Genomic DNA, 72,089 nt, shown 5'->3' with positions numbered 1-72,089 from the left:
CCTTCATTTGTAAGTTACCCCACAAAATAAACCTCCCTTTTAACTACGTGGAGTGGCCTTAATAATTTCAGCAATATCTGGCGCCCAACTTAGTCTAACTGAGATTTAACTATCTGATCACAATACCCAACAGAGATACCATTGCTCCCTAAACAGCAGGAAGCAGTTCTAAGAAAACGACGCCCCTTATCCCTAAGGTTTCATATTTCTCAGGGTTATGGATAATAGTTCTAGGGTTGGGGGTGGAAGAAACTGTTAAACTCAGTACTCTCCTTAAGGAAAGAAAATATGTCTCAAAAAAAAAAAAGGGGGGGAAAGAAGAAATGGAATGGATAGGTATAAGATATTATGGTAGACTATCATATACATTAGTAAACAAATTTAGTAATATAGCAGCCTTTGTACTGTTATGAATTCTTATATGTTGATACAAATATAAACTTTTTACATTCCTATTTAAGATAATTTGTATATTGATACAAATACAGAACTATGTTTGTTATATTGTACACATATTTTTACTCTTATTTGAAATATTTGTATATTGATACAAATGTGAATTTATATCTGTTATACTGTATGTATGTTCTACTTCTGTTTAAGATATTCTGTATACTGATATATATTTAGGATTATTATCATATTGCATATTGCACTATACATTCCTACCTCTGTTAAAGGTATTTTGTGTATTGTCACAATTTAAAGTCATTGTCCTTTTACTGTACATTTGCTTACAGACTGTTTGCCTTATTTATAGGAAGCTTAGTCCTTAGGTTGTTTAGGTAGATAAGACTTACAGAGTTATTGTCACCTATGCTTGTCATCTCTCTAATTATGTTAGTTAGGTTATCCAGATTTATAAATACATAGGTCAGATGGACAGGTAATCTTCAAACACTTCATGGACCTAGAGAACATGGCATTTAAATAACAGAATTCTGTTGACATGAGACACAATTGCTCCTGGCAGCACCAATTTGATCCCGAGAGAATGTTGGGCTTCTAAGACATTTCCATTTGGAAGTTTGTCTTCTTGGCACAAAATGGCCTACTGGGCAAAGAACTGCCCTTGCCTCAACTGCTGACAGTACAAATGCTGTCCTTTCTGGACAAGCGGGACACAAGGAAAACGACCACTGTACTTTGCCAACACAGGGTAAGATGGTCTTTCAGAATTCCTGCTTCTGAAAATGGTCTGTCAGATACTCTAGGCCTGTAGCCAATTTGAATACACCAATGATGCTGAGAAACATTAGTTGATTGTCCAGGCTGCTAGCTGTCTCTGTCTACTCTTACAAGACTCCAGAAAGTTGCTGGAGTCCTTCTCCCATTTCTCAGGTATTATTATAATCCTTCTCAGGTCTTTGATGAGGTTGGAGATTAGCAGTTATAGCTACACTTAGTATATATACGTATATAATATCTTAGAATATATTAAGTATTAGACTCAGGTTCTTTAGGATAGGACACCTTTTGGAATGATCTTTGTAACATGCCACCTACCCATGCCCTAGACTTCCCTGGATTTTACTATGTGTTTTTTGCTTGATATTGTTTGCACTTATTGTAATTCCAACTTATCTAGGTCATTATCCCTCATTACTCCTGGACAATATTTGATAACCATCTCTTTGTATATAGTCTTGTATTAGGTTAGAACCTTCTTATTTAGACAAAAGGGGGAGATGTAGTAGATAGCCATCCCAGCATTGGCCTGGAAGTTCCAACCCCCATTGAGGCTTCGGTAATGGTCATGCCCACAAGGCAGGGTGGAGGAGGAAGCAGAAGACCAAGGATTGGGAGGAGGTCTCTCGGGACCCTGGACGCTGGAGGTAGACCGAGCAGAGTTCTCCAGAGAACACCATCGGACTGCACTATACCTTTGCCAGACCCTGCAACCTACCCCTTCATTTGTAAGTTACCCCACAAAATAAACCTCCCTTTTAACTATGTGGAGTGGCCTTAATAATTTCACCAATAGTTAGCCTTGTAGAAACTCACTTTAAATGTGTAATATGCAGTCAATGTCAGTATGATGAGTTTCAAAGACTAAATGGGTGAAGAGACTTATACATTTCCTGTAAAGCATGACTAAAATTTAGCTTTGTTGAGTCTTTTCAAAGACAGTCATGTGCACACACACACACACACACACACACACACACACACACACACACACAAAACATACACATATGAGGCAGTCAGTTTCATCTTTATATTGTTTCTGTATGCATTCATGGCATTAAATATAGCTTATATCAACAATATTAATCTCTAATGGTACAATTCAATTTCAGTTACCATTTACTAGTTATAAATAACTGAAAACAATAGATACCCTGTTAGACTTTTTGTACACACACTTCTAGGTTAAAGAATCAGACATATTGTAATCATGTATCCATTATACTACTTCAATTTTCTTAGAGGAGGGAAATATTCACTGTAAGACAAATTGCTAAATGGTTTTCTTAATAAAAAACCTGGAGCCAGATATTGTGGTAAAAACTGAGAGATCAGGGAAACAGTGAGAAGCTAGCCACGTTCTTACTGCTTCAAATCCTCAGCCAAAAAGAGAAAAGTACTTCCTTTAGACCCATGCCTATATACCTTTCTGTCCCTGCCATCTTACTTCTTCTCTCTGCCCAGCTACATCACTTCCTGTCTGTCTGTGCAGACCTCCAGACCTCATAGAGATCCAGACAGATCTCTCCCTCCCGAATGCTGGGATTAAAGGTATGTGCTACCATTGTCTGACTTCTTTGTTTAATATAGTGGTTGCCTTTTTTCTCTGATCTTCAGATAAGCTTTATTGGGGTGCACAAATGAAATACCACCACAGGAGGGTCACTATGGGTGTTACTCACTTTAGACCCAGACAGCAAAGTGTGTAGTTGTGTTGCTTCCTTGTTTCTTTGAGGTAAGTTGACATGCCGTTGTGTAATTCACAAAGGACACTGGCCACAAAAGGCAGAAGTGCAGCAAACACATTCAAAGTGGAAGAAGTATGTTTCAGCAGGAACAGCATGTCGCTAACTGGTCAGTGAATCGGTCCCTTTGAGGAGCAATCCTGATTCATTCTCAGCTGCCATGACCACTCCTGTCAGGACGTGATGCTAGGCCAGGGACACCATTTTTTGTTGCAGTTGTTCATTAATCCTTTTACATAAATGAGTGATCATATCTGTGTTTTGAGATTACGTCTGTCCTTTCTCTCTGCGGTCATTATCTCTGTCAGTACAAGAGATGTGTGGTGCCTGACTGGGTGTCACAGGGTTGCTCATTTCCCCCTAGGTACTTCTGTTCAGAGAACTGTCTAATCAGTGTTTTCTGGAACAATTTTTTCATCAATATATCCCTAATTCCTAGACATAGGCACACAGCCTTCCCAAGCATCACTTCTTGACTATCTTTACTTACAATTTGTAAAAATTAAAATTATGTTTATTTTTCTATTGTATATGTATGTGTTTTGCATGCATGTATATATGTGTTCATATACGATGTGTGCTGTTACAAGTGTGTGCCCATGAAAGTGATAGCCTGTGGTTGATACCTGATGTCTTTCTGGATTCTTTTATATTGAGGTAGGGTGTCTTGCTGAATCCAGAGTTTCCTAAGTCTGATAGTCTGACTAGCAGAGATTCCCTGTCTCTGCCTCCTGTATTTCCTGGTATACAGGAGGGATGCCATACCCATCCAGCTTTTATTGGGCTTCTGAACCTCCAGCTGCTACAGGAACATGCATGCACACCCCAATACATATATACCTACACATATTCAAGGGGGCAAAGGATAACTTGCTGGAACAGGTTTTCTCTTTTTCTTGGAAGTCAGTGGATCCCCACTCCTATCTATAATTTTCTGACAGCCAGTCTTCTCATGTCCCAAGAGTAGATGTGCTGTGGAGATCTGATCACCAATAGCCATTAGCATGACTTAGCAGCAGGCATCCTGCAAAAGACTCAGAGCAACTGAAACAGGCATAATATTTTCACTAGTTTCCTTAGCTCTGTTGCAACAAAGACCAGTGGGCTAGACAGTTAAATGCTGGTAGCTTTTGGCACACTCAGATTCCCTCCACTCACTGCATCCACCACCACTACAAATTGGAAAGCTGATCAGTCCTAATTTTTTCACCTTCCTGCATTTAGCCAATCAGTGCTGGTTCTGGTGACCTGACAATTCTATAAATTTGGGTGCTCTGGGACCTCAAAGCCAGAGCTGCTGGTCAAGACCACTGATGAAGAAAGGAAGGAAGACATCAGAGCCCAGCAACCTGCCTAGAGGAAGGAAGGAAGACTTAGCATGAGGTCTCACCAGTGTCAGACTCACCCTGAGCTCCCACAACCTGAGATTTCTGCCCTGGGAAAGGAGCTTTCTTGTCCCAACCTACAGGACTTTCACAGTGCCTGCAGACTTTCAAGACCTGAATCTGAGGAGACTTGCTGTTACAGAGGCTTGTAGCCCCAGCCCACAAGATAAGTTGAGAAGTGGTTTCTCCTATTGTTCCTGGCCCACAGGACTGACCCCAGCTGGCATCCCAAGGCTCTCTGAGAACTTAGGAGTTTTATCACTTTCTATACCTGTAATGGCAAGTGTCCCACTGCTGCCAATAGTTTGCACCTGTTTTACTTAAATCTATATGCCAATCTTTTTTTGGTCCCACATTTAAGATTATAAATTCTGAATTATGGAAGTATCACCATTTTGTACTATTTAATGATGGACCACCCCCTACTTGGAGGAGGATGGGATAAGAACCCAATAAGAAACAGAAGACAGTATGCAAGAACTGCTTCACTTCTACCAAACAGGTCAATGGGATGGAGCTCAGCTGCTTAGGCTTGACAGCAACACTCTACTGTCTGAGCCATCTTTCTAGCCCCAGAGTTTAGCACTGTTTTAAGAAAAGACAGTTTTTAGGTGGTTTAATCACCAGTGTATCAAAAACAACATTAGTTTTCCTCATACCATGGCAATAAAATAATAAATGTGTGGCCATTAATCTTGTAAACTCAAAGGTGAAAGAGTAAACTATTTTTAAGTCTCCCAAAGCCGTGTGAATGTTCCCCTTAGAACCTGCCCGTGAGAAAGGTCAACATGACTCTAAATGTAGAAGCTGGCAAGCAGCAAGCAGGTCATAAGACTCACCCTCTGTTCTCCCCCACAGTGGAAGAGCTGATGTTTTAATATCAACTTCTGCTAGAAGAGTTGGATAGAACAGAGGACAAGTATCAATTTGAGAAAGCCATGTCTCAGAAGATATTTTTTAAATGACTATGAAACTTCATCAAGTTTAAGACACTTTTCTGCTTTGTGATGATTTTACTTCAGTCTAAGTGTCAGAGGGATAAGTAAGAAGTTCACTAAAAGAAGATGGAAATTAAAACAATGAATTAAATGTTTTAAAACCCAGCAGCAACCTTTGCATCCTTCCAGTGATTCATTTTCTCAAGTGTCTGGGAGCCATGAACTTTCCCTGCTATTGCTGAGAAAAATCAGCCTAGGTTAAAGTCACTAATTTCTCTGATCTCCTATTTAGTATTTTTGGGCAGTGGGTAGCTGAGATGGTAGAACACAAAACATGAAGAAAGGCAGGAATTTCTGTTTACACCTTAGCAATTGTACATGAGAACCTGTTTTCACAAACTAGAATTGGGAACACAATTTGAAACTTGGGTAGAAAATATCTTAACTATGGCACATGATGCTCTCAGTCAATAGAGGCCTTGTCACAGCTAAATTCTAGGCTAAAGGTTAACCTCATCTCTCATCAACTATTTTCTCTCCTCACCAATTTGTAAACTAACATGGTGGATATCTTGTAAATTATTGTATATATCAGTTACCAGGGATTTAAAAGTGTGTGTGTGTGTGTGTGTGTGTACCCATGAACCTGAATGAAGGTTCAGGGTGAGCTTGCATGAGATCATTTGTGCACACATGTGTGGTGGTTGGAGAGCAATTTTAATTATCATCTTTAGAAACATTATCTACTCTTTCAAGACAGTCTCTTCATAGCCCAGAGTTCATCTATTAGGCTAGGCTGACTGGCTGGTGAGCACCAGTGATGTGCTTGTCTCTCCTTCTCAGAGCTGGGATTGTTAGTGTGTGCCACCATACCCAACATTTTCACATGTGTTCCGGGGATTCAAACTCAGTTCCTCACAATTTCAACACAAGCACTTTCCAACTCATGTATCACTCAAGGTCTCTGGGAATTATTTTAATGTGTTAAGTGGATTCTCTGTTAATAGTGAGTGCCACAAGTCTGTATTTCTACCGGACTAGGAAGAGTTGTCAAGCCTATTGGTTTAAAAGAGAATTCTTTTGAAGGAAAACACTTGAATAAAAATTTTGACAGAAACCTAAATGTAGAAACTAGGTAAAAAGTGGTAACTCCTCATCAGACACTTTGAAGCAGTATGGATTTGTAGGTAGTTTCTTTTGGTTTGATTTTCTCCTGTTTATAATAATAGTTCAAAGATACATGCCTATCTAGGCATCTCCTCTTGAAGTTGACTCACGTACCTAATGTTTTGAACTGAAACACTTTCAATATAAAGCTGTTATTCCTCTACTTCCTCCAAATTAATCCTAGCCCCATTTTTGGCTTATAAATGTCAGTAAGTGGTGCTGTCAATGTTGCTTTCCTAATAAAATAAAAAAATATATATATTTTAAAATATATTATTATTTTTTATTTATTATTATGTGTTTTAATGTTATACATCAGCCATGGGTTCCCCTGTCCTCCCCCCTCCCACCCCACCCCACCTTTCCCCCATCCCCTGCCCTCCATTCCCATGTCCTCCAGGACCAAGACACCCCTGGGGACTCATTTAAACCTGGTGGATACAGTACAGGCAGGTCCTGTCCCCTCCTTCCAGGCTGAGCATGTTTCCCTGTGTAAGCCCAAGGTTCCAATCAGCCAGCTCAGGCACTAAGGAGAGGTCCTGGTCCCACAGCCTGGGTGCCTCCCAAACAGATCAAGCTATTCAATTGTCTCACTTATCCAGAGGGCCTGATCCAGCTGGGGGCTCCACAGCCTTTGGTTCATAATTCATGTGCTTCCATTCGATTGGCTATTTGTCCCTGTGCTTTTTGCAATCTTGGATTCGACAATTCTTACAGTCCCTCCTCTTTCTCGACAATTGGACACCTGGAGCTCCACCTGGGGCCTGGCTGAGGATCTCTGCATCCACTTCCATCAGTTATTGGATGAGAGTTCCAAGATGACTGTTAGGATGTATATATATATTCTTTACTTTTAAAATTACTTTCAGTCTATTGTCAATTATTGCTTATTCTGTGCCTACACAAATTGGTATCCAAAATCATTCAGCCATCTTCTCTGCTTCATATTTATTCAAGACAATTTCTTCTGCCTAGACTCATGTTAAGTCAACTTTCTGTCTCACATGCACTTCTCCTGTCATTCCTGTAATGGCCAAAGGGACCATTTCAGTAAGAATATCCCACAGTCTCCAGAATAAAGTTCAAGATCATTATCTGAGCCTACAGTTTAATGTTTTCTGATTATATTTTGCAACATAACCTAATTTAATATCTATTTGCTTTGTTAAATTAAATAGTGTAAATTTTCAGCTCCTCAAACATGCCAAACATACAAAATGCCTCACTGCCTGTAGTACATGGCTTACAATTCCATCTCTGGAATGATGCCCATTGAAGGTACACCATACTCCATTAATCATCTGAATTACCTTCTGGGTCAATGGTCATAAAATATACTTAAGCCACATTAATCAAGAAATTTCCACACATCTATGAATGATGGCCTATTTGGATATAAAATTCCCTGTAAAGGCTTACATGTTGAAGGCTTTGGCTCCAGAAAGTAATACTATGGAGAAGTGATTAGATCATGGATCAACCCACTGGTAAGTTTAAGTGGGAATGGGCTAATATTAAGACTAATTGCAGGGAGTGGGTCACTTGGTGTGATGTTGAAAGGTGTTACTGGGCCCTGCTGTCTGTGGGTTTCCCAGGCAACATCAGGTGGACAGCCATTTGACCATGTGCTTCATTGCCACCTGGCTTGTCTCCCTTCAGGCCTGAATCCCTAGGGTCTGAATATGATGGATCGAATGTTCTGGGACCTTGATCAAGAACCATACTTTCTCCCTCTTCATTGCTTTCCCTGGTATTTTGTCCCAGTGTTAGAAACATGAGTGGCACACAGACCAACTTCTGCTCTGTTGCACTCATCACGACAGTCTCACTGGATTCTACTCCACACCCCACTGGGACCTCCACTTCAGTGCTGGGGACTCCCTCAGTTTCACTGTATCCAACCACCATCTGCTTCAAGATTACCTTGAAGACTTGTTCAGTTCATTTTCCTGAAGCAGATATTCTCATAAATTCTTCTGTATTTGTTTTAGGATAGGTCCTGAAAGCTGCATTTTGGTAAGTTCTTCAGGATTTTAGATCCTGCTAGAACATACAAGAAGACTGTATCCTTCCAGGTATAATGTTGGCTCCAGATTGCAATGTCTTCTCATGAGAGCTGAGTGAGTTATTATTCTAACAGTGTTGTCAAGATACATTTTCATTGTTCCTTGAATCATCTAGCACTTTCTTTTTTTACTTTTTATTTTATTTTATTTAAATAACATTTTTTCATTTATTTCACATACCAACCACAGTTTCCCCTCCATCCTCTCCTCCAGCTCCCCACTTATAGGTAACAATAGACACTGTAGAAATTTCTACTAGATTAAACAACACAGAGTGAACATGGTTGCTTGTATTGTATTTATAGGTATATACATACAGTGTGTATGTGTGTGTGTGTGTGTGTGTGTGTGTGTGTGTGTGTTTACATGCTTGTTTGTATGTGGGGGTATGAATATATATATTCAAGAACATGTGAATCTATGTACACCTGTATGTGAAGACCAAAGGTCAATGTCCATTTTTTCCCTCATATGCTCTCAACTTCTTTTTATTTGGTTGATTTTTCAAGCAGGGTCTCTAATTAGCCTGGAACTTACCAAGGAGAAGGCTAGGCTAGCTGACCAGTGGGCTTCAGTGTTACCTCTCAGCATTAAGGTCACAGACATTCACAACCACTAAACCTTGCTTTTTCTTTATTTACAAATATATTTTCTCTGTCTTTAAAAATATATTTGGGATTATAATTACATTATTTCCCCTTTCCTTTACCTCCCTCCAACCCCTCCCATGTACCCTTCTTCTGTAATTGTTACATGCACATGCATGTGTGCGCGCACACACACACACACACACACACACACACATGCACGCACACACTCATGTTTAAGAAGTCATGTTGGTGAGATTCTATGGGTTTAGCTTATGACATTACTAAGATATACAATATTATAGTCAATTCCCTAATTCTCTTGCTCTTACAAGCATTCTGTACCCCTTTCCACAATGTTTCTTGCAGGAGTTTATTAATTAATTTATTAACAATAATAATTATTATTAATTTTGTATGAGTTCTGGGGTTCAAATAATATCTTCAGGCTTGCTTGCTTGGCAAGCACTTTACTGACCAACTAGTCTCCACAGTCTTTCTAATAATGAGTTTTAATATAACATAGCATATTATTCTTTTTACTAGAAAGAAAACAAGAATATTCCATCCTGTCCTAGGAAACAATAATCTAGGTGGAAGACAGAAATCTCTAACTTAAAAGGAACTATGAAACAATGCAGTGATTTTGTAGGGGATCATTTCATTTATGAACCAATTTCAAATAGAAGCATCACCACTACAAAATCATTTAATACATGACTAAATGGAAACACACACAGGAGATAAGAATGTTTGGTTGGTGCATACTGAGAATTCAAAGCCCAGTGTGTTACTGCTGGGTCTTGATTTCCTTCAATGTAGCATGTTGTTGAGAAGGAATGTCCTGAGGGGTTGTCCTTCATGTTACCAGCATCTCCTCTGCTATCTCCTTACATAGTATATGTTCCTCTGATGGAGCTGATACCTTCTCTAGTACAGATAATTTGCTGGCTTGAAATGACACTCATATTTTAAAATTTGCTTCCCTGGTTGTATTTATCTGGAAACAGGGGTCTTAAAAATAAAGGACCATTGCTTTGTAGTCAGGTTCTCTTCAAGATGAGTATATTTATTTTCTTCCCAGTTGATGTTTAGTTCCTTTTATAATTTATTTTCAACATTATTTTTAGCAATTTGTTCCTTGTTTTTTCTTGTGAGCTATTTCAGTGTTGGATTTGAACCAACAAGTATTTTCATGACATGAATCTTGGATTTTAAAAAATGTCTGGGTGCATTCAACACCACTTAAAATTATAACTAATTTATGTCTTAAATCATGTAAAAATTCTAAATTCACAAAACTAAATATCACTATAATCACATATCAGAAGAGACCTTAATAATTGCTAATTTGGGGACTAGATCCAGAGAGTATTAATTTATTATTATATTCATTTATTTGCTTAATTTATTTTTGTATGTATATTAACATGCCACAGCATATGTTTGGTGACTAGAGGACAAGGTGTAAGAGCTGTTTCTTTCTTCTGGGGCCCAGGGTTTGAACTCAGCTCATCAGGCACAGTGATAGGTGTCTTTAGTCCCTGAGCCATCTTGTCAGGCTGATCCAGAGAACTTTAGTTTGTATTTTCTTTTTTTTCCCTCAACAATAAGAAAACTTTTTTATATCTTCTTGATATGAATACAGTACTGAAGGTATCATCATGCCAGATTTCAGTGGCACTACAGGAATATAGCAATAAAAATAGCATGGTCCTGGCACAAAACCAGACACATTGGTCAATCAAATAAAATTGAGGCCCCAGATATAAGTCCACACTCCTAGAGCCACCTCCATGTGACAAAGAGGTCAACAACATACATTGGAAAAAAGAAAACATCTTCAACAACCAGTATTGGCCAAAACTGTATAGCCACATGTAAAAGAACAAAATGCAATTATCATATCTTACCCTGCACACAACTTAACAATCAAGGATCCATAGACCATTTTTTGATTGAGGCATTTGAATGCCTACAGTTTATATTTTCGTTCTCACATTGTATTTGAATCCATCAGGGGAGTAGGAATTGATTCTTCAGAAGTTATAGTCACAGTTTCTTTTGGTTTATAAACTTTAGAGAACCCTGACAAATACATTAAGATGCAAGTTCAAAACCAGTTAGAGGACATGCTAACTCAAAATAAATAAACCACTTAGATAAACATATAAATAACTGAATTTTGTTATTAATATGGGACTTCTATGTAATGTAAGCCATAATAACAATGATTTGATGATACAAAGAACATGAAAGCGCAGGAATTAATAATGGGTTGATTTTATGTTGGCCAACAATTGATAAATCCCCAGAGCTACTAACTATAGGTTTAACACTCTGCTACACATTGTAACAATGTAATGATATGTTTTACATTTGACTTCTGTAACATTTTTAATTTGTTTACACAGATTGCAGACATCTTTTTAATCATCAGCTTTAGCAAATGCATTAGGACAGCAGTGACATCATAGTGCCTAAAAATGGGATGCCACTCTGTCTTAGTTACCCTTTTTATTGCTAAGACACCTTGACCAAGGGAACTTACAGAAGAATGGCTTTATTGGGCTGACACTTTTACAGAGCTAGGGTCCATGACCGTCATAGTAGGAAGCATGTCAACAGGCAGTCACACCTGACACTGATGCAGTAGCTAAGGAATCCCATTTTTGTGACAACAATAGCTATGGAGCAGATAGAGCTAACTGGGAAGGTTGTGAGTTTTTGAAACTTTAAAGTCTACCCCAGTGACACACCTCCTCCAGCAATAACACACCTTAGTTCTTCCCAAACAGTTCCCATAATTGGGGACCATGCATTCAAATATATGAGCCCCATGAGGGTTCATTCAAACCACCACACACAAGGAGGAAAATATAGCTGTAATTCTTTTTATTGAAATGATGAGAATTTATTTTTAATTATGTGTATGAGTGTCTAGGTGGGTGCACAAGAGTGTTGATGCCCATGGAGGCCAATGGAGTAGGATCCATTGAAGCTATATGGAGTTACTGGTGAGTGTGAGTCACCCAGTGTTAGTGCTCAGAACTGAATCCAGATCTCCAGCCCTATGGATCTGTGGATGGAATTCTGACTTCTCTTATTGAAAATGTTTTGGCTTACTTACATAAAAGGCCCTGCCTACCATAAATATTCACTCCTCCATGCCTCTCCCCCCCCATCTCTCTCTGGAGATAGTTATACCCCTTATAGGCTGAAAAAAGTAGCCAATCATTGGGAACAGGGAGGTGCTCTGTATTCCTATCTCCACAGCAGGATTGGCTTTTTTTTATACCATTTGATCTATGATGAGACCACAGTTGTATCCAACCTATGGGCTGTAGGCTGTTGCCTTTGTTGCTTGAATTTCTTAAAAAAAAAAAAAAGTAAAACCCAAAGCTGTGAGAGTAAGGGTATTTTGTGTGCTGCTTTAGTCACTGTGCTTGAAACATCATGTGTATCATGTAGCAAGATAATATGCAAAATATTATTTGTAATATTGAACTGGCAGAAGTGTTACAAAATCTCCTTATATAATGAGTAGCAAAGCTATTGAAGAAAGTACTTGAGATGAAGCAAGCCAGACAATTCAATTTTCTCCTAGTATTGTAATTGGTAGATCTGAAAAATAATTATGGCCTCCTGTTAAAGAATATAAAGAGGTTTCTAATGGATTATTATTTGGAAAAAGTAACCATAAAGATGCAATAAGGATAAAAGCTCAACATAGATGTATATCACAAACTTATAGGAATAATGTATTCCATTCAAAATCATACACGATTAGAATTTTGCATATAATAAAAAATAGTGAAGATGGGAAAACATGTTGTGTGTGAAAGCAAGGATACATATGTGTTAGCTCAGGTCTATACTCCCAGTACATAAGACACCAAGACATTGAGGCAGAGGAGTACTGTGAATTTGTGGATAGTCAGTTTTACATGATCAACTGTGGGTAGCCTGGCTTATAAAGTGAGATCTGTCTACAGTCAAAAATTAAAACAATAGCAAGAACAACTACTAACCCCCGACCCCCAAAATGAAACAGTGAAAAATGAGAGGTCTGTATTAAGTAACATCTTGTTAGAATGGAATGGCCCAGTTTCCAGGTTTTTATCAATCTGGTTTCAACATTACTCAGTATAACCTTGAGAAAATTGCATTTTGAAGTAGTCTACCAGAGTAAAAGAAGTACCCCTTTGAAATTGTACATTTCAGGGTTCTCCAGAAAGCCTGGGAGTCTCCATCTATCATCTATGTCTCTATCCTTACATCTACATACATAGCATTTTTAATAAAATCTTTGCAAATATAAAATTATTTATGTATACAGAGAGGAGCAGAGAAAGAAAGAGAAATACAAGCAGAGACAGAGACATACACACAGAGGTTCATAAAATCCTAGTGTGTGCAGTTAGCATGCCAGAGCTCAGGAATACTGCTTGTGTTTCTATGCCTGAGTTCCCAGCCTGTCAGGCTTCAGGGAGAGTTTCACAAAGGCATCTATGTTAAAACCTCAGTCCCCAGCCTGCAGCCTGTAGCACTCTTGGGAGGATGTAGATCAAACCTTTAACACATGGGCCTTATGGAGGACATCTGACATCAAAGCTTCTAAAGCTTCTAATTTTCAGCTGGGTATAGGGGCTTAGGAGTCTATTCCCAGCACTTAGGAAGTGGAGGCAGGAGGATCAGGGATTCAAAACACTCTTTAGATACATTGTGTGTTCCAGAGCAGTGTGGGGAACACATGAAACCATGTCTTTAAAATGCTCAAATAAAAACAAATAAAAAGGAAATATATGAAACTTTAATTTTAATACATTTCTGAAAGTCATTGAAATGAACTGTAAAGAACAAAATGTCTTCTCACATTTGCATTGGCCATCATTTCCCCCTAAGGATTTAGTTATTTTTATTTTATGTGTATGGGTGCTTTGAATGTATGTCTGTGTACCATATGCATGCAGTGGAGTTGGAGGCCAGAATAGTGTATTAGATTCCATGGAACTGGAATTACAGATTGTTTTGAGATGCCATATGGGTACTGGGAATAAAACCCAGGTATTCTGGAAGAGCAGCCAGTGCTCTTAACTGCTAAACCATGAACAATTGCCCAGCCTTTGAAAACTGCATTTCAGTAGAATTTCTGCAGATCTTGTTCTCAGTGGCATTACTCATGTGTTGCTTCCTCAACCTCCTGTTAGTAAAGCTATGGTAGAGAAGTAGGCTGTCTTTAAAGATCATTGCCCCTTCTTCCCACTGTACTAGAGACTAACGAGAATTGATCAAGAAACCAGGGCCGAGGAGATGTCTTGGTGGATGAAATACTTGCTATGAAGCATGAGGACCTGAGTTTGGATTTCAAGAATCCACATGCATCTGCTATACCTAAAATCCTATGGTTAGATTGGAAACAGAGACATAAGGATCCCCAGAGATGTGGGTCACCTTGCCTGAGAGCAAGAGAACCTTCCTCAAACTACATGGAAGTTAAATCCACACATAGAACGTTTTCCTCTGATGTTCACACTCATGACATTGTATGTACACACACACACACACACACACACACACACACACACACACACACAGCACATGCATGCACATAAGTGTAATATGAAATGAGGTATTCTGAGCATAACTTGACTATGGTATTCATGAACTCATTATATCAGTAGTCACATGCACAAGACCTGCACAAAATCAAGTCAGCCAAAGTCATGGCATCCATAGGTAGATGATCCTCAGGCGTCATCCTTTACTGAGGAGCTATTGGCAGTTGATAGCTGCTCGGGGGGAGGGAGAACCATTTTCTTCAGATGTGGTCCTTAGTACATTTCCATGCTCCAGCAGATGGACTGCCCACACATGCAAATGGGCAGCACTAACTGAATTAAGTGGATTTTTTTTCCCCTTGAGACAGGGTTTCCCTGTGTAGCTTTGCACCTTTCCTGGAACTCACTTGGTAGCCCAGGCTGGCCTTGAACTCACAGAGATCCGCCTGGCTCTGCCTCCCAAGTGCTGGGATTAAAGGTGTGTGCCATCACCACCTGGCTTAAGTGGATCTTAAAAAGAAAAAGATATCAAATATTGAATAAGGCATATTGGAGGGGTCTGAGGGAAGTTGGAGTGTAGTGCTTCGTTGATTACATTTCATTATCTACTTGTATGAAATTCTCAAAGTAGAGACAAAAATTAAAAAAGAAGCTTATTAGGGCTGGGATGTGGCTCAGTGGTAGATGCTTGCTAGCATGCATGAGACCCTGAATTCAGTCCATGGTGACATGGATAAAATGAATGAATGAATGAATGGAATGATGAATGAATGAATGAACAAATAAGCTAATGAAAATTTTATCTTTCTTTTGAGGAAAACTAAATTAACTTAGAAAAAAACCATGAAGTGTTCACAGAAAACCTGGCATAAATTTTCTTGAGAAGGCAAAAAGGGTGACCAGCTGGGTTCTAATTACCATTAGCTATCATGTTTCAGTTTTTATAAGAGTAGTGGAAAACTAAGACCTATGACAATAAACATCTCAGGAATAATTTTAAAGTAAAATAAATACAGGATCATTACCTTGAAAAGATAATTGCAATTATAAGAACACATGCTGAGAAAAATTAGCAAAGCCATTCAATTATTTAGACTCAGGCATGCTTTGAAATCTTTTGAAAATTGGTGAGGTATTCATCATTTTTCTTTTGCAAAAAACTGAAAAATAGGCCCATATAATTGAGTTAATTACTAGTATTATTTATTGAATAAAACAGTCTTTTGGGATAGCATATGCAAATGAAAGACTGCTGCAAAACACATTCACAAAGTAGTTAGGATTGCAAAGGCGGAACTTTCACAGGTCAAGTTTAGTAACCATGTCAACTGGATTTCTAGATTACTCTGAAATGATATTAATACCTCCATTTTGTTGACTCTTGCTGTAGGATGTGTGATTTTGTGTAACTGGAAGATATATGGTATATGGTGAAACCACATGCAGCATGGTTTATTGGAATGTAATATAGTTTTTATAGGAGTCTGTAAAGGGGAAGTCAGTTATGATGGGGATTCTGTATAGCCAGTTGTAAATCTATGGAGGGTATCACAAAAGAGTTTCTCTAAACGGCAACTAGTGTATACTCTATTCTATTACAAGAGCAATAAAGGAGAAAACAGTTGTAAAGTCATATGGAATACTCAAATACATATAAATTAGTAATTATTATTATTATTGCAATGTGGGCTTGAGATTGAAACTAGAACCTCATTCATGCTGAGTGAGAGCTATACCATCCAGTTACTCCCCAAGACCTCTTTTCTTTTCTAAGATAATATCTTACCAACTTGTCCTGATTGGCTTTGAAATCACCCTTTGTTGCAGGCTGGCCTGGAATTTGTGCTCCTCATGTTTCAGCATCTCAAATACCTGGGATTACAAGCCTGTAACAACATGTTGTAAGTCTGTCTCATTGGTAAAAGTGCATTTAGTAGGAGAGCAAAATGAAAAGGAGGCTTTGGGGGTCTGCCTTACAGATCCAAAATGAGAAATTTAGACACACACAGAGCACACTTGACTTGTTTTAAAGGGATAATATAATCAAATGTACTAGAACTAAAAATTACCGTTGTAAGAAAACATTTCTAGCAGACTAAATGAAGACAGTGACAGAAGAAACCCTAGGAGGAGGAGGAACTGTACATTATTGCTGAGGAGCCTCCAAGTCAGAGGGAAGAGAGGGGGAGAAAGAGACAGGGAGGAAGAAGAGGGAGTTAAGTGAAGTCAAGAGGCAAAGGAAAGGAAAAGGAGAGGAAAGGAGAGGGACAGAGAGAGAGAGAGAGAGAGAGAGAGAGAGAGAGAGAGAGAGAGAGAGAGAGCAGAATTCAAACACCTTGTGAAAAGTGTGTTCTTTTCCAGTATTCAGATGTGATTTATGTAATTCAAAGCAGACCTTCACAGAGTTGTAATACCATGAATAGATCCAGACTCCCACAATAGTCTTCCCATACCAAATACTGTGGGAAATCATTTTGTTATGTAACAGGCTCTTTCACATACTTGTTTAGACAAAAATAGTCACATGTACAAAAAAAGTGTTTATGGGGATGCTGATGTGGCATTTAATAAGGGGACTGTTAGGTAAGATGCAAGTGAAGCAGTCATTAGCAAGACTATAATATTTTGCTAAATAATTACAGCATTTTTGTGTTAATAGAAGTCTTATATTTTAGCTACCATGGTTGTGATGTGTAGGTAGGTAAGTAGCTGGATTTAATTTGTTTAGAAAATGTTTTGTAGGACTTATGATTGTGTACCAATTGCCTCTTGTCTTTATACTGGAATGCTATTTATGTTCTAAAACATTGCAATAAGAGCCCTGGAGAAGAAGAAAGACAAAGCTTAGAGATCAAATGTTTTTAACTGCCCACCTCTACATTTTCTCCTCAAACTCTACCAAATGCCCACACAACATGCGAATTCCTGAACATCCATAAGTTGTCTAAATCTGTGAGCTGCTTGAGAACTTACGTTTTATAAAATTAAATGACCATTTATTCTTAAGATTAGTCTTCAGTGATAAATATCATATCATATACAAAACTATCCAAAGCTAATTTTATTTCAAAAATATATTTTCTTTTCTTTAAAACACATTTATTTTCTTTTTTTGTATGTCTCTCTTTGTCTTTTTGTATGTGTGTGTATGCAGGTACCTGTAGAGGCCAGAAGAGGGCATCAATTCCCTGAAACTGAAGTGACAAGTGCCTGTGATATGGGTCCTGGGTATGGAACTTGTTTTTAAATATCTAATAGTGAAAGATAAGAAGAAAGTCATAGGCATGCACCTTACAGATATGACAAATTACCTGACTAAGTAAGAAAGGGAAGGTTTGTTCTGCCTCCCACGTTTAGGGTACAGCCTACGTTGCCAGAGAGGTGTGATGTAGCTGGCCACATCACATCCACACGAGGAAGCAGAGAGAGAGGAAGGCTGGTGCTCATCTCACTTTCTTCCTTTTATTCAGTCCCAGATGTCAGTCTTTGGGATGGTGTCCCCCACATTCATGGTGGGGCTTCTTTGCTCAGCAAAATCTTTATGGAGACATTCTTACACAGGTGTGTTTCCATGGTGATTCTGATGCAGTTAGGATGAAACTTCACACTGGGGGAACTGTTAAAGGAGGAGGAATGGTCATCAGTTATCAACTTACCCACAGTGAATTACACACAATGCCACTTCTAATTGTTTTCTTTTGAAGTGGCTTCCTATTTCTAAAGCAGGATGGAAAGAGATAGGACAGTTTCTGTTTACTACTTTTCCAATGATAAGTAGATTTGCTATCCACTGGCAATTCATATTTTTAAAATGAAAAATTATTCATTAAAGCTGGCTTCAGAAAGTTGCAAGGTGGTATAAGTGGTTTTCAGTTTGAGGATCACATAGGATTAGCATATATGATCTAGACATGCACTGCCATTGCCATTAACTCAAACTCATATATCTTAGGTTTACTTTCTCCTTGCTCTATTTTTAATGGCTGAGATTATTACTGCCATTTGCAAAAGGCAAACAAGATATGGTATAAGTGTTAATAAAATAATCTTCTCTACACTGATGGATGAGTACAACTCTCCACTCTCAATGTAGAGACTTCATTTTCCAACATATTATGCTTTAATTAAGAGACTCAGATTTGGTCAAACTTCAGAGAATAAAAGACTATGTAGGGCTCAACTTTTAATGGGGAACATCTACATCCCATGCCTCCTCTCATGACTCAGGTACTATCATAGAAGAAAGGGTATAAATATTATAAGAGCTAGAAGGTTTAGAAGAATGTGGGAAGTAGTATTTTCTGGATCTGACAGACCCATTGCACACATAATTTCACAGCAGTTTTGGCTGAATACCTAAGACCTACACAAAAATCAAGTCATTTAAAATCATATCATAGATTTGGGAGGGGGTTATGAAACCCCACCCCTAGTTAAGGAGCTACTGACTGCTGGGGAAGGATTCTAGATGAGTTGTCCATGCTCCAATTGATGGCCCTATATTCATGCACATACTGACAATACAAATTAGACCCCTTTTTTAAAAAAGTATGTGGAGCAAGAAAAGAGATCTGGTAGAAGTAATCTTGGAAGATTTGGAGGGGAAGCACTAGGGGAGGACTTTGACCAAAATATCATGGATACATATATGAAATCCTCTTAAATAAATAAATAAAAAGTAAAAATGACCCCATAAGAGAAAATTTATAGGAATATTTACACATCTTCTAGAACTTTTCTAAATAAAAATAGGACATTTTTAAAAATTCTCTAGAGGATTATGAACGAGGTTTCTGTTAAAAATACATTACTGTTGGTTTCATAAATCTCAGTGTCTAAATATTAGTCCAATTTTGAGACTATCAGTTGAAATGTACCAAAGGCAAACATTTTTCAAGTTATTATTAGATGGTAAAAATATATGGTGAATTTGCCCTTGGAAAAGAAGGACATCCATAAAAGGGAAATTAAAAAAATTCAACAACATATGCTTAACTCTAGTCAGCAGCGTTCCAAAACTGAACCAGTTGCTCAAGATGAATTATGTGAAGCTTGCTGTCTTGGGTGGAAAAGGTACAGGGAAATCAGGTGAGTTTTACTGTCCTGTCCAGCATGATAGAGAGATAGCCATATATATATATATACACACACACACACACATGTGTGTGTGTGTGTATATATGTATCAACAAGTAATAATAACCTCACTCTGAAATAATTTGTATTAATTGTGTGTGTGAGTTTTCAACCTTTCAGGTGAGTCATTGTTTAATTATGAGATGTCTAGGGAGGTGAGGCAATGCGTTGCTTGAAATATGAATCTGTCATCTTTTTCTACTGATGTTTAAAACTGTAATGACCAACAAGAAACTATTTTATCACTTTCCCATTTGTTTCTTACCCCAGTACTCTTGCCTGCAAACTCACCAGTGGTTAATTGTTTTGAACGTAGTCTTCTGTTGTCAGAGTACAGTGCACAGAGTTGAACGGAGTATGGAGTATGCTTTTTATTGGCAGTATTACTAAAGGTCCATGACTTTTTAGAGACACTGCTTTGTGGACATCCTAGAACCTAGCACAAAAAGGCCCTAATTGTGGAATTTACTATTCTTTTCTGTTCTGATAATAAGATTGACACCAATGAACAAGAGCCTAACAGCAAGAGCTGATTAACTAGCAGATGTGTGTGTTTTAGTAAGACAATGAGCTACTGGAGTCTTCCACTGTTTCCCGGGCACTAACTCTCTGCATTCCTTACCAAATGCACATGCTGGACACTGCCTCTGCACTTTCTACACACGGAACCTTAGAACAAGATTTAATTAATAGGGAAAATAAATATAAGATCTTTGGATTTCAAATATAATGAGATTTATATTTGTACTCCAGAAAGTAAGGCATTGTACATGTTTGCATTTGTTAATGAATTTTATAACAATTTGAGACCACATACTTCTATCTACAGAATCATGGTTTTTCACAGCTTTTAGGCCAGAATTCGGTAAAGTCTTAAGCTCTTTTCTAAGGTTTGCTGATTATTGAATAAAAATCAAGATGATGTACCTAACTGAATTATCAGTGTTCTAAAATAAAACAAACCTAAATCCTGTCTATTTCTTTAACAGCACTTACTGTAAGGTTTCTTACCAGGAGGTTCATTGGAGAATATGCTTCTAATTTTGGTAAGTTGCTGCTATACCCTTCTACTCAGCTTAGCATTTCAGCATCACACTTTAAACCTAATTAAGAACAGAGAGGTACTTTGGCAGAACCTGCTATTTTTACATTCATTAAAATGTTCTAATTCAAAGATTATAGTTTTAAATTCCAAAGTAGGTATTTGAATGGAATGTTTTTGTCATCAAAATTACCCAATATGATGATGACTTAGAAAGTCGGGAGTTTCTAAAGTCTAAACTAGAAAACGTTGAGTTTTTGGTTATCTTTCTCAAATGCCGCAAAGCATAGGCATGCATTTCTTGCAAAGTGCAAAAAGGTTTTGATAATTAACATCTGTTAAAAGATAAAGACACATTAGTATGCACAGCACAAACAACCATAAAATGAAGCTTGTAAAAATAGAAAAACGATGCATTAATTAAATGTCATATTGTTATCTAGGCTGTTTTCATAAATTTTAGAGAAATTCTGCAAAAGATGCCAAGCCACTTTAGTATAATTCTAAGGTCATTTTATTAAGTCTAATGCAGTTCTGCTTTATTTTTATCTTAGAATATAGGAGACACCACAGCATCTAAGTGAGGATTTTGTTATACCTTTAAGTATAACTTTTGTTAAGAGATTGATCAAAATAATGGAATTTATATCTTATCTGATCAAAGACTGGAGGATTTTTTTTTCATTTCTTAAATCAACAATAGCAGAACTCTAGGAGATGTAAGGGAGTCATTTTTGTTCAGTATTGTTTATTTAGGTTAAGAGAATTAATAATTGTTTTTCTATGAAAACCAAAGAAAACATTTCTTCATGAGAGGGCATTATCAGTATATTGCTGAAAATGATTTTAAAGATTTGTGTCATGTGGGTTTCTCTGTGTGTACAGCATAGTATTTCCACTCATTTGACATTGTGAACATTTTAAGACAAGTGTTTGAAAACTGCCTACAGAAAGAAAACTAGCGAACACCAGAAATTTCTAGTGTTTCATTTCGAGGAGTAAAAATCTCAGGCACAGGGGTCAACATAAGATACAAGCCAAGATGCCTGGTTGTGAAAGTTTTCCCTCAACAGAAAAGAGACTAAACACAAACAAGATAATGCAGTCTGTAAAGGAGGGCAGACAACAAGGAAACCTTCACCTTAATCCTTTCTACAATGCAGTTATAGAAACAAATGAGATGTTTACACATTCCTAGAAGTGACATCTCCATGCAGAATGTAAGACTTGAAGACATTCTGAAAATATAAGCATGTGACCCAAAGGTCACCGACTCTATGGAAACAGGTTAGCAAAAGCAACTCCATCTTGTCAAGGAAGGATAGAAGGAGAAATTAAAACACTCTAAAACAGAGATGACAGCCCTTGCCAGTGCTGTGAGATTTTAAAGGAAGTGTTTTAAACTGTCTGGGAGAGTTTATATTCAGGGAAAATAGTAAATGTGGGAAGTTTAGAAAACAAAACAAAACAAAAATAAAAACACATCTGTAAACAAAATCTGATGGTTGATGAACTATGACAAATGTTATACCTGGAAGGATTTTAAAAGTCAGTCTTCATCCTCTGAGGAAACATTTGTTCTTCAGATGTCTGCTTCTATTGTAAAATAGAGATTTATTGATTTTATTTTATGTGAATATATATGTTCCTGAGTGCATGTGGGGCATGAGAATGCAGGTATTCCTGGAGGTCAGAAGAGGGAATCAGATTCCTAAGAACCGGAGTTACAGAAAGTTTCGATCTGTGGATGCTAGGAACTGAACCTATGTCTTCTGCAAGAGCAGTAAGCACAAGCCATTGAGCCATCTCTCTAGCCTCTTCTATTACTTCTTATTATGGGTTACAGACTAATTTTCAGAACTTGTCATGTTAGTATGTTAATTTGTGAAGAAATAGAACTGAAGGAACAGTTATAGAAATAATTCATCCTTTCAAAGAATGTTCATTGAATAGCTGCTATAGTCCATATGTTTTTCTACATGATAGGGTATGTCAGAGCATTAAAGGATAAATATCTAATTTCTCATAGAATGTATAATGTGAAAGATAGGTTTGTCAATCCAAGCCAAAAAGTATGCCATTTGATGATAAATGGTATAATATATGTGTGTGTGTGTGCGCGTGTGTGCATGTGAAAGCTGAGTGGAAGTCAGAAGGCAAATTCTTTCCATAGTGTGAATTTAGGGTGGAAACTCAAATGCAGTAATCAACAAATAAGCAGTAAAGAAATTCATGGTAGAGGAAACATAACAGAATTTTGATGATTTGTTTATCTGTGGGTGAGAGGACATTTTAATGTGTTGAGAAGGTATAAATCAGCCTTTGGTATAAGCATCTATATTATACCATATGAGGATAAGTAAATGACTAGAGACAACTAAGTTAAGGGATCAACACAAGATATGCATGGTTTCCTCACCAGCCTTGAGCAAAAGATACTTTACTATGACATTAAGATACAACTGTTGAAAGGCTGGAGAGATGGCTCATCAGTTAAAAGCACTGTCTAGTCTTGCAGAGGACCCGGGTTTGGTCCAGCACTCACATGGCAGCTCACAATCATCTGTAACTTGGGTTCCAAGGGATCCATTGTTCTCTTCTTTCTCTGGGAGCACCAGGCACACATGCAGTGCACATACGAACATGTAGACAGTGTGCACGTGCATGTGTGCATGCACATGCGCGTGCACACACACACACACACACACACACACACACACACACACACAAATAAGTCTTCAGTAAAAATAGCCTGAAAATCTGACTTGTTGGATTTGACAGACCAAGATTAGTTACAAATGAGTGTTTATTCTGAAGTTTTCCCATACTGACAATGAGTATATGTATTTTTTTCAGAATCTGTTTATAATAAGCAGTTGTGTTTGGAAGGGAAACCATTAAATCTGGAAATATATGACCCATGTTCTCAAGTAAGTCAAACAGAACACCTCTTGATTTTATTTTATTTTCAAGCATAATTTAATTTAAATTAATAATTAATTTAAATTAATAGCTTAAATATCAGTGGGTATGAATATGTAAAATAATGCCAACACTAAAATAAAATTTCTTTTATGTGTATGAGTATTTTGCTTGTGGGTGATTTATTTCTATGTGTACCATGGGCATGAAGTGCCCAGAAAGACGAGAAGACATATACGTTGTAGAATATTCTTTTAAGGTGTGTTACTTTTGTTTATGTTGCATTTGTTTAACTCTGTGGAGCTGTGTTACTGTGTCTGTGTAAAACACCTGATGGTCTAATAAAGAACTGGCGAATGACAAGGCAGGAGAAAGGATAGGTGGGGCTGGAAGGCAGAGAGAATGTATAGAAAAGGGAGGAATAAGAGAGAGAGAAGAGAGAACAGAAAAAGTCAGAGAAGGAGGAGGACATCAGGGGCCAGCCACCCAGCTACACAGCAAGCCATGGAGTAAGAGTAAGAGTTACAGAAGAGAACGGGAAAAGCCCAGAGGCAAAAGATAAATGGGATAATTTAAGTTAAGGAAAGCTGTCTAGAAATAAACCAAGCGAAGGCCGAGCATTCATAATTAAGAATAAGCTTCTGTATGTCATTTATTTGAGAGCTGGGTGGCAGCCCCCCCAAACCAAACATCAACACATATATAACCTGGAACTGGAATTACAGATGGATGTGAGATTCCATGTGGTGTTAGAAACTGAAATTGAATCCTCTGCATGAGAAGTAAATGCTCTTAGCTCTTGAGCCATCTCTCCAGCCCATTCAGTCTGTAAAATAGTAGTGGTCATATGTATTCCTGTGAGCTCACAGTGTAGCTGTCAGAAATTAAGGCAGAATAGCTTGTCAGTTCAGTTCATATTTTCATTAAGTTTTCTACATTTGTAATCAGTTTTCAATAGAGAATGAGTAAGACAAATTTTGGATATAAATTTCTTTATCTAGTCAATACACTAAAATATCAAAATAATCTTCTCATTATAATCTCTCAAAATACCTTCTCATCATAAAAAATGAGAAGAAATCATCAGTTTTTAGAGATTTCAAAACAAGTTATTGATTTGTTTTAGGTATTTTCTCCTAAATTATCCTATAAACACTTTTAGATAAACTTTATAAATTTTTCTCTTTCATGGGTTTGAATATACTATTGCCAATGAACAGATATTCTAGGTGGGGGAGATGTTTCAGTGGACAAAGTACTCCCCTGTCATCCTTAGGACATGAATTTGGATTTCTGGAATATAAGTAGAGCTAGGCACTGTAACAGACTTGGGTAAAGTCCAGCACTCAGATGTTCTGACGGAAGGAGACAGGAAGTTTATGTGCAGGCCAGCCTGTTGTCCATAACAAGAGCTTTGTCTCCAACAAGGAGGAAGGGGAGAGCCAACCCTGGGGTTGTTGTCTGACCTCTACATGTTTTCCATGCTGATGATGTGATGACGCTCACACATGAACATGCATGTGCACATCCAAATACACACAGGCACACAACAGCAAAAATAGATAGGCCATTAATTAACATAGATGTCGTTTTTTTCCAGACAAATGTGTGAATATTAATTGAAAAGGTATATCAAATTTTTAGAAAAATACAAATGTTTTTTTAAAAAAAGTTGTAAAGTGAGATTAAAATAACTATTATAGGTTATTTTTAGTTTAAGACAACAATAGGAAAGAAAGAGAAGGACGGTGAAAGCAGACCTTAGACATTCCTGTTCTTTGGCCTTATTGAAGTCTACCCAGGTGAAATGGGTAACTAGCAATTAACTGAAACATTGTACACCGCCGGGAGATAACTACACTTGGATGTGCTTTGTTCATTTTCAGCCACAGAAAGCAAAATGCTCCCTCACTGGTGAGCTGCACTGGGCAGATGGGTTTGTGATTGTGTATGACATCAGTGACAGGCCTTCCTTTGCTTTTGCAAAAGCTCTTATCTACAGAATTCGGGAGCCACCAACGACTCATTGTAAAAGGTAAGGCATTTCATTCCCATCTCCTTTCCATTTTAGTAAATCATCATCGTGCCCTGAGCATCATTAGGAAGAATTTAATATAGACTTCCAATTACAAAATTTAACAGCCCTGAACAATTCACCTTCCCATTCCACAGGAGTTACACACGTAGTAAAAGGAATCAGATGAGAATGCTTTATATCCTGGCTGACATAAACAGTTACTTGCCCTGAGTAAATGGCCATTTTACAAGACAGCTTCTATTGTTAACATGACACTCACTGGCAAAATAATGGTCCTCTGTACAGTGGGTACTACACATGTCTACCTTTCCTTTTCATTCTCACGAAAATATTAAGCATTCTAAATAAATCCAGATTTATTATGTTTGGTATCCTGTGAAATCCAATTCCTCATTACTGGTTGCCCAGAATGTCACAGAAAAAACAGACTGTATAGTTAACCATCCACAACACATGGTAAGGGTGAAGATCCATTTTTCTCCACTCTACCCACTGAGATAAAAACATGGTCAACAATCCACTGTTAACTATCTTAGCACACAGAACAGTGAAGGAAGATGACTGTGTTTAGAGAGTTTTTGCTCTAGTAATGAAACACTTAGGTGTTTGAAGTTCTTAGTTTAATTTCCTCTATTTTTGTTGTTTCAGCATTTCTCATTCCAAGTGGTCATTTTATGTTCAAATGCAGATGTGATGAGTTACATGAGTTCTTATCAGTGTTGCCAATAAAGTCTATGGTGATGGTATAATTGAGTAGGGTTTCAAGCTGCCAATCTTATTACTGTAAATCACTACCTGGGTTGAATATAGCATCTGCAAATGACAACTGAATTAGTTGCTTTTGCATAGATGTGACAATATACCCAGCAGAAAAAGTTTAAGGTATGAAGGATTTATGTTGGCTCATGGCTTCAGTTGTCCAGTCTGTGTCATATGTTTTCATGTTTCTGGACTTTGGATGAGGTAGAATCTTATGGTTCTGTGGTGGGGACTATTTACCTATTTTGCTTAGCACATAAAAAGGCAAAATGGGGAAGATTACAGCCATCCCTGGTTACTATACCTATCCTGAAATAAAGAAAACTTGTATGCTACTCCAAACTCTAAACTTTGAGAGCCTTGTTTTTCTTATTTATTCCATCCTGTAGAAAATGATTCTACAGTAGTGGGGATATGTGTCTTTAAACACATACATGGCCATGGCCACAGAAATAATACCTACTAGGATTTACTTTTGACTTTTTGTTCTTTGGGTATAAACTTACATTACTTCTTAGAGTCGCTGACACCATCTTGAAAAAGTTACTCATTGTGTTTCAGGATGGTGGAACCAGCTGTGGTTTTAGTTGGCAACAAGCAAGACCTCTGCCATATGAGAGATGTTGGCTGGGATGAAGGGCAAAAGCTAGCGATGGATTTCCGCTGCCAATTCTGTGAGTTGTCTGCAGCAGAGCAGTACCTGGAGGTAGAGGTGATGTTTCTCAGACTCATCAAGGACATTCTGATGATCTTCAAACACAAGGAGAAGAGGAGACCCAGTGGGTCTAAATCAATGGCCAAACTGATCAATAATGTATTTGGAAAGAGAAGGAAATCTGTTTAGTAGACATGTAATCCAGGGGACTTGGTCCATCAGAGAGTTTCAAACACTTAGATGAAAATCTTATGATTTATACAATTAAAAGACATTTTTAGGATATATAAACAAGTAAAAATGAGTCATGGTTGAATTTAAAAATATGTAACTTATCTTTTTGGTTATATCTGGTTCACATTATTTTCCACGTAAACTTTCACTTCTTGTACAAGTGAATACACACTTGGATGTATCATTGGAGAGTTGTCCCTCTTGTCTTGCTGAGTAATCTCTGCACATGTTGTTCTATTAAAGTACTGTTTTAATGTGTAATTCACTTTTATATTCTGTCATTGTTTTGGGTAAAACACACAGATATCCATGCAGCTAATGCATCGTAGAGCATAAGTTATCAGTTGTAAGGTGACTTCAGGATATTTAACAAATTTTTCTTAAAAATATGATTTAGTGTTGGATATGTTGTTACCTGTTCATGAATAAATATTTTACAGTTGATGCAATAATGAAAAAGTTGTTGTATGAATTACTTACTATCTTACAGATGTAAAATATAAAAAAAAATATAGCAAATTTAAGGTAATGGAGGAAGGCTTTTTTGCTGGCTTTCAGTTTGAAAGGATACAGTCCATCACCCAGGGGAGTCATGATGGCAGGAGTGTGAAGGATTGGTCTCACTGTGTGACCAGTCAAGCAGCTGAGAGAGGTAAACGCTCATGCTCACCTGACTTTCTCATTAATTTATTGATCCTGGGAAACCAACCATCCAGGGCAAGTCTTCCCTTCTCAGTGAGGCCTCCAGGGAAACAGCCTCATAGACTTGAACAGTTGTGTTTCAACTGTTTGGAACTCCTAGGAGATTCCAAACCTGGACAGGTGTATAGTGAAGATCAGCCTCTGCAGTTACAGAAGACATTGCTCCCAAAGAACTTCATGGATTGCACTAAGATCCTTTAGAAATAAAATGTTATCTAGTTTAATTTATTTAGGGGGATAAAGGATACCCAGTTGGTTTTTTTTTTTATTGTTTCAGTAAAAACCGTGACCATAAGCAACTTCAGGAAGAAAGAGTTTATTATTATTATTTTTTTTTATAGGTTTTTATCCTCTCATGGAAAGAAGCCAGGGCAGGAGCTTAAAGCAGAAACCACAGATGAATGCTGCTCACTGGCTTGCTCTCTGCGGCTTACTTAACCACCTTCATTATATATTCAGGCTTATCTGATTGCAGTTGTACTCATCTCATTGTGCTTTTGACAGTGGTTTGGGTCCTCCTACACCAATTAGCAATCAGACCAATATGATGGAGGCAATTCTGTAATAGAGATGTTCTCTTCATAGGTTGTGTCATCTTGACAATAACTAACCAATGTAATTGATAAATTTACAACTTTGAAGGCCTTGCTACTGTGAAGGCTAATTTTTTTTTTGTATGAGATGCAAACCTTATGAAATCTTGTTGGCTACCATTTCCTTCTAAGACAATGGTAGCCCTTCTAAACTATAGTACTGACTATCCTTACTATACTTATCTACCCATTATCTTCCACTCAAGCAATTTGCCTAGCATCTGACAAAATGTTGATCTTTATGGTTGGTTCTCAGAGAAATAAAACTCAGACTATCGTCAATGACATACTCACACTTGGTTACTCTGTGGGAACAGGAGCTTGGGGACCATAACAGAAGAAGCTTTTGAGTAGAGGATGGTAAGCTAGAATGGAATAAGGTGACCCCAGGAAGAGAATCCATAGATATGAGCTCACTCAGCATAAGCCACAATTTAACATATTAGGAAGGATACCTTGAGATATTACTGTTTCTTAAAAATCTGACCTTACATCATGTACTAGAACTTTTCTAGTTCAATCTATTTACCTAAAAATTTCACAGTCTCATTTTTCTTTACAATTGCATACTGTTCTATCATATATATGTACTATGTTTTCTTTATGTATTCATCAGTTAAAGGAAATTCAGGTTGTTCCAATTTCCTAAGTGTTATGAATAGAGAGTCAATGAACATGTCTGAGCAAGTATCTGTTAAGTTGGAAGTCAAGTTCCTTGGACCATATGCCAAGGAGTGGTACAGAGCTAGCTTATGTGGCATATTTAATTTAGCTTTTGGAGAGATCTCCACACTGATTTCCAGATTGGCTGTACCAGTTTGCAATTCTGCCAACAGTGAATGGGAGTTCCTCTTTCCACATATCCTCTAGGGCATGTATGGTAGGCTGTTGTGTTGATCCTTGCCATTCTGACTGGGGTGAGATGAAATCTCAAAGTAGTTTTAATTTTCATTGCTCTAATTTCTTACAATGATTAATGTTTTATGAGATGGTTTGGACATTTTAATTTATTTTGGGAATTTCAGATGCGTAGCTTGTTTTTTTAATTGTGTCTTTTATTTGCTTCACTATTTGTTTTAATATTCTGGATATTAATCCCCTATCAGGTGGATATGTGGAAAAGATTCTCTCCAACTCTGTGAGCCTCTTTCTGCTGGCTTAATTCTTTAGCTGTGCAGAAACTTTTTAGTTTTATTAAGTTCCATCTCCCGGTTGATGGCTTTAATTCCTGGGCTTTAAGTCCTGTTCAGAATTTCCTCTCCTGCACAGATATTTTGAAGGGGTACTACCTGTGTTTTCTTCTAGCAGTTCAGCATTTCAGGTTTCATATTGAGTTCTTTGAACCCTTTGGCCTTAGATTTTGTGCAAGGTGATAGCCATGGATCAAATTTCATTCTTCTATATGGATTCATGTTATTGTACAATAATTGCACTCTGATGGGTATGCATGAGAGAGGCGACAATCTCTGAGACATCTAGCCAAATACATTTCCCTCAGACATTCTTACAATGTTTTATTTATTTTTTTTTCATTTTTTTTTTACCTTCCAGTCTTAACTCTCAACAGATCTCTGACTGGTCAAACATCTACTGTCTAGAAATTAGTGTGTTCCATGCTAACCTACTCTGTAAGGTAGGCAGTGATGCTTGCTATATTAAACTTGACAATTGCATAATTTCTTTCTTCTGGTGAATGCCATGTTCTATCAGTGTAATAAGACATGACATACATGTCCTGTGGTTGGTATGTATGCTAATTAAAAATGAAGCTTCCTGTCTAGAAGTAGCCACTGCTACATGAGTGGGAAATAAATTTCATTTGTGTGATTTCTCCTAGAAAATTCAATGATGGACTTTGTGTTCGAGTACTTTTAGGAATTTTGTTGATCTTTTATATCACTATTGACATTATATATTTGATATTGACCATATAACACAGGAGTTACATGTTAACACTATATAATTGTGTATGCATGTGAGTATATTTGTTTATGAGTATATGTGAATGCAGGTGCTTATGGAGGTTTGAAGAGAGAGTAGGATCCCTGGAGATTGAGTTCCATGTGGCTCAGGGTTAATGAACATGGGTGCTGGAAATTGAACTCTGCGTTAGCAACAACCATTCTTTACTGTTGATCAATCTCTCCAGTCTCAATAATCACATTTTCAGAGATTTTCCCTTCACTCTTTAAAACCTTTTTCATAGCTAAGTGAAATTACTTGAGGATGATTTTGCCTTAAAATAATAAAAAAAATGCTATGAAAATATTTATGTTTGAACACTTTCCAAATTATTTAATGTTTAATCAGCATATTTTTTATCATCAACCATAGTAAAATTTCTCTATTAAGGGTATGACTTTTGGATCTGCAGAAATGGGTCAGGAGTTAAGAGCACTGGTTGCTCTTGTAGAGGGCCTGTGTTCAATCTACAGCACCCATATGCCAGGTCACAACTGTCTTTGACTCCATTTCTTAGGGGATCTGACACCCTCCTCTGATCTCAGCAGACACTGCACAAACATATTCAGACAACCACTCATATATACATGAAGTAAAAGTAAATAAAACCTTGAAATTATATAAAACTATATTTTAATGTATTTTTAAAAACAAAGCAAAAGGATGCAAGTTTTATTTTAATTAAATATATACAAAATATTACAATTTTTACTGGTTAGATTCTGATATTTTAGTAATATAATTTCAAATGATGCATCTATTTTTTTTTTGAGACATGGTTCTTCTGTGTAGCTTTGGCACCTTTCCTGGAACTCACTCTGTAGCCCAGGCTGGCCTCGAACTCCCAGAGATCTGCCTGCCTCTGCATACTGAGTGCTGGGATTAAAGGCTTGTGCCACCACTGCCCATTGGGATTCTGCTTTGGGGACTTCTGGTCAACACACCTGGGCTGTCCAGTGGCACCAGGCTAGGATGTCCTGTGGAATCTGTGACTATACACCCAGTAGATTTATGAGTAAACTGGGTGATTGCAAGTGCCAACATTTAGGATCTCTGCTGATTTTAGGTGGAGTAGAGATGAGTTATCCCCACTGGATTTGCTTCTAATTCCAGACTTGATTTTGGGGTACAAGTTGACATTACATGGAATTTGTCCCCTGGTAGTAAACTAACAAGAAGAGAAAATTCATTAAAATCTTCAGCAGCCCAGTCATCATTGCGTGCTTGGCTCTCTTACTAGAGAAAAATAGGGTAAATATGAAAGCCTCCAAGCAGAGCCAATTTCATAACTTGAAAATGCCCCAGTACCATTTTCTTTGGACTGTAGTTCACCAGTAAAACAATTTGAAGCACTTTAAAAATAAGAAGTTTCAAATTTTCAATGTTAAAGCAAAGCTTCTATCCACAGAAAAACAAATACATCAGCGTTAGCCCATGAAGTGTTGTAAGTTGTAGGTAGAAAATACATCTATAAATCTCAAAGGATGTTAAACTCTGTAACTGGGCCTGGAAAAGCCTGTGCTGCTTCTTGTGAAAAAAGGATGCTGTCATTCACTGTGGATGAGCCTCAGTGACATAAGACATAATGAGGGCCAACAGCCGAGGAAGGCATCACCATAGGGGAGGGGTCCTTAAAATGGTTTTGATTTAATACAAGGCATGCACTATTAATAAAGAGGTTGAATGATACCTGTATGTTTTATAGGTTTATAAATTGGCTGTAGTAAAATATTTTACATCTTAGATCACTAGGTTTTGTTTCAGCTGATTATGGGAGATATCTATCTAGAGTTGACTGAATTGTATTAATCTGAACCTAGTTTAATGATGCCTTAACATTTTTATGGGGAAATTTAATGTTTGCAATATCCTTGTTCCTTATTTGAAAGCGTGACTTATAGGTTTCTCATCTTCCTTAAATTATAAAATCCTTCAGCTAATAAAGGAAAATGATTATAGTTTGCAAAAAAGGCAAAGTCATTTAACAATCCATATAACTGTCTATTGTAGAGCTTTGCATAATAATTGTAATTTAGCTATTAGAGATTCTAAAGGCAGTTATCAGTCATACTCTACAATTCTGGAGGAATCAGGCAGGTCCCAAATTATTTAAAGTATTTTAAATTCTCAAAGAAAAAGTCATGCCATAAATTTGAAATATACAGTATCAGGACAAGATATTATTTCATAGGAAAAGGAAAATTCCCTTATAATTTTCAAATGTATAAGCCACCAAATAGATTTGTTTTCCTCATTTTGGATATAAAATTTATTTTACTAATAAACACAAAGTTCATATTAAACATACATTCCTTCATGGAGGAATGAATGAGCTAGATGTCATCACGGTGACATGAAATTGTCAGTGATTCTAGGATAGTGAAGTACAGATGTCAAGGCTACCAAGAAAGAAACTGAAGACTCAGGGAGCTGTAAAGCTTCTTATCACTACCTGCTAATACAATTATGACTTTTTGTGTAGTTCGTAGGCTCACTAAGATTGTTCTATAACTAGACAAATAATATCTTTAAAACATATAAAATCATCTTTAAATCTCTTTGAGTATAGGCTCATGCTCAAGCTCATAAATTATTTACATTTAGAAATGTGGGCCATCTGCACATTTAATAAAATGCTAATTAGTTCACAAATATGAAAATTACTATGAGGATCCTTAAAAATCAAAATACCACAATATGAACCATAGAGCCTATGTATGTACAAATATGGGTGTAGACCCAAAGGAAAATAAATCAGTAACTTGAAGTGATACCTGCTCTTCTGTTTTCCTTGTGGCATTTTTCACAATGGCCAGAATATTGAATCAACTCCCACAGTGATTGTTTTTATATTCCATGAACTTATTCTATTAAGCTATATAATCTATATTTGATGCTGGCTTGAGTTAGAAATGCTATTATTTTTCCCCTCCCCATTTTTTTCTTCCATTGAAAATAGATTCTTCTTAATGATATTCTGCTATACTCATAGACTGGTGCCTACCCCAATCTTCATAAAGGCTTCCCTTTGCAGCAGGTGGGAGCAGATGCAGAGACCCACAGTCAAACCTTGGGCTGAGAGAACCAAAATTAGAAATCTCCATCAGGTCCTCCCCTTGGAGCTCAGGAAACCCCACAGTAGAGGGGGAGGAAGGATTGTAGGTGCCAGAGGGGTCGAGAACATGGCCCACAGAATTGACTAAGCAGGGATCACAGGGACTCACAGAGACTCAAGTGACAATCACTGAGCTGCATGGGTCTGGGAGCTAGGTCCTCTGAGTACATGGTCGTGTAGCTTAGGGTTTTTGTGAGAGTGCCACAGTGGAAGCAGCTGCCTGCTTTTGGGACCATTTCCCTCCTACTGGGTTTCCACATCCAGACTCAATATGAGGGGTTGTGTCTAGCTTAGCTGTCATTTGTTATACCATGTTTGATTGATAACCTTGAGAGGCCAATGTTTTTTTCTAAATGGAAAAGAGAAGGAGTAGATCTGGGGAGGAGGAGATAGAAGAGGGCAGGGAGGAGTGGAGGGAGAAGAAACTGTGGTTTGGATATAATTATGAGAAGAATAAATAAAAAAGAATAGAAAATAGATTATTTTCTCCTACAACATATTCTGATATTTCTCTAGTTTGAAATCTGAAAACATTGAAATAAATTAGAAGTAAATATTATGCTCAAATCAATATATCAAAATCATCCATCTTTCTTAGTTATTGATACAGTGAAACATAGAACACAGATCTTCATTATTACAGGGCAGGCCAGACAGCTCAGTGGGAAAAGGTGCTGAGCACCAAGCCTGGTGACCTGAATTCTAACCCTGAAACCACATAGCAGAAGAGAAGCAACTTTCACAAGTGCCTTCTGTCCTCCACATGTACCCTGGCTCACAAATGTCCAAGTAAATAAAGAAATGTTCAAAAATTAAAATACAAACAAACAAACAAAAAAACAAAACAAAGAAAATATAGGAATATTTATTTACTCAAATGCATCAAAGGCTGAATTTGTAGGTCTGAGTTGGTGTCAGAATCCTTAATTCAGTTAAACAGTAATTCTAAACAACAAAAAGTTGGCCAATCTCAACCTGGAGACTCATGATAACATTTCCAAAGAGATGACCCATGAATCTTCTTAAAAAACAGTTGCTATGGCTTCTCATCATTATAAGCTACAAGTTTTTGTTAAGGAATTACTTCTTAAAATTAAAAACACCATAGCCCTACAGCAGCCAGCTCATTGCAATCTGAGAGGCCTGTGCTGCTTATCCGGGGCCATGGTGACAACTGGGACTAAATTCTTGCTGATGGCCACGTCTGGGTCTATGGTTCTGATTCAGTTGGGGTCCATGTTGATGTCTGTTGCCTGTATTACAGAGTCCCATATGAACCGTATGTTGAAACCCACGTATGAACTACTGGAGCATGTGAAGGGACTGGTCCTGGGGAACCATAGCTGCAGAATCTCCATGATTCAGGGCAACAGCAGAATATCCAAGAGGAGATTCAGTGAGGGTCCAGTATGGATGATGAACCAGAAGCCAGGGGCCTTGAATGAGACCAAGAACTCAGTATACAATGAACATTTGCAAATAAAGCTATTGGACAAAAGGCTATAGCACATGATACACAACAGCTTTCAGGGCCATAAAGAAGAATGAAGAGGCAATGGAAAGGTAGGAAAAAGTGGAGGAAAATAGTTTTTGTTGTTGTTTGTTTGTTTTAAAATTAGTATTATTTTTATTTTATTTTTAAAACTTTTTAGAAGTTTTCCTTGGGAGGGGAACTATCAGGGTGAAGGGTGGATATGAAAGCACTAGGAATTGAGTGTTTGGGATACATAATTTGACATTCCTAAAGAATCAGTAAAAATTATGTTTAAATTTAAAAAATTAAAAAATATGTTTGTAGAATAAACTAACACAAATATGCAAGTATATGCATGAAATATGTGTAGATAAACACATGCTATCATATATTTAAAATTAAATACTGACAATACATCAATGAATCTATCTTTCATAAAAGGTAGAAAGTTTGAAAGGCAAACAACTAATGGGATAACAAATAAAGAGAAGAAAGGGGGGGTGAGCAGATTTGAGAAAAATACTTTCAAACTGATAAAACTGAAAAAAAAGGTTGATTCTTGAATGTATTCATTTAAGAAGAAAAAAGAAAAAGAAATAAAATTGTGAAGTAATGATAATAAATACAAACATCACAACCTTCATTTGAGTAGCAGACAATGGATAATGTTCCTTTTCAGTGTGTTGGTGAATTGGGTGGACATGATGTAAAGGTAATGGTGAGGGAATATAAGGTACTGTGTCCAAAAGTACTATATTTTCAACACATATCAGATATTGGAGAATTAGTTAAATACCTGTGAATTATTAGAATATTATAGGCTTGAAAGCATCATAAGTGGGAAATTTTATACCAAGAGAAAAGATAGTATGTAACCATCTTTAATGGTAGAAGTTACACCTGCCATACAGAGATTATGTAGTGTGCCTGTTTCAAAAGAAACAGAAAACTGTATAGCAGTTAGGAAGTTGTGTGTAGAGTGATCTCGTCACAAAACTTAGATAATCCATTTCCTCAAAGAGCATCATCTATCATTATCTGCTATATAATATCACCACCCAATCTAACTTAATTATCTCTGGATATTTTGTCTGTCTCTTCCCAATAATTCATAAAATAAATGATGAGATATTTTAATATGTTGAATTTATTTTAATTATTTTTATGTATCTTCATGCATGTGTGAGTATGTGCACATGAATAGAGGTGGCCAGAAAGGCTAGAAGAGTGCACCAGATCCCCTTGCGTAGGAGGAATAGTCATTGTGACTCACCCAGCATGAGTACTGGGAACCAAAATTCCATCCTCTTAAAGAGTACTGAACACTCATAAACTCAGAGCCACCTCTACAGCCATTGAACATTCTAATTGAATTTTGTATTATTCTGCCTAGCATAGGCACACAAACATACTAAAACATAGTTACTAAGAGAAGTGTATAAGCACAAATTTATTTTATGATGTCGTCATGTCTTTGCAGTGTAGGATAATTGAGAGAGTAGAAAGCAAATTCTATTTTATCTCCCCAAAATTATATTTAATATTAACTAATTTATTAGCTTTGTATGTATAGAATTACTACACACATTATATTATCTAATGATATTTAACTAAAGTTGGAGCACATGCAAAATTACAAAAATAAATATGTTTCTCTGTGGTGATTCAAAATTTATTAAAAAAACTTTACATATACACAATGGAGTACTACTCAGCAGAGAAAAACAATGACATCATGAGGTTTGCAGGCAAATGGATGGATCTAGAAGAAATCATCCTGAGTGAGGTAACCCAGACTCAGAAGGACAAACATGGTATGTACTCACTCATAGGAGGATACTAGATGTAAAACAAAGATGACTAGACTGCTACATAACTCCAGGGAGGCTACCTAGAAAATGGGACCCTGGGAAAGACACAGGGATTGCCCAATGACAGAGAAATGGATGAGATCTACATGAACAACCTGGACGACAGTGGGAGCAATGAAGGGCAAGATTTGAGGGAAAGAAAGCTTAGGGGAGCAGGAGATCCCAGCTGGATCAAGAACAGAAAGGGAGAACAAGGAATAACAGACCATGATAAATGAAGACCACACGAGAACAGGAATAGGCAGAGTGCTGGAGAGGTCCCCAGAAATCCACAATGAAACATCCTCTGTAGACTGCTGGCAATGGTCAAGAGAAAGCCTGATCTGACCTAGTCTGGTGATCAGATGGCCAAACACCCTACCAGTTGAGCTGGAACTCTCATCCAATAACTGATGGAAGTGGATGCAGAGATCCTCAGCCAGGCCCCAGGTGGAGCTCCACGTATTCAATTGTCGAGAAAGAGGAGGGCCTGTAAGAGTGTGAATTGTTGAGACCAAGATTGGCAAAGCACAGGGACAAATAGCCAAATGAATGGAAGCACATGAATTATGAACCAAAGGCTGTGGAGCCCCCAGCTGGATCAGGCCCTCTGGATAAGTGAGACAATTGAATAGCTTGAACTGTTTGGGAGGCCTCCAGGCTGTGTGACCAGGACCTGTCCTTAGTGCATGAGCTGGCTGTTTGGAACCTTGGGCTTACACAGGGACACTTTGCTCTGCCTGGAAGGAGGGGACTGGACCTGCCTGTACTGAATCCACCAGGTTGAGCTGAATCCCCAGGCTGATTGTAAAATTAAAATACAAATATAATAATAATAAAAAAACAAAAAACTTTGAAGAAAAAAAAAAAAGAAACATATCCAGTAGGGAAAACTGATAAAGACTAGGAACGGAGGTAAGCAGTAATGGCTAGTAATGGAGGTAAGCAGTAGAGACTGTCAATTAATTATTGATTCAGAAAACATAAGCTTGCATGGATTGAAAAGCCAGCTAATAGGAAATATATCCTTTAATTTTTAATTTTTTAAAAAATTTTGCACAAATCCCCATTTGGGGCAGAAAAATTTGTAGGATTCATTCATAACATGTAACTGGCACCTTCTGTTCATGGAAGTACTCTCCATTTCCCCCGTTCTGTGGCCCAATGCAACTAGTATTCTGTCTTCTATAAACCTGGCTACTTTAGATTCCTCACAATAAACAGACTCATGTGACATTTGTCCTGAGAGTCTGATTCATTTCACCTTGTATGATGTCTTCTAAACTGATCCATGGTGCTAACATAGTAGGATCACATTCTTTGCTAAAGTTGAGCGATATCTCATTTTTTGTACGCTCCATATCTTCCTCACTCATTGCTCAGTTGATGGTTGTGTTTCCTATGTGGCATGTTAATTGGGCGGAGGTGCTAGAAGAAAGGAGGACAGACTTCTCCTGCAGCATTTCTGGTAGTTCTTCATTGAGGAATTTTCATAGAACATCCTGTATGAGCTTAGTCATTTCACATTCCCATCTTTAGTGTAAAGCATTCTGATTTTTTAATATTTTTGTCAGATATTATCTTTCAAAATGTGTTTCTAAGAATTGTCTGAGCAGATGTGAACTGACACCTCTTGATTTGCATCTCCTTGACAACTGGTGATGCTCTACGCCCTTCCATGCACCTGCCAACCATTTAGATAATTTCCTTGGAATTTTTTTATTCAAATTCTTTGCTAATTTTTTAACAAAGTGGTTTGTTTTGCTATTGAGTTGTCAAAGATTGACTTTATTTGGACTGTCAGCTCCTCAATAATGACATACAGACTTACTATTAATGATGGAAGCTTGACCTTTAGCTGAGGCTTGTTCCCAACTAGCTCTTATAACTTAAATTAACCTGTTTCTATTAATCTATGTTCTTCCATGTGGCTTTTTACCTCTCTTCTATTTTGTATGTCTGACTTGCTCATGTCTCGCTGGCATCTCTCACATGCCTAGATTCACCTCCAAATTTCTCTCTCCTGGAAGTTCCGTCTAACCTCTCCTATTTAGCTATTGGCCATTTAGCTTTTTGTCAAACCAGTCAGAAGGTGCCTTGGTAAAGACACATCTTCACAGTGTACAAAAAAGATTATCCCACATCAGGTATATTTTTATTTTAGTTTATGATATATTATATATTGTGGGATAGCTTTGCCTTCATTAAAGGGTATTGAATGGGATCATCTTTAAAAAAGTAGGAATTCTATATTAGATCTTGGACAATAAACCAAAAAACAAAAAAACCCTGATGGCTCTGTCTAAGACTTTCTAACCCTTTCATGTGTTTTCATTTTGATTTTGTCCTAAGTATCATAAATTGGCTCATACTTTTATTTCTGAACAGCTGAAACACTATTCCACATTCCCCATTTAAAATATAATTATTAATGCATTCCTTGTATTATTGTTCAATTTGTTACATTTCAGTGACAATTGCTCTTTATGCTATAAGTAGTTAATGGGCCTCCTGATCTGTGTCTAGAATACACGATATATTGGTAGCACATTTCAACCTCTAAATGCCTTTCATGTCAGTATTGGAGATAGCATCAGGCATTTGAAAGCTGGGGCCTATTTATAAAGATATCATCAAAACCTGCCTGATGTAGCAGACTTATGAATCAATTATGTGAACTACACTGGGTGATGTATCTATTTTAGATTTTAGAGTCATATATTTGAAGCCAAACTACAAACAGATAACCATTCAACAGCCTATCATGATTTTTATCTTCATCCTTATATCTCTCAAATGTGGAGCCAACAACAAATCTTACTGATTTTTACTTTTAAGAGTTAAAAAAATTACACACATACGAATTCTCTCTTCTGATCCTCCTCCTCTTTCTGCACACACACACATACACACACACACACACACACACACACACACACACACACACACACACACATCAACTTACTCATTACCTGACAGAAAATACCTTCTCAGACAAAGCAAATGAAAATAAAATCTGTAACATGAAGGATCTTTTCTCTGTGTAAAAGAAGCTATGGTTAGATTAAGAAGAGTGATGTGTGGTCACATGACAAAGACATGGGAAGGGTTGAAATGCTGCCTGCAACATGGAAAATGAGGCTTTTCACTATCATAGATGAATACAATAGGAAGCATGGGTTAGGAAGTGAAAAGAACAGACTCAGTATGAGATATTGTATGAAAGTGAACTGTGAGGAACCTCCACACACAGGCAAGTCATAATGGTAGATGGTAGATAAAATTACAACATCCATGGCACAAGTCCTCTAGGCCTTTAGTACCAGCTTCTGCTTCTGTCTCCCTGCAGTGCACACAGGCATTGTTGAACTACCCAGGTCCTATCATGCAAGCCAGACTAATGAAACCTCTTCTGTAATACATAGAGAACCCTGACTATTACGGTTATTTTCCTTGTTACAATGACCTGACACAAAGCAGATGAATTGAGAAGGGTTTATTTTGGGTCATAGTTTAGGGCTCCGTCCGTCTAGGCAAGATAGTCACAGTAGCAAAAACAGCTTGTAGCAAGAAAGCAGATGTGAGCTTTTTGCTGCTCTCAGTGAGCCCAGAAACTGGGAGCTAAGAATACTTTAACTCAGCTGGCTCTCTCTTCTTTCCTCTTTTATTCAGTCAGGATCTCTAGTCAAAGAGATGCTGTCACCTATATTCAGTCTGGGTTTTTTTTTTCTCTGTCTCTGTCTGTCTCCCTCTGTCTCTCTGTCTCTGTCTGTCTCTCTCTGTCTCTGTCTCTCTCTGTCTCTGTCTCTCTGTCTCTCTCTCTCTCCCTCCCTCCCTCCCTCCAGATAAACCTACCTGGAAATGAGCTCAAATGACCTTAAGTATGTTATCTGAGAAGTTTCTATTAACCCAAGTTGACAATGAAATTAATAGCAACTGTCGCTGTGGTATTTCTAAAATTGTGTGCATTATTCAAGAGTTGAAAAAGAAATACTGTTCAAGGGGCTGGAGTGATGGCACCACAGTTAAGAGCTGATGCTGCTCTTGCAGAGACCCAAGTTGGGAAGCTCATAACTGCCTGTAACTCCAGTTCAGGGCATCTGATGCCATCATCCGGCCTACACATGCATTTGCACTCATGTATGCATACCCACACATATGTACAGTATTCACAATAAAATATCTTCAGAAATAAATACTGTTCATGATTTGGGGAGTACTAAAATGTTTGTATTTATTTGTTATATGAAGTAAACAAAATTTGTGAAGTATTAGATAGCAATATGCAATGCTTTCAGTACTTAATGTTGCCTCATGTATGAATGAAAACTAAAGACAGCATCAATTCAATCAAAAATGGGTGTAGACAAATAAATGGGTGAAAATGCTGCTTCCCATTGGGACAAATGAGGGCTGCCACTTTGGGCACACTGGTGGCTTTGTCAGATTGGTGACTCTATTTTCTCTTCCTAAGAATCATTCATTTTTTAAGAGTTCAAATTGTAAGAAAGATCTGACATATAAACTAAAATTAAAGTTATAATACTTTTAGGTCAAATGGAGTGCTTTTTACAAAACAACTCATAGAATAAACCATAAGAATGTAAAACAACAATAACAAAACATAGATAAGTAGCACAGTTGTCAGAGAACAAACTCCATCATCCAATAACTTAACTGCTGTCTTGAAATGATAGTGTTTCCATTATGAATGGGATATACATTCTTTACTATCAATTGAGAACTTGAAATTAAAGAGTAGAATGGATGCCCCCAAACTCTTTTAATGTACACTTCCACTGAAGTTTTGTTAAAACCCTATACATCACTTGCAAAAAGCATGTCTCTGGTAGTTATTGTGTGTATGTGTTTTAGTTTATGGTTTCATAATACTAAGTTATAACAATTTTCTAAATCCTTAGAATAGTGCATTGATAGAAAGGTCATTTGCTGTACAAAGAGAAAGAAACAATGAATAAGAGAAAATTCTATCTGTGTAAGATTGTGTGCTTGCATACAGCTCTCTCACATAGAAAACAAATTGTATTGGTATATTTAATTTCTCTGAAATGAGTTGACAGTTCAAATTGTGGGTATGCTATTGGGAACTGTACTGTCTCTACAATATGAGAGTCTTGTCACACCATGACACTATTTCTGGGTGGACATGAGCAAATGTCACCTCACTCCAGGCAGGGAACCAACAGCAAACCAAAGTACTGATCCTAGCAATGTCTAACTTGGTGAACCAATGAGGTTTTTTTGTTTTTGTTTTTGTTTTTTGGTTACTTACAGGATCATGGGTAAGCAGTTACTTACAGAAACATGTGCAACTCAAATAGAGCTGCACCCCTCAACACCCACTTCAGCATAGGCAATAACTCAGGAAACTGGGTGCCCTAGAGTTTTCTGGGTGACTGGTTGCCAGTTTGACATGTGGGACTGGGCTATTTCAATATTTCTTATATCAACTTTAGAAGGAAGCTGCCTTGTGCACATAGTAAGCTTCATGGACTTCCTGTTCAACATTGCTCACAACAAAAGTTACATCACTGGTCAGTTTGAAGTCAACAGGGCACTGAAAAACAAGTTGTAGCTTGAGTGAAATTTCCTAAATGAACCGCAAAACAAATTACATCATAAGTCACAGACATAAGCAGCCTAAAATCTGCTTTCTTTGCTGGACTTTCAAAGTACCAAATATTGCAGAACTCTTCAGTCTGTAAATCTTTTCTTGGAATTTGATCAAACATTATTTTTTCTCTCTTCTCAAAACATACTAATTCTAATCTATTTACATCATTCATCTCCTTTCTGTAACTTTTAGATCAACTTAATTTCTCTCTGATTAGGTAGGTAGTCTCTCTACTGATTATCATAAGGGAGTCAGTGTTCAGGGCAAGGCTCCCTCATCAGTGTATGGGAACACATTTACAAAGCTCTTCACAGCCTAGCACAATAAAAGTATCAGACTTTGTGAATATAAAGAAATCCTGTAGTTTTGTTTTTTCTCCTCCCCATTTTTCTCTAGTTTTGTTTCTTTTTTGTCCTTTTCTTAAAATCAAAAAGAGAAAAGCCCTGTCCCTTCCCTCTGTTTTTCTGTTATGTTAATTGTAACAGCTTTCAAAGAGTTAACATTATTGACCGTCCTCCTAGTAGTTTCTTTATTTTTACATGGCCTGTAATGCACTCTGTGTTATCTGATGTGTGCCAAGTAATTGGACTTCAGCTCATCACAAAGCAAACAAACCTTGCGCTGAACTTAACCTTTCCTCTTAATTATAGTGAATATATATATGATGGGCATAAGTTCCACTAGCAGAGGCACGTGCATGCATGCAGGAGCACACACACACACACACACACACACACACACACACACACACACACTTTCTCTTTCTGTTTCTTTTCTCCCTTTCCTTCTTCCTTCTTTTCTCACAATTCATTCCTATAAAGCTGATCCAAGGGACTAGAGAGTTGGCACTTGTTGTTCTTCCAGAGGACCCAGGTTCAATTCCTAGTACCTCCATGGTAGCTCTCAATTGTCTCATTTCCACAAACAGCAAACACACAGGCACAACAGTCATGCACATATAATAATAAAATAAATAAGTCTAAAAAAATACACAAATGTTCCAAGGCACAAAACAAGCCTACATAAAATAGGAGAAGTCTGACATGGAAAAATGAGCAAATTTTGAGTGGATTTCTAGGACCTATAAAACAGTCATCGAGGACTTTGTGAAAACAATGAAGAAATGAAATATCTCCAAGCTTCCAAATCGTCTGATGCACTCCTGACTTTTATTTTGGATATCTACTTAGTAGAATAATGGAGGCATATCTGCTTCTCATTAAAGTTTAGAGAGTCTGATAGCAATTTTTATTTGTTGTAACTGTTAAAATTTGGTGATGAAAATTGTATTTTTAAATTGGAGATAATAAATAAGGTAGATAAATAAAATAAAAAATAAAAAGCAATATTGTACTGCCCAGCAAACAAAAACTAGACAGCAGATTTTTGTTATTGTTTTTTCTTTTTCTTTTACTTTTATTGGTTCTGTGGATCTCACATCATGCAGTCTGATCCCATTCATCTCCATGTCCCCTCACATCCACCCTCTGCCCTCGCAGCATCCTCCCCCAAAAAACCACAATTTAAAAGAAAAAAAGCCAAACAAAATAAAACAAAAACAAAAAAGAAGAATCTTGTTATGGATGCTGTAGTGTGACCCACTGAGATATACAGTTTACCCTTTAGTCCATTCATCTTTGCTTGCAAAGTGTTCATCACCAGGAGTCCTTGGTCTGGCTCCAGGTCTCTGGTTTCTGCCACACCAACGATAATGGGGTCTCACTGAGGCTCCTCTTGGACATCCTGTTGTTGTCCTGTGTCTTGGAGATCCTGCTGTTTTGGATCCGTAGGTTTGTCCCCTTCACAAGCTCCAACAGTTCATATATTCAGTGGATGTAGGAATGTGCTAGCTCAGTCCTTGTTCTTGGCCTGTGTGGTAGCTGGGTTGATCAGCTCACAAGCTTTCCCTCATTATCACTACCTGGATGATCTCTCCAGTACTGTCAGTAAGCACCTGAAAGCTCCAGAACAAAAGAAGCAAACACACCCAAGATAAGTAGAAAATAAGGAATAATCAAACTGAGGGCTGAAACTAATAAAATAGAAATAAAGAGAACAATACAAAGAATCAATGAAACAAAAAGTTAGTCTTTGAGAAAATCCACAATATAGACAAAGCCTTATCCAGACAAGCCAAAAGGCAGAGAGAGAATATCCAAATCAACAAAATCAGAAATGAAAAGGGACAGAACAACAGACACCAAGGAAATCCAGAGAATCTTAAAGCCATACTTCAAAAACCTGCACTCCACAAAATCAGAAAATTTAAAAGCAATGTACCACATACCAAAATTAAATCAAGACCAGATAAACAATTCAAATAGACTTATAACTCCTAGGGAAATAGAAGCAGTCATTAAAAGTCTCCCCCCCCCCCCCCAAAAAAAACCCTCCCAGGGACAGATGATTTCAACACAGAATCCTACCAGACTTTCAAAGAAGAGCTAATACCAATACTCCTCAAATTATTTCCCACAATAGAAATGGAACATTGTCAGATTCTCTTTTTATGAGGCATCAGTCACCCTGATACCAAAACCACACAAAGACTCAACAAAGAAGGAGAATTACAGACCAATTTCCCTCATGAACATTAATGCAAAAATAAAAATGGAAAGATCTTCCATGCTCATGGATAGGCAGGATTAACATAGTAAAAATGGCCATTTACCAAAAGTAATCTACAGACTCAACGCAATCCCCAGCAAATTACCAACAGAATTCTTCACAGACCTGGAAAGAATAATACTCAACTTCATATGGAAAAACAAAAAACCCAGGATAGCCAAGAGAATCCTGTACAATGAAACAACCTCTAGAGGCATCATGATCCCTGACCTCAAGTTCTACTATAGAGCTACCATAATAAAAACAGCTTGGTACTGGCATAAAAACTGACATGTGGACCAATGGAATTGAATTGAAGACCCTGACATTAACCCGAACACCTATGAACATATAAATTTTGACAAAGAAGTCAAAACTGTACAATGGAAAAAAGAAAGCCTGTTCAGCAAATGGTGCTGGCATAACTGGATGTCAATGTGTAGAAGGCTGCAAATAGATCCATATCTGTCACCATGCACAAAACTTAAGTCCAAGTGGATCAAAGACCTCAACATAAATCCAGTTACTCTGAATCTGATAGAAGAGAAAGTAGGAAGTACTCTTGAATGCATTGGCACCAGAGATCACTTTCTAAATATAACACCAGTAGCACAGACACTGAGAGAAATAATCAATCAATGGGACCTGTTGAAACTGAGAAGCTTTTGTAGAGCAAAGGACATGGTCTACAAAACAAAGCTACAGCCTACAGAATGGGAAAAGGTCTTCACCAACCCCATATCTGACAGAGGGCTGATATGCAGAATATATAAAGAACTCAAGAAATTAGACATCAAAATGCCAAGCAGTCCAATTAAGAAATGGACTATAGAACTAAACAGAGAATTCTCAACAGAGGAAGTTCAAATGGCTGAAAGACATTTAAGGAATTGCTCAACATCCCTGATTATCTAGGAAATGCAAATCAAAATGACTCTGAGATACCACCTTACACCTGTCAGCATGGCTAAGATCAAAAACACAGAAGACAGCTTATGCTGGAGAGGATGTGGAGCAAGGGGAACTCTCCTCCACTGACTGCTACTGGGAATGCAAGATTGTACAGCAACTTTGGAAATCAATATGGTGTTTCTTTAGAAAATTGGGAATTCATCTCCCCCAAGACCCAGCTATACTACTCTTGGGCATATACCCAAGGAAATGCTCAATCATACCACAAGGGCATTTGCTCAGCTATGTTCATATCAGCATTGTTTGTAATAGTCAGAACCTGGAAACAACCTAGATGCCCTTCAACTGAAGAACTGATAAAGAAAATATGGTACATGTACACAATGGAATACTACTCAGCAGAGAAAAACAATGACATCATCAGGTTTGCAGGCAAATGGATGGATCTAGAAAAAATCATCCTGAGTGAGGTAACCCAGACTCAGAAGGACGAACATGGTATGTACTCACTCATAGGAGGATACTAGATGTAAAACAAAGATGACTAGACTGCTACACAACTCCAGGGAGGCTACCTAGAAAATGGGACCCTAGGAAAGACACAGGGATTGCCCAATGACAGAGAAATGGATGAGATCTACATGAACAACCTGGACGACAGTGGGAGCAATGAAGGGCAAGATTTGAGGGAAAGAAAGCTTAGGGGAGCAGGAGATCCCAGCTGGATCAAGAACAGAAAGGGAGAACAAGGAATAACAGACCATGATAAATGAAGACCACATGAGAACAGGAATAGGCAGAGTGCTGGAGAGGTCCCCAGAAATCCACAATGAAACATCCTCTGTAGACTGCTGGCAATGGTCAAGAGAAAGCCTGATCTGACCTAGTCTGGTGATCAGATGGCCAAACACCCTACCAGTTGAGCTGGAACTCTCATCCAATAACTGATGGAAGTGGATGCAGAGATCCTCAGCCAGGCCCTAGGTGGAGCTCCACGTATCCAATTGTCGAGAAAGAGGAGGGCCTGTAAGAGTGTGAATTGTTGAGACCAAGATTGGCAAAGCACAGGGACAAATAGCCAAATGAATGGAAGCACATGAATTATGAACCAAAGGCTGTGGAGCCCCCAGCTGGATCAGGCCCTCTGGATAAGTGAGGCAATTGAATAGCTTGGACTGTTTGGGAGGCCTCCAGGCTGTGTGACCAGGACCTGTCCTTAGTGCATGAGCTGGCTGTTTGGAACCTTGGGCTTACACAGAGACACTTTGCTCTGCCCTGAAGGAGGGGACTGGACCTGCCTGTACTGAATCCACCAGGTTGAGCTGAATCCCCAGGGGAGTCTTGGCCCTGGAGGAGATGGGAATGGAGGGGAGGGACTGGGGGGAAGACAGGGGCATGGCTGATGTGTAAAATTAAAACACCAATATAATAAATTTTAAAAAAAGGGAAAAAAATTCTCAAATGCAATAAAATAAAATAAAATAAAATACTGGGAAACCAAATCCAAGTACACATAAAAAAGATCATTTACCATGATCAAATAGGCTTCATCCCAGATATCCAGGGATGGTTCAGCATATAAAACTCTATCAGTGTAATCCACCATATAAACAAACTGAAAGAAAAAAACCCACATGATCATCTCATGAGATGGTGAAAAAGCCTTTGATAAAATTCAATACCTCTTCCTGGCAAACCGTTCTTTCCCTCACTCATTGCTTTGCTTTAATGGACTGTATTTTTCTGATGGTGCTAATAAAACCTTACACTAGAGGGCGATGTTTTGTCAGTGTATAAGTGAACTCTCTAAGGTCATTCAAAAGGAATGAAAAATGGTAACAAGTTGTATCATTTACTTCACACTAATGGAGAACAAAGACATCTGAGCTAGTAGTACCAAGTCCTAGTTTCTTCATTAATCTTGTGTGTGGACATGAAGATAGTTAGTTCTTCTGGTTCAATTTCTCAAGAAGTTGCTCTTGCCATATCCAAAATGGTTCAGAAGACTGTTTAAACGTATAAAATACAGAGGAGATAGTGAGCTGCATCAGGAGCTCCCAGCTCTCTGGGCTGTAAGTTCTGTGCACAACGATGCTTATGTCCTGCTGTAGGTACCAGTGGGAACACTCAACTCCATAATGGGCAAAATTCAGTTGTTAAATAATTGCTTTTTTATGGAAAAAGCTTTACAATTAACAAGCCGGCTACTGATTCAAATCAGTATCAATTTCTGTGTGGTTATTACAGCTTCCATAAAAATCTGCAGTCTATTAGCGCAGATTAGGCTGCACCTTAAGGAGCAGCCTCATTAGGTCTGGCTTCACAGAATGAGTGCAATGCTGCAGGGCCTCGGTGCTGCTGAGGAACAGCAGAGCCTGCGATCAAGGGCGCAGGCCAACAGTGCTATGTGCGGGTCTGAGCTGGAGATTTCCCGGCTTAGGAGTAAAAATTGTTACTTGAAATCCACCCGTCTTTTCTTATGGTTGTTTGTTTTTCATTTAGATTTCCACACGGAAATGATTAGCACCTAGGGGCTCATTCGACTTCCCTACAGGGGACATAACTTACTTTGCTGTGTTTAAAAATCACTGCTTTCAAGATGACCATATATATGTGCAGTTTCACAAGTGTGCTATGCCTACCATCGTATGTACCACCATGAACATCTTTGTATGTGTTCTGTTTGTTTGCCTGTGTATTCTGTATATCTTCATAGGTGCTGTGCTTATTTTCATATTACATTATTTATATTTTCATGTGATAGTCATACATGTCTTCATACCTTTTAGGTACATTTTCATGAGTTATGTATATCTTTGTATAAGTGTTTTATTTATTTTCATGTGTGTTAGATGTTTTTCTGTGTATTATTTGTATTTTCACTCAAATGTCTTGCATATCTTCATATGTGTTATGTATGTTTTCACATACATTATACACATTTTAATAGATGTGTTATGCATATTTTCATATGTGTTATGTATATTTCACGTGGTCATTGTACATATTTTCATATCACATATATCTTCATATGTATTATGTATATCTTCCTATGTGTTATACAGATTTTCATATGTGTACTAGGCACATTTCATATGTTCCATGTATATTTTCATATGATTGTCATGCATAACTTTATATGTGCAATGTATGTTTTCATTTGATTGTCATGCATGTATTTATATGTGTTATATATTTTAGCAAATAAATTATGAATATTTCACATGTTCATTATACATGGGTGTTATGTATATCTTCATATTTGTTATGCGTGTTTTCATATAGATACTATGTATATTATTTTCACATACACATATGCACACATATGCACATATATATTTATATGAAATAAAGATATTCCCGGAAGGAAGTTTCAGAAATATCTTGACTATGGTAGAACTTAGACAAATATTGACTGTATAAAATATTGTTTTAACTAGGAGAGAGTATGATTTCCTTGTGTGTGGTTCATTTATATATCTGTTTGTAGCTTTTAAGTTAGTGGTTTTCACTTTTGATTGGGGAAACAGCAGTTAGCAGCCAGTCAGCATTCCTTTCTACCATAAAATATAAATAAAATACATAAAATATAGATGAAATATAGACAAAAAATCTGTTGACGGAAGTGAAGATCTGCTGAGGTAAAAATCACCAGGGAAAATTCTGGAGGGAGAAAAACTCTTAGATCAAAGATGGCTCCTGCCCCTCTCAGGAGCTGAGGGCGTTCCTCGGCCTGAGTGTATGAAGCTAGACGGAAATCCTCTGGGAAGCCTGGAGAGGGCTAATGAGAAGGCTGGAGATAACTCAAGAGTTTCAGCTTTAGAGACTTAAGCACACAGTTTCCCTCAATTTAGCATAATTTCTGAATTAAATCATCAGCCATATTCTCTGAGAAGTGAAATGAAGGATTTAGTTTCCTCAGATACAGAAAATAACATGAGCATATCATATGTGCTCCTACAGTACTTCAGAGATGAAAGTATGCAATTTAGTATGAAATTTAAAAGCAAGGCAAAGGAACCGTTGAGAGGACAAATTCCAAAAGGAATGTGGAAAATATATAACTATTTTTGCACAATGTATTAGGTGTATTGGTATTAGGTGATTATGGGATTTAAGTAACAATGGAGGATCCTCAGGAAAAGAAGTTTCACAGGGTAATGGGGTTTTCCAAAGATTCAAATGAAAATTGCAGCACTTATGAGAATGTTTACTGTAGTGTAACAATTCCTGAACTGAACAGAATCAAAGTAAATTGTGTCAGCCCAAACACAGGCAAATGTTTGTGAGAACTCAAAAAGTAAAAACTATTAGAGAAGATTTTAAACACAGAATTAACATTGTTTATCAATAAAAAAAAAGCTAAACACATGGAAAACATGGCAGTGGGTGGTCATTGTGTTCACACAGAACTGGCCTGGGACATTTCTACAAGAATTTGTTTTTCAAGATTTGTGACAGTTTGAAAAACTTGTAAAGTAGATAGCTAAGAAATATTTAAGAACTTATAAAAACATCTGGTATATTATAAATAAATAATAAGTATATATGCAATAGTCCATTTTATCTTTTCTTACCATAAAAATTTACTAGTGTACTGTACACATTTCCATCAAGAGCAATATAAAAACACACTAAGATACAGTACTAAATCATGACTATATAAAGCTAGTGTGATAATTTTGTATCCATTCTCCATTGCTGTCTCAGTGTGAGAAGTATTTGCTTCAGATTTCATGTGACCCTAATTTTCATGTGAGGAATTTCACCAGTAAATTGCCTGTTGCACTAAAAAATGATATCTAATGCTTCTTATTTTTTACACAACTCATATATATATATATATATATATATGTGAGTTTGAATGCATACAAATATTATATGTGTATGAATAAGTATAGTTATATGTTTATACACATACAAATATGCATGTGTCTACATTTCTGTACATGAATATTTATGTATATATGTATATGAGTATGTAGATAGTAAACTATCCTTTTTCATCTAGTTTAGAAACTTTGTAAACAATTTCTAATATTGATGTTCCTAATATTCAAATATGTAGTTCAAACTGGCCTTGAACTCATGATCCTCTTGCCTCAGCTCCTTATAGCTGAGTATAAAGGCATAAGCTGCCATTCCTGGCTTCCTTTCTGTCCTTTCAATGTCCATACATTCTCTATGTCATCTTTAAAAACAAACTTTTACCTTGAGAACTTCATAGATACACACTATGAATATGATCACACTGACCTCTCATTTTCCTCCTACAGATAATCCCCTTCTCAACTTCATACCTTCTTTTCAAAAGTGTATTTCTCAATTATCCTGTCAAGAGCTCCCCAGGATAGTGTGGAACCTGGAGAGCACGTCTTTAATTTATGTCAGAATTTTGGCTGGTTTGGCCTTGTGTAGGTAATGCATAGTAGCCGCAGCTGTGTGAGTTCGTGGTGTGCGATAGCTATGTCATGTCCAGAATACAGAATTTCATAGCACTCCTCATCATCCTCCAGCATACATGACGTCTGCCTCCTCTTCACATTCCCTGAGCTTGGTGTGGGGACAACAGAGATAATGATGTCCGATGATTTAGGGCTTGAGAATTCAGTCACACATTCTCAGAACGTTGGTCAGAGTAATGCCATTCTTTCATCAGATCTTAGTATTTTATGTATTCTTCCATCTGAATGTATATATACTGACTGGAAGTCCATCAATATTTTTTACATTTTCTGAGTACTGTGTTTAGATCTTGTTGTTTTTAACTGATAATTTTTCTATTTCAACTTCACTGTTTTTTGTTCTAATCATTGTTTATTGTTTCTCATTCTTATTTTAGATTTACTTTTTCTCTATTTTTTCAATTCCTGAGCCAAAACCATATCTTTTTATTTTACATATTTCTCATTTTCAATTATACATATTAGATATGTACTCAATTTAATGTTACAAATGCTATGTGAGGGTGTAAATGTTCCTTTAACCCTGCTTCCCAACTCACAGTTGGCATAGTGATGATCTCTGCCACATTTCGAGCAGAAGGATTTCTCTCTTTGGATTGATAATAAGTGAGCTTTCTCTACAGTGATGGGCTCTACAGCATTTGCTTTTCATTTAGTTCTTACTCCTTTATCTCTAGACAACGTCACTGCACACTACTGTGGTATTGACTGGATTCAGTCTTAGAGACATTGTGGCAGACATAGACTCTGTGGTCGTGTCAAAAGACTTTGACAAGCTAGCTTCTGATGCTTGGGGTAGCTTGATATCTAAAATTAGCAGGTTTCATGTCCATTACATTGACTCATGTTCCTGAGTTTCCTTGTTCATGCAGTCAGATTGCTGAGAAGAACCTAGGCAAAACTCCAGGATTAAGTCAAACCCCTATGGATCCTTTATTGAGGCTTTTTCTGCAGACTCAGACTCCAGGCTTACACACATATGAGGACTAGCCTGTCCATAGACTTCAAGAGAAATCCTGTCCATACTTTCCACTTGATGACCCATGCTGAAGTTCTGGATGTACTAGTGATGAATGTTTTTCCTTCTTATAGACATCTGTATATGCTAAACAAACAGATAGAAGCATATGGGCACAAAGATTTTGAATAGGTAGGGCAACATGATACCATGGAAGGAAAATGAAAATATCACCAATTGATCCTAGCCTAATAGACTTCATACTACACTAAGGACAATGAAATACAAGTAGACAACTAAGTGAAAGTAGGAACTGCTACATTAAAAAAGAAAAAAAAAAAAACCAGAAAGAAAAGACAGAAAAAGAACATGGAAATTCTGGAGCTGAAGAATACAATGACCCAGTGATATTCATAACATTTCTGGAGATGGAGGCTGAGCGTCAAAGATGAAAAATCCTAATGGAAGGACATGAGAGTCAAGACATAACCAAGCATTCTGCTTCCTGACTTACTTTCTTATATATTGAAAGGAATCTGCTCTAAGGTCTTCAGAGATGGCTCAGCAGTTAAGAGCACTTGCCGCTCTTGCAGAGGACTTGAGTTTTGTTCCCAGCACCCACATGAAAGTTTATGCCCATCCACTAATTCCTGTTTCAAGGAAACTGACACCCTCTTCTGGCCTCCATGGGTATTGCCTCCTTCAGGAATGCGTGTAGTACGCTTAGATATTCAGTTAGGCAAAGCACTACTGCACATAATTTATTTTTAAAACAACGGTCACTTGTAGAGTTTATTTTCATTAAAATTAATAAAATTAAAGTATTATATCTCTGGGAATCTATCAAAGGAGTCATTGAGAGTGGATATAGAGCCCCCAATCTAAACACGTGATTTTCCATTGATGTGCTCAGACCTCAGCCAGAAGGATAGATATTCCCTTTTTACATTCTGTTTCAGGTGTTTAGCCCTGTCTCAACAACTTTATTTCTTATTCTCAAAATCAAACTTATGTTCATTACTCAAGAGAGCAGAATTTAAGGGCTAAGGATATCGCTCAAAGTTACTGTCTAGCATATAGAATGCCCTAGATCCAAATCCCAGTATATCTAATTAAGAAAGAACAATGTATTTTTAAAGATTTAAGTTTAATAATGGAAAATGTTTATAAGATGTTCTATTTTAATCTAAACAAAATGAAATTCCATAGTTTACTGTTTATGTCTGTATGCCATTAAATCATCCATGCATTTTAGGCATCTTTTCTATTTTTATTCTTCATCTTTGTATTACATGTATTTATTTATTTTGGACTTCAAACTCAGATAGTCAATTTTGGCAGTAAGCATTCTGAATCACTGAACCATCTCACCAGCCATTAGCTTTGCTAGTTTTAAAAGCAACTGATGACCAAAGATTTGATAAAGATATCACATAAAAAGTCATAAAATTAACAAACAAAGACTGTGTTGTTTATAAGTTCCACACACAAATAGTTTTTAGATAACCTTTCTTTTCTGGGAAACTGTCTTTAATTTTAAGGGTAGTTGGTTGAACAGAGCAGGTAACATTGGAAAGATAGACATTTGTAAATGATTTTTATTCTGTTTATATATGAAATTAACTTTAACAAACAGATAAAATTATAGTCCCTACATGCCACAGGTTGCAAGCCATTAGCAGTTTGCCCACCTAGAGGTGACCGTCCTTCACTGGTTCTGACCAAGAGGACAGTTGTATCTCCACTCAGTTCAGAGATTCTATTTGCTTGACCATACATTTCCCCTTAATGGAGATAGTGCTGTGCTAACAATACTAGAATTTACAACTTTATGTGGGATCAGATTCAGATCTAGTTAAACAACTTTCTGTAATATAAGGGTCTCAGTAATGTGTGTGGAAGGAAAGCTGACTTGACTTTTACACCTGCTAGTTATTGGAGATATTTGCATGTCACTGTGGGACTTTGCAGCCAGTAGGATCAGCTTTTGGGATTCTTCCTTGGCAAGGTTAAGTGATGTGCAAATAGATATTTGATTAGTGGTGGGCAAGCTATGGTTGACTATGTTAGCTGTCATCAATTTTGTTTTCTTCATGGGAATGTGTTCCAGGCTATATTTTCAGTCTCTCCTACTTATGTAGCTGTGACCATGAGTTTTGAGTTTTGTCTCAGTTATAGTGGACAATTGAATATTTGTCCATTCTGTGAAGTGCTGTTCAGTTTCTGATTCTACATTCTCTCTTTTTTTGTGTAGTATCCTGGGATCCTTGGAAGTCTTGAACATAACAATGTTAAAAAGATCACAGCACTAAAGTATTTTTAAGAAATAACAGAAAAGTTTAGTTTTTAAATCACTTGTAAATTGGCCATCAAATCTGATGTAGTACACAAAGAGTAACTCTCTTATCGTGGTATCAAAAACAGGAGGCTTGTGTACCTATTGCAGCACCACAGCTCAGGGTTAAAATCAATGTCAAATGTGATTGGATCTTATTAAAAACATTTCATGTTATTTGCTGAATAATAAAGATGCTACAATTTCACATATTTTCTGATCCCATTAAAATGTGAAAAATGATTCAATTTTTTAAAATGGTGACTGTTGAATTTAAGAATGTGGATAACAAGGTATTTTCCACAGTCTTAGGCTTAACAGGGCTACAGCACATTTCAATATTTCTAATTAAACCGACAGAGCAGGTTATGATAACATCTGGGTTTTTTGTAATAAAACCTATTGATGTTGCTGACCTGAGTGTCCCTTATCTGCAACAGACAACAAACTAAGATAAGCCAAGTTAAGAAGGAGGAAAATGGGGCAAATGTCACCACCAAAGTGCTCGTTCTGGATCACCAATGTTAATTGTCTGCTAGAAATATTTTCTAAGAAATCTTTATTTGATAAATATTAGTTTGATCAACACTATTTTTACAGAGTCTTCAAAATTAATTTAATGCAGATATAAATTTGCCTAGACTATGTCTTCTGTTTCTCAAAAATGTTTATTGGTAAAAATTTAGTCTCTTTAATTTAACCTAAATTTTTGTCATCATAAAGGAAAATCATAACCCATTTCCACCATGAAGACATTTTAATTTTATTCTTTTGATTTTATTATCCATGTAAAGGAAAACTACTTTAAAAATTGGGATAACTGGTGGTTCTTGGGTACCCTAGTTAGCTTTAAAACTGTATGTAGCAGACACAGTGATCCACAGCCAGTGCCAGGCCAAGCTCCAGGAGAGGAGGGATTCTGTGAGCAACGGACATCAAGATCACGATGGGAAAATGTACAGAGACAACCAGCCAAACTAGTGGAAATGCGTGAACTGTGGACCAACAGCTGCGGGAGCCCCCATGGTATGAGACTAGGCCCTCTGGATAGGCGAGACAGTTGTTTAGCTTGAACTCTTTAAGGGGCCCCAGGCAGTGGGATCAGGACCTGTCCCTGGTGCATGAGCAAGTATTTAGGAGCCTAGTGCCTATGCTGAGACACTTTGTGCAGCCTTGGTGCAGGGAGGAGGGGCCTGGTCCTGCCTCAACTGAATGTACCAGGCTCTGCTGGCTCCCCATTTGAGAGCTTGCCTTGGAGGAGGTGGGAATGGGGGCAGGATGAGGGGAATTCTGGGGGGCTGAAGGAGGGAGGAGAGGGGAATCTGTGGTTGGTATATAAAATGAATAGAAAATCTCTTAATAACAATAAAAACAAAAGAAAAAACTGTATGTAACACAGCTGAGAGTCACCAGAGAAGGTAATCTCTGTTGAGGGATTGTCTAGACCAGGCTGGCCTGTGAGCAGGCTTGTAAGGAATTGTTTTGATTGTAAATGATGCAGGAAAGTCCTTTTCACTATGAACAGAACCATTGTCTTCGTATGTGGTCCTGGACTGTATATAAAAGCTATCTTATGAGCCTGGAGGGATGGCTCAGGGAATAAGAGCACTTGCTGCTTTTTTAGAAGACCTAAGTTCTGTTCCCAGCACCTGCATGGTAGTCTGGAATCATTGTTAACTCCAGCTCCAGGGTATCAGGTTCCCTCTTTTTTTTTGCAATCATTGCATTCATATGTTACACACACATGCAGGCAAATACACATTGAAAAAAAATCTTAAGAAACAACAAGAGCCCTCGCTTAGTTTGAGGTGGCAAATGGTCAGTGAGCAGCTTCCTTCTGTGGTGTTTGCTTTAATTTCTTGCTTGACATTCTGCTCTGACTTCCCTCAGGGATGGACTGTGGTCTGCAAGTTGAAATAAACCCATTTCTTCCCCAATTGCCTCTGGTAAAAGTGTTTACCACCACAGCAAAATGAAACTGGAAGGCAAGCCACACCTGCAATACGAACAAGGGTCCACCTTGTGGCCAGTCCTTAGAACTCTAACATGAAAATGATACACCCAAAGAAACAAATCTGGCTACAAATCAAACAAAATTACAGAAGATATTTTGGAGACATAGAAACAAATGTTTCATGGATACCAAAATCTTAGCTGCAAGCAGAGGACCACATCTGTAATCACCAACGTCTGCAGTTTGTGAGACAGAAACAGAATCAACAGATGTGTCCGCACAAAACAAACTCATTGAGAGCCTATCGTCATAATCAGCTTAGACGTAAATTAAGCATGAACAGCATAATGCTGCTTAACTTGTAGTTGTGACAATCAGAGCCTCAAATTAGATCTAGGCTGGGCCAGTGGTGTGTGCTCTTTCTTCTCTGTAATTACGATGTTGATTTTCTCATTTTTGTGTTCTATTTTGGCTAAAGGGATTTTTCTGTCGAAAACTTGTGTTCTTTTTATTACTTGTATTTTTGTTTCCCACAGCAGTTAATTTGTCACAATATTGTCTTATCTTTTGACCTTTGGGGCGGATTGTTGCAAGTAGAACCAGTGTTTGATATAGGGGGACTTTGCAAATAATGATGGATGTGGGAAGCGGGCCACTGGGATTGGGGTCAAAAAACAAATCCAGTTTTATGACAGCTGAAGTGGGGAGAAGCTGACACCTGATGCCAGCCTACTTTCTATAGCTCTTGAGGGGTGTTGTTTGTAAATGTGTTATCAGCAACCGTGAATGTTTAACCACAGCTTTCAACTTAAAAGTCCCTTTGTCTTCTTGCTTGTGAGCCTAGCCTTTAATGGCTGACCATCTCTGTACTGGAAGCTGGGTAGCCCAGAGAACTAGGATAGATCCAAGTACAAAAAGAAAACAGAAGAAAGTCAATGAAGTGATCCCTAATGATATCCTGCTATACTCACAGAATGGTGCCTAACATAATCATTATCAGAGGGGCTTCATCCCGCAACTGATGGGAACAGATGCAGAGACCCACAGCCAAACATTAGGGGGAGCTCAGAGAACACTTCAGAAAAGGAGGGAAGATTGTAGGAGCCAGAGCAGTGGAGGACACCATGAGAACACTGCCCACAGAATCAACTAAGCAGGGCTCATGAGGGTTCACAGAGGCTGAAGCAACAACCACGGAGCCTGCCTGGGTCTGTGCTAGATCCTCTGCATAGACATTATGCTTGTGTAGCTTGGTGTTATTGTGGGACTTCTAACAGTGGGAGTGGGGGTGTCTCTGATTCTTTTGCCTGGTTTGGTGCCCTTTTTCTTCTAATGGGTTGCCTACTTCAGCCTTGTTATAAGGGTTTGTTCCTAGTCTTATTTCATCTTGCTATCCTTGTTGGGATGGTATCCTTGGGAGGCCTGCTCTTTTCTGAAATGGAAATGGAGGAGGGGTGGATCTTGGGGAGAAGGGAGGTCCTGGTGAGAGGATCTGGGAGGAGTGGAGGGAGGGGAGACTGCAGTTGGGATGTATTGTATGACAGAAGAATAAAAAAAGTGTCCTCTGTTTTACACAAGGATCAGTAACCTTGTAGTTGCTCAGAAATAATTTGACTTGCTCAGACATATTAAGAAAATATTGAAGCTTAAATTCTAATTCAGGTTTATATTTTTGTTCTTCAGTAAAAGTTGTTGGTAAAGAGAAAGTATGTATTTGACATCTTATATTGGCATATAAGTTCCCCCTCTGACAGCTAACATAAAGCTAGTCATTATAATATTGCATTCAATGGTATAGTGTGTGGTGATACTAATTTGTATTGTTCAAAACTGTAAGGAAGACACTGAGTCCAATATACTTCTTTTGGAGTTCAAAAGCTGACTGACACTCAGATAACCTACCCACACATTCAATGACATTCAGATAACCTACCCACACATTCAAATAAAGACTAAAACTATATGGCTGCATCATTTTTATGTATTAACAAACCAATTTCCTTTTAAAGAAAATTAAAATGACATTCCAATTACAGTATTATAGAGGCTTTTTTTTTTTTTTTTTGGTTTGTTAAGACAGGGTTTCTCTGTGTAGTTTTGGTGCCTGCCCTGGATCTCGCTCTGTAGACCAGGCTGGCCTTGAACACACAGCGATCTGCCTGGCTCTGCCTCCCAAGTGCTGGCATGAAAGGTGTGTGCCACCAACCACCTGGTGAGGCAAGACTTTTTAAAATGCATGTAGCATTTTAAAATGTGTATTTTATCACATCGTGTGAGTGTGTGTGTGTGTGTGTGTGTGTGTGTGTGTGTGTGTGTGTGTAGCTGGAGTTTTCTCTAGTCCTGCCTGGCCCAGGTTAGGACAAATCTCTCTCAACTGCCAGACCTACAGCTGCTCAGACCCAACCAAGTAAACACACAGAGACTTACATTGCTTATAAACTGTATGGCCGTGGCAGGCTTCTTGTTATCTAGTTCTTACATCTTAAATTAACCCATTTCCATAAATCTATACCTTGCCACATGGCTCATGGGTTACCAGTATCTTACATGTTGGTATTCATGGTGGAGGCTGGCAGCGTTTCTGATTCAGCTTTCCTGTTTCCAGAATTCTCTTCTCTGTTTGTCCTGCCTATACTTCCTGCCTGGCCACTGGCCAATCAGCATTTTATTTATACAGAGTGATAGCCACAGCATGTGTGTCTGTGCACATAGGTGCCAGTGCCTTCAGAGGCCATAAGAGTACATCAGGTCCCCTGAAGTTGTGTTGGAAGTAGTTGTGAGATGCATGGCTTTGGTGCTGGGATCTGAACCTTGGTCCTCTGAAAAAATGTCAGAGGCCATTTCTCCAGGCCTAGTGTGTACCATTTTTAACACATTTTTCTTTCTTTCTTTCTTTCTTTCTTTCTTTCTTTCTTTCTTTCTTTCTTTCTTTCTTTCTTTCTTCCTTCCTTCCTTCCTTCCTTCCTTCCTTCCTTCCTTCCTTCCTTCCTTCCTTTCTTTCTTTCTTTCTTTCTTTCTTTCTTTCTTTCTTTTTTAGACAGGGTTTCTCTGTGTAGTTTTGGAGCCTGTCCTGGATCTCACTTTGTAGCCCAGGCTGGCCTCAAACTCACAGAGATCCACCTGGCTCTTCCTCTGGAGTGCTGGGATTAAAGGCATGCGCCACCACTGCCAGGCCCTTAACACATTTTTTAGAAGACGTGTAGTTTAAGGGAGAAGCTTAATTAGACATAAAGGAGTTAAGAAGAATACTGTTACTCTCACAACGTCTTTCTCAACATCTGCAGGGCTGCTGGCCAAACTCTATTGCCAGAGTGCTTTGGAAATTAGAGATTCCCCCAGAAGTGGGCAGCTATGTACCTACCAAACTCATATGAACAAGCGGTAAATATAGAGAAAGGATGTCTCACTTTTTGAAACAATACTTCCTGTAATACTTTAAGCACACCTAGTTACAGTCACCTTATGGGATCTGAAGGAGAGGCACCAATTCTATTTCTCCATTTATCCCTGTGTAAGAGACGGGATGCTTCAACGTATTGTGGTCACAGTCTTCCTTTTTTTTTTTTTTTTAACATTTTGGGTTTTATTGGCATGTGTTCTTGACAAAATTCATCATGTTAACCACAAAGCTAGTTAGCCCTGTTGTGGATGATCTCTATCTAGACTTTCAAATATCCCCATGTCCAATGATGGGCAGTAACTAAAGTAATATGTATCTTTCCTGTGAGCATATGCATATAAGTATGCATAGAGACTGCTTGTGTGGTGTACTTACAGATATGTGGGATGCTCAGTGTGGGTGGTTAACTCTAATTCTAATGATTAAGCAACAAGCATTCTTAACAGTTGCACACTCTCTCTCTCAAGTCAGATACTTAACTTGTAGCTCAAATTTTCATGAATCATTAACAATACTTCATTTGCTTTTGTTAGTTATCTATGTTTAATTATCTTTTTCCTATTCTGTACCCATTTTAATGTAAAAGGTGAAATATACACATTAAGTTCCTATATGTTATCTGAATATTTGCAATAAAGAACTCATATCAAAATATACCTAGAATTCCTGGAAACTTATGCATTATTTTGTATAATTTGTGTTAATGACCTTTAATCACTTAAAATAGATTCAAACCAGTACCCCCTCTCAACATGGCATCATAAGTATGAATTTCAGAATGTTGGATAAAAGCCATGTATTCCACAGCTGATTTCATTTTTGTCAAATTCTAATGTGGGACAAACAAACCTATCACATTTCCTTTGGAATGGAGAAGGCTAAAGGTCTTTCACAGGGACTATGAGGACATCTCTGACATTGGCAATATTCTATATTTTTACCTTTTTTTTTTTAGGTTTTAATGCTATAATTTATCATGATTCATTTCCATATACAGTATTGATTTATGTGCTACTTAATTACCTATGTTATACTCACAAATATCCCATGAATTTCTATGTAAGAAAGTTATTCTTATGTGCCTCTAAGGTTCATCAAACACTGTGGTTGTATTAACTTGATAGAGGAATACGAACTTACTTTTCATTTCTTTATTTTCTTTATTTTGCCCTTCTGTTCCATAAGGCAGTCCTATTTATCTTTAAGTACTTATTTTTCAGGTCCTACCTGCAAGTCTAGGGGAAGAAGTCCCCCAAGATGTTTGTTCTCAGCACTAGTTTATAGAAGCCCACGGGCTTCCTTGTGGGCCAGGTAGGAAGTGGGACTAACAATGTTCTCAGCTACCTTCCAGTTACTGATCTTTTATTTATTTGTCATTTGATCTTTCATTTATTTGATATCACCCTCATCGTTTCTAAGGCTGAAAAAAAATTTAGAAACTACTTTAATACCTGTCTTTGTGATATTTGCCACATACCCCAGATACTTGAGTAAGGAAATCTAGAAAATTTAATATTGTCACAATTTTCTACCACTTTGTAGACTAACCATGAATGATTAGAATTTCAGAGGCTGTTTTTCCTGTGCTAATGCCTAAATCTGAGGGTAAACTGCAGCTTGATAGGTTAGTATATTTTCTTTTAAATGCTTCAGTTCTAAAAAGTAAGATTTGTCAGTTACCGAAAAATAAACCTATGGTAATAATAATTGTTTTGAATTTGAAATTTGTTTTAAGACATCTTTTAAAGTTAAAACTATGCATTAACTTTAAGCAAAATTAAAATAAAGACATGTATAGATACAGTTAAGACCATTATAAAGAATAATTCCATAAAGAGCAGTAAAACCTCAGCCACAGCTCCACTTCACTTTTCTCTTGGCTGATACCAGTTCATATGACCTATGCTTAAATATGGATGATCTTATTTCTAGCACAGTTCATTTCAAAATTCTGTCTGGAAGGTGTTTCCACTGATTTTTTTTAAATCAAAACCATATTAGTTACTCATTTTACATGAACTGGTGAATGACCCAGATAGTTTGACTTCCCAATCATTACTAATCAGACTGATTAGTAATCTTGAGAAAACTTCAAGGCATATCATTTTTTTAATGAGATATGAAAATGGACTTTGAAAAGGCGGGTTTTAATGCATGTATAAGTGTTTTGCCCATGTGTATGTACCCATTGCCTGCAGAGGCAAGAAGAGGATATTTGACCTTCAGGAATAGGAATCACAAAAGTTTGTTAGCCATTATGCAAGAAATGAGTGCTGAACCTGGATCCTCTGCAAGAGTATTAAGTGTTCTACAGCCCTCAAATGTGATTTTTAACTAAAGTTATTTTGAAACACACCAAGGTTTGTAGCCCCTCTCAAATATTTATATCTGACATTGTCATAATAAAGTTTGTTCAAGTTTTCCAGCATGAACAGACACTGAAAAATTGAAATGTATATTTGGTACATTTTTACTAAATTTTATTTTTTTGTGATCAGAAAATACTATAAAGGAGAATAGGTTTTAATAGTTACTTATCAGAAAATACAGAAGAAAGTAAAAGAGAAAAACAGTTAATTTGTTAGAAGTGTTCTCACTAAATGTTCTTCATGTTGCCCAACTCAAACTATATTCACATAATTTTTGAATATCCTATAACAGTAATACAGACAGGTCTCTTTAGGTTTCTACAGTGTGTTATATCTCAGTGAAACTAGGCAAAGTCTTGGGCAGGAGAGAGGGAGAAAGAGAGAGAGAGAGAGAGAGAGAGAGAGAGAGAGAGAGAGAGAGAGAGAAGAGAGAGCGCAACTTTATGGAGTTGAAGTGTTTCAGATCATGTACTCAATTCTTGGCGCTGGGCATTCCTCATTTTTGGGAACCTTTCACGTGTGTTTCAATATTCAAATCAAAACATGACAGTGGCAATGATCTAATTTCATGCTGGCTGGCAAAAGTAATTGGATATAGCAAATATTTTTGTTAGCAAAATCTCTTCCATGGTTATTATTCTTAAGGCCAAACTATGGGATGACTTGATGGGATGTCTCACATGCTTTGAAATGCTTGGAAGTTGAAAATGCCATCCCTGTTATGATATTGGGCTCTCTGCTCCCAGAATGCTCAATTATATGAAATAGATAAAACACAATTGTATCTGAGTCTGCTCACAGAAATAAGACTCAAAAGGTACAATGACCACCACATGAGAATCTGATACAATAACAATGATAAAGAATGTTGATGTGAGAATGGGAATATAAAGAGAAAGAGTGTGTGTGTGTGTGTGTGTGTGTGTGTGTGTGTGTGTGTATGTATGTGTGTGTGTGAGACAGAGAGACAGAGAGAGAAATTAATCATTTACCAATTAGACATAGCAAAAGAACAGAACAATAGGTTGTATTTAAACACTCAGAAGAAAGTGTGGCTGGACAACAGTGAGTTTCATGAACTAAAATTGAATGGTTCGTAACTAAATTAAACATACACATGATTATCCCTTGATGAATGCCATTGAGTAGTCTAATTTTAATTTCTTGATTTTGGGGATGTTCATTATTTGAAAGAATCTTGAGCCGGGCAGTGGTGGCGCACGCCTTTAATCCCAGCACTTGGGAGGCAGAGGCAGGCGGATCTTTATGAGTTCAAGGCCATCCTGGGCTACCAAGTGAGTTCCAGGAAAGGCGCAAAACTACACAGAGAAACCCTGTCTCGAAAAACCAAAAAAAAAAAAAAAAAAGAATCTTGAACGAAATTAGTGTAGGCAGCCACAGTATATTAATTAAAGAAATTAAACTCCAGCATGAGATGGAAAATTAAATCTAGTTGTTTATGACAGCTTCCTGAAATGCATTATCTTTTATATAAGAAATAGACCACAGATGCTCTATTTCCTCAGATTACAGCTTGGATCACATCTGTTGACAGATTGAGAACATTTTGCCCAATAGAAAGGGGAAGACCATTAGAAGACATTACTAGGATTATGTTTCCTTTGTTTTTTCTACTAGAAGGCTACTTCAACACCTCCTTCTAGCATATTCCCATGACCACATTCAGAGTACTAAATACTGCCTTTAGTAGTCTGTATCAACCATGCATTAATTTACCTTTCTCTTTGCATAAAATTAGCCATTCATGACTTCCTGTGCAACTGACTGAAGTTTGACTTCTGGTGTATACTTTCACACTTCCGTCCTCAAACAATATAGATATCAAATATCAAACAAGCAGTCAATAAGTAGTTGTTACATGAATTAACCGATATGGCAAATAGTTCGTCTTAGAGATCACCATGAACTTCCTTTACTGTAAGACCAGTTTTCTCTTTTTTGATTTGGTAACTATTATGTCTTAAAACAGAAAAGGAGACAGCACGATATTCAAGGTCAGAAGCAAACTTGACAAAAGGAGAGACAAGGAATTTACACTTGTCTTTGTACTTCAAAACATTTCTCCAAATTACAGATCTATCTGAAACTGTGAATAATTATGCTTGCTTGTTGTAGTTCACAGGTTTGTTACAGGGATAACATTGGAGACGAGCTTCAAGCCCCAACTGTCCACCATATATAACTGCAAAGAATATTGTTATAGATAATGATAAATTAGGAAGAATTAATGTACAATTATAGATATGTATCAGTCTGTCTGAAACACAAGTTATGTCTGACACATGTGTTTAAAGTAAGTTAAGTTCAGCACATAGTACTTTGCTTAAAAGAAAGGCAAAATGACAACAAAACACAACTTATAACTACTTCCTAATTGAAATTCTGTTGTTATCTTCAAAGTTACTCAGCATAGACTGTGTTTCATCCTAATGATTGGTTTTTTACCCCTTTATTCAAGATAGTATATTAAATGAATGAATGATGTTTTTCTTATGCTAAGCAAATAATATTAGTAACTAGTTTGTAATTTGTGATTGCTCATGATTCTGATAGAGAAAAATGCCATTACTGGTAGGTGGAAGCCACAGATTGCATACATAGTTGTGTGTCCACATGTAGGTAAATAAATAGCAAGCACATTGATAAGAGAGGGCATTATAATTTGAATAAGATTATATTCTCTGCAGGCAAGATAAAGGGTAATGAAACACTATCCAGAGCTGCTTTGTTATTACTTCATCAAACACCTTCTAAGCCTCCAGCTGATAAAACGAGCTTGTATGGCTCCTCTGGGACATTAACAACCAGGATGCTGCAAACCATTGGCAGTGATTTCTAAAATCATTAATATCACTGTTTAAATGAGTTTGTGGTATGTATATATATATATATATATATATATATATATATATATATATATATATATATATATATACACACAAGAAAGAGCCAGAGGTAAAACAACTCCCAACACTTTCTCAGAAACATACATAAGTTATGAGGGACAGAGAAATAAATTGGATTCAGCCTGAGCAGATGCTGTGCGGAGATAATTTCCACGGAAAGGAACAATAGACCTTAATGACATATTAATTAGGTTACCTATAAAAACTCAGAATTACATAGTTACTTTACATGCTGTTTTGTGAATGCTAATTGGGTAACATCTTTACAGCTTATATTCATACTTATTTTCCTTATGTTTCCATCACATATCAACTTTATTATAGGCAACCTTTCCTGGCTGAAGTTATGTTTGCAAAATGCTACATCTGAAAAAGATGGACTCCATATTGTCATGACCCAAAAGGTATGGAAGAAATTTGTGTTTAATTTTGTTTCAATGGAGCTTATTTTACTAAGAGAATAAATACTGTTTGTTAAGACTCATTTGGACATGACATAACATATGGAACACATGTTAGTACATATACAAATGAGAAACCTTCCTAATTTGAGGAACTAAGAGTCAATATATTGCCTTTATATTCCAAATGAATATTGATTATATCTTGGACATTAGTGTTCCATATCTTTAAACATCTAACTCACCCTCTTGTTGGTTGTAATCTGTCACTCTAATTAAACAAAATAATCTTGTCTAAGTTACAAAAAAATAGAAGAGGACTAAAAACCAGTTACTTTGGAAAGTATGAGAATCATTGATGAGAAGGATTAGCAAGCATATTTATACATCATTATTCCTGTGTCTAAGTCCCCTGTGCTAACCAATCCTGGTACTGAAGCCCAATTTAATAATCATTCAGAAGAGAATTTTTGCTGGCACAATTTGTTTTGATAAAAGAAGATAAATCACATACTATAAGATCTACAACTTTCTAGGTTCTATGCATTACTCTCTAAAACAAAACAGCAAAGAGATGAGTTAGACTGTTCTAAGTGGTGCATCACAGTACTTGACACAATATTCATCAGCCAACACTCAGTTTATTGACACTTCCTTTGGGTTGCCATGCCTTTGATTGTCTTCATTATATGTAAAACAAATGAGTGTGGTCTGAAAAGACCTGCTCTCACCTTAGCTGTGCTTATCTTTGATGCAGCTATTTAAGAATTTTCTTCTGAATAAGACTAAGCAACTTAATTTTGAGTGATGCTATTTAATCTCAGAAAGTAGACTCAGTTTTTAAAGGTTTTTATTCTGTATATCCAGTGTACAGTGCCTTATGTTATATTAGGACATTTTCTACATTTATGACTTCATATATCTACATTAAAACAGGAATCACAAGTTATAGATAACACATATTTATCATTTACATTTTTCTCATATTGCTCCTTGTCCTCAGAATAAAACCTTGAGTTTTTTCTTTCTTTAAATTTTAATAATTTTACCTATTAATTTGATAAAAAATTAAATAATAATTTCCATTTATAAAGTTATAAAATTATATAAATAAAAACTGTCTATTTTGTGCTGTGGGATGTTCTGTATGTTAAATGTGTTGTTCTGATTGGTTAAAATAAATAAAGTGCTGCCAGTAGCCAGGCAGGAAGGATAGGGTAGGTGGAACAAGGAGGAGGAAAATTGTGGGAAGTGGAAGGCTAGAGAGAGAGATACCGCCAACGTCCACCTTGACAAGAAAGAGATAAGGTACTGGTAAGCCACGAGCCATGTGGGAAAGTATAGATTAATAGAAATGAGCTAAATATAAAAGTAAGAGCTAGACAACGGTAGGCCTGAGCTAATGGCCAAGCAGTTTAAATAATATAAATGTCTGTGTGTTTATTTTACAAATGGGTTGTTGGACTAACAGGGCTTGGTGGCACTGGAGAGAAGACCTCCAACAACAATTTTGTGGCACTGAATGTGTCTCTGGGCCTGTTTGGCATGCTAGAAGTGTTTTAAGTTTTTTTATTTACAATTCCATGATAGCTAATGAGGTTGAATATGTTTTCATAGTCAATTAATATTTGAAGTTCCTGTTCAAATCTGTATCCATTTTGCTCTTTGGTCACCTGCCTCTTTCTAGTCAGTTTCAAGATGTTTTATAATATATCCAGGATGCCAATACTTTTGCGACGTGGTGCATATCTTTCTCCATTCTGTAGATGTTATCTTTCATTTTTTTCCATTATTGAAAATAGCAGTTGTATTGTATTAAATGCCCACATAATCAATTAAAATATGTTGGAAAAATAAATAAAAAATAAAATAGATTTTCTTTGTACAATATATCCTGATTACAATTTCCTCTCTCTCTCTTCCTCTCCTCCTCACTGAGTCCACTCTTTCTGACTCTTTTTAGAAAAGAACAGGCTTATAAGAGAAAGCAACCAAACATGACAAAAAATATATATAATAAAATAGAAAGTATAACATCAAAGCTGGACAAGGCAACCCAACAGAAGGAAAAGAGACTCAAGAGAAGGTCTGTGAGTCAGAGACCCACTAGTTCAAATACTCAGGAGTACTATAAAAATACTAAACTGAAAGTTATAATATATATGCAGTGGACCTGGCACAGACCCCTGTATTTCCTTTGCTTGCTGCTTCTATCTCTGTGAGCTCATCTGAGCCTTACTTAGTTAGCTTTGCTCTCCTGGTGTCTTCCATGCCCTCTGGATCTTATACCCTTTCGGCTTTTTCTTCTGTGGGGTTCCCTGAGTTCTGAGGGAAGGGATTTGATGGAGACATCCCATTTAGAGCTATGTGTTCCAAGGGCTCTCTCTATCTCTTAAACTGACCTTCATCTTTGGTACATGAATTTTCATTGGGAGATTTGAACAAATGTCAATTCATCCCAGGTAGAGCATTATGACCCAAGAAAGTGAATCTCTATGTATCTGTTTCTGTAAACTAATGAGTTTGTTGGAGTTACTTACAGGAACACTAGTTTCTCAGGAATATGCACCAGTAACAATCTCAGCTCCACATAGATGTTTCAAAGGCTCTGTAATATTTGCCAAAATTTTCTGAAGATAATCACAAATCTCAGGGGATTTATAATTTATTGTCTAATTAGGATACATATGAATGTAAAACAATGCTATTTACAAGTGGTACCAAGAGAGAACAACAATGGCCTTGCCAAGGGGAAATATAGAGCTCCACTGCATAAGACACTTTCCGTGACCTGGTATCTGTTTTCTATTCCACATCCAACTTTGCTGAAACTAATCTCAGAATGTAGCTATGTTCAATGCTGCTAGAAATCCACACCTTCAACTCTTTGATACTAAATCAACTGTGCTGTCTGGACCCGTCAACTGTCCTCCTAATTAATGTGTGGTTTCTCCTTAACACTCAGCTTTGTATTTTCTTTTCTAGGAGGCTCTCTTGACTTCCTCCTGTTATTACTTCAATTAACAGGCTGTACACTGTCTTACAGAGAGCTTTCTGTACTGCCATTGAGTTATTTTCTTCTCCCTAACTTTCTGTAAATCTTCAGCTCTTTATAAAGCAAAATAAACTATACTCCATGTATAGATGTATACACAACCTTTAGAATCACCATGGAAACAACCTTCAGTAAGCTTGTGGAATATTGTATATATTAGGTTACAATTGATATAGAGAGATCCATCTTAAACATTGGCAGGCCAATACCATGAGCTGGTGTCACAGATAAAACAAAAAGGAGAAAGCGAACAGAAAAGCAGCACTCATCTCTCTCCTCTCTATTTTCTATCTTCAAACCTATATGACCTGTTTCCACATGTTTCTGCAACCATGTGCCCCACCCTGAGTTTCAGATATATTGTTTCCTCATAGTAGAAGTCAAGAACAAAGCTACAGGGAGTGCGTAAGAATGATTTCTCCCCTTATCCATTTGTATAGTCATAGTGTGCACATATAGAGAAGCACATAGGGACTCAAATTTTTGAATGTTAAAACCAAATTTAACAGTTGTCAAGATCAGTCAGTGGGGGAAAGTGCTAGCCATCCAGCAATGCAAACACCAGGACCCAAGTTCAATTTCAGAACATACATAAAAGTGAAAGTAGCTGACCCTGTAAGATTTCCATTGATTTCAACACGCACACTGTGATACACATGTCCTCTGCTCACAAATACATACTCATACAATAATAAACATACATAAAAGTTAACAACAACAAGCAAAACTGAATTGGGCTTGACGAAGAAACATTGGCTTGCATATAATGATTCAGATCTAAAACATCTTAAGTTTACATTGCACCTAATACACAGCATGTATGTGTTAGCTTTATGACATACAAAACATTTCTGGAATTCTGTGTTCAATACTTTGAGTCAATAGTCATTACACAACACTAGCAGTCTCAAGAGTCTTTCATTGCAGTGTGCGTGTATATGTTTCTATTGAAATCATAGGATTTACATTGAATAAATACAGGCCAATATTGTTATCAACCTAATGGAAACTTGAAGAAAAAAATCAAGCCACAGGGAAGCTAGACTGGATTTAAAATATGTTCAGATTAAAAAAAAAAAAAACTTAATGTTTATAAAACACTTGACGTTTGTGACATTCAGAGTTCCTGAAACACAAAAATGCACACCAAAAGTATCTAACCAAAAATAATATGCTGAATTTCTGACAGGAATTGGCACAAACATGACATTTTATAAACATTAAGAAAAAGTAAGTAGAAATACTTTTGATAAAATATGTTTGGAAATGTACCAATTTCTATATTTTTTACATGAAAAGCATTACTTTGTGAAATGCATATATTTACATGTATGCATTTTAAGGTTTTAGTCAAATGTCTTATTATTTACACAAAATAAGCAATGAGTTTATTGTATTATAGCTTTCCCACTAGCTACCACAAGGAAATATATAGAGAGGTGTTCAATATTTATGTTTGAAGGAGCAAACAGTAGATATTTCAATACATTTCTCTATAAGAATAACTTAACTGATGTCTAGACTTTTAAAAATATGTAGAGTCATTATTTATTCATCTTATTCCAAAACAACTTGGTACTTTGCTTGTTTTAGGCAGATTAGATGGCATTTTGGCTAGTTTTGTGTCAATTTGACACAAGCTAGAGTCAGAGGAAGAGGGAACCTCAACTGAAAAAATGCAGCCAGCAGATTGCTTGTCATCAAGTTGGTGGGGAAACCTGTGGTGCATTTTCTTGATTGCTGACTGGGTGAGAAAAGCCAGCTCACTGTGGGCAGTGTTGCTTCTAGGTTGTTAGTCCTGGGTGCCGTCAGAAAGCAGGCTGAGTAAGCCATGAGGAGGAAGCCAGTGAACAGCAGGTCCTTTCTTCAGCTTCAGCTGCTGCCTCCAGGTTCATGCCCTGAGAGACCTTGCTCTGACTTTCTTCCATGATGAGCTGTGTAATGGGAATTCGCTCCACCCATGACCTTGGGCTATCTAGCCTGATAGAGGCAGTGCTTATCTGCCTGCCTATGTGACCACTTAAAAGGGAAGAGAGAGGAGGTCCTGTTCTCTTGGGTGGTAAAGATCTGATCAGGTGGCATGAAGCAGTGTGTGTTCTATCCCCAGCTTTCCAAGGACTCTGCAACTGGAATTACCTTATCCTTTATCAGTGAGTCTGTTTTCCCTATAGAACCCCATAATAAAGTGATATGTATGTATGTAAGTATGCATATACACACACACACACATATATATATATATATACATATATACACACACATATATACACATATATACATACACACACATATATATATATTATACACACACACACACACACACACATATATATATATATATATATATATATATATATATATATATAGAGAGAGAGAGAGAGAGAGAGAGAGAGAGAAAGAGAGAGAGAGAAGGGGGTGGGGAGAGAGAAACACCATTCAGGCTCTCATTACAGGGCTGTGATACAGAATTGTCTCTCTAAGTTTCTTTTGGTTATGATGTTTCATTACAGCAATCTAAATCCTAAGTAAGAAAGATGCTTTAAGTACCACAGAAACATTCCATATTTTAGAAATCTGATTTCTACTCTCAATCATTTTCTAGTTGTGCCTAATTTCAGATCTGTTTAGTATGAATGTTTACTTAAACAAACCAAAGTGTACAAAGTGTTTGATGAGATAACCAAGGATGTTTATATTTCTATTCTCATTTGAGGTATTATGTTTATGTAACTCATTTAGATTGTAATGGATAATTAAGAAATACAGATTAATAATTAGTCTTTTATGATGGTCAAACTTGTAGCCATGTTAGTTAAGTTTTCTAGGTATACATAGATACATTTCAGATAGGTAATCTTCAAACACTTCAAGGACCTACAGAACATGGCATTTAAAATATTTTTAAAAATTTAGACTTTCTAGACAATGAGCCATGTCTGCTCCTGGCAGCACC

At 37.2% G+C, this 72,089-nt stretch overlaps 1 protein-coding gene across 1 annotated transcript; it reads left to right on the top strand.

The window, feature by feature from the left end:
- The first annotated feature begins 19,644 nt into the window (after positions 1-19,644).
- On the top strand, positions 19,645-27,767 carry Rergl (RERG like). Its single transcript, XM_036182793.1, has 5 exons — positions 19,645-19,725; positions 20,762-20,818; positions 23,671-23,744; positions 25,623-25,771; positions 27,095-27,767. Exons 1-5 carry the CDS (start codon positions 19,674-19,676, stop codon positions 27,375-27,377), a joined length of 615 nt encoding a protein of 204 aa, XP_036038686.1. The 5' UTR covers positions 19,645-19,673; the 3' UTR covers positions 27,378-27,767.
- The last annotated feature ends 44,322 nt before the right edge of the window (positions 27,768-72,089 follow it).

Source organism: Onychomys torridus, chromosome 3, assembly GCF_903995425.1.
Source record: "Onychomys torridus chromosome 3, mOncTor1.1, whole genome shotgun sequence".
NCBI lineage: Eukaryota > Metazoa > Chordata > Mammalia > Rodentia > Cricetidae > Onychomys > Onychomys torridus.
Note: the sequence above shows the minus strand (reverse complement) of the source record. Positions and strands in the feature narration are given on the sequence as shown.

Coding starts and splice junctions, on each gene's coding strand:
- Rergl (XM_036182793.1), top strand. CDS start 19,674: ATGAATTATGTGAAGCTTGCTGTCTTGGGTGGAAAAGGTACAGGGAAA. Junction 19,726..20,761: donor AAAAGGTACAGGGAAATCAG/GTGAGTTTTACT, acceptor TTTCTTTAACAG/CACTTACTGTAAGGTTTCTT. Junction 23,745..25,622: donor TATATGACCCATGTTCTCAA/GTAAGTCAAACA, acceptor GTTCATTTTCAG/CCACAGAAAGCAAAATGCTC.